Below are 72089 nucleotides of genomic sequence, written 5' to 3' on the forward strand. Positions count from 1 at the left end.
CCTGACCAGTTCTGATATTAGGCGTCTGCCAACTTTACTAGTCAAGATATACATCAGACACATGCATGGTTTGATTTAGACATTTTAAAGCAGGAGGTAAGCCATTATCAACCTGTTATCAGGCAACAACATCCTTAAAGACCAGACCTTTGGTCTGGTAAACTGCAGTGCTTTCAAACAATATCTAGGTGGAGGACTTTTTTTAAAGAACCGGTTCTAAGGCTTACATAATAGCTAATTAGGCAACCCTGAGGCTATACAAGTAAGCTACTTATAAATAAATATATATTATGTGTTGGAGATATGAAACCGACCCTTTAAAAACTGGCCACAGCCACATGATGGGTTTCCCACAGCCAGGTGCAGGTTTTCTTACAGGTTTTAGTGTCTACACTTTATTCTAAGTTTATAAGTTTTATTATTATTTTTTACTCAAGTTCTTTCGTTTTTTTTTTTAGTTAAGTTTGTGCAGTTTCACATCTGCAAAGTGTGAGGAGGCACAGTGCTGCATATTTGCCAGTAGATTGAAAAGCTCTTGAAGACCCTAGCAAGGGAAGCCTTCCCCTGGTAACCCCAGCTTTGATATCCATTGGTTTATACCATATACTGGTGTAATGACTTTGCTCAATTCAGTTTTACACCTACAGGAATCCAGTGAAGGGTAGAACAGTTCTGCACATTATACTTGTGCTTATACTGCCCAAGAGGGCAGATCTCTCCGCTCAAATAGAATTTTAGGAAGACAATAGGTTATTTAACTCAAAGGGATCCATTCACAACTGGGCTAGATTTTTGATAGATGTGTCCTTCAAAATAAATATTTGTTGAAATAAGCAAATAGAACTAGTTTATCTCCCTTTTAGCAGTAAGAGAGCAGCAAAAACAGGTGTTGGTTTACTAAAACTGGAGAAAGCAAAATCTGGTGCAGCTGTGCATAGAAACCAATCAGTTTCCAGGATTTTTGTGAAAGCCTAAAAAGGGAGAAGTTCACTTTAAAAAATAAAATAAGTGCAGTTATTTATTTTGGGGCCTGTAAAAGATTGCACCAGCACTCAGCAGATCACTGGTGCCATGCAGGTCTCCTGCAGATTTGTCAGTGTATCTGTGTGCTGTACATCCCGTATGGGCAAGCAGATACACTGACAGGAAGTATCAATGAACTACTATGGCGCTCCACAGCACCGTGGTAGTTCATTAAGAATTACAAGCCAACAGCCGCAACAGATGTCGGGGGTTGTAGTTGACACGCAGAGCTGTGTGAATGAATGATGTGGCCATGGGGTCAAAATCAGGCAGCGGCTGCAGCATTGGGAACAAGTAATGGGTGGAACATGTAACATTTTTACCAAAGATGAACTTATCATTCAGCCCATGTTCACTTAGGGCCAATTTCAGAGCCTATTGCCAGCAATGGCACCATTCAAATCGGTGCGACGCTGACTTTGCGGCGCTGTACCAATTCCCAAAAATAGTTTCTGCACTACTTTTGACGACTTCAGGGGCGATTTCAATAGACATCTCTGCATAAACCCACACAGATGTCTGTCAAATCGCCCCCAAAGTTGGACTGAAATGCCGTTTTGAAATTGTGCGAGTTCAGCTGAACTCGCACAATTTCAAATCCGCCCTCAGTGTGAACGAGGGCTTAATTTGAACAAGCTAAAAGTTAGAAGCCGATTGGCTACCATGCACAGCTGAACCAGATTTTGCACTCTCCAGTTTTAGTAAATCAACCCCATAGTCCAGTACTTGATACTAATGAAATATAAAATATTTTATATTATATATATATATATATATATATATATATATATATATATATATATATTATATTATATATTATATTATATTATATTATATCTCATCTTTGCATGGTCTTTTTAGATCATGCAGGCTGACTGCACGACCCATACAGAACATAGGGCAAGCTGCTGTCAAGGGAGCAGGACTTGTCACACAGGCCCAGAGATTCTTAGCTAGTACATTAGACAGGGCTATAATCTGCAGAAATCTTAAAGCAAAACTCCAGTAATTAGATACCTTTTCAATGCCCCATGCCCTTCTCCTTCCCCATAGCAGGGGTTAAAATGCTCGTTTAGTCCAGGGGGCGCAGGGATAAGGTGTATTATTTGGCCTATCCTTCACATTGGCAGGCTTCAGCGCTGATCTCAAGCTCCAGGTTGTGGGTGATAACTCAGCATCATCATGCACAATGCAGGGATATCAACCCTGTATTATACGCGAGATGGGGAACATGTGACCACGGGCCAAAGCACTTTAGTGAGGATTCTGTGTCGTACTGGTCGCACAGTTGGATGGACTCTGCTGGAGCAATGATAAAAAGTAAGTAATACACCTTATCCCTACACTAATAAAGCATTTAACCCTTGCAGGGGGACCCACCCCCTGCAAGGGTGGATTTTGTCCAATTCTCAAGAGTCAAGGTTTAAGCATGCGTCTGACAGTTACAGGCATAACAGCAAGTGTTTTTTATGGAAATTGGTGTAGAGTTTTTAAGATGATATGTGGTTAAAGCTGAAATCCTGGCAGCTAAATTTACAATTAAAAACACATACTGTATACAGTTTTAACTTTGAAAAGATTTGTAACTTTGATCAGCTACTTATGGTCTGCTTACCCTGGTGACACTGCACAGCTGGACTAGTGCTGGTTTATTGGACAAAGAATCCACAGCGCAGAGGTTCTCGGTTCATTGAGCAGGCTACAGATAGAGATGGGAACCTGCAAAGCAGATATAAGAAAATGGTGGGGTCCTCTTTCTGGCTTTGTATTGTGGCAGATGTTTGTAAATCACAAGCCTGAATGATTACAAATCCTTTGAAGTTTATTTAGCAGTTTGCATAAAGCTATTCTTTACGTTCTATAACCATTTTTCATGCAAACAATGTTTTTGTAGAGTTTTACAGTGTAGCTGATCCACCTAAAAGAAAAGGGGTTTTCCTTAGGTTTAGGTGTAGCTTTTGGGAAAGGAGTTGCAAAGAGGTTTTAAATTGTTCACATAAAAAAAATGGTTGTAGTATGTGATGATTGGACAGGCAATATCTTTCGGAAACAGAGTGTCACTGTTTATTAAAATAATCGTGCCAGCATTTTCTGACAATAAAAATGACATGTGGGTTGAGTGATTTTTTTTGTGCAATTCCACCGTGCCACTGGTTCTCTTTATTTATTTGCTGCGTTTCTGGGGAGAAGTATGGGGAAAGAATTCTGACAGGGACAAGGCGAGCAATACAAAATCCAACAGAGGTTCTAAGCCTTGTCCATTACCCAAATCTAAAAGGTTTTGGAGCTGTGTGCACATGAATAGTGAGTACCTACAATCAGGTATGTGCAGCAAGGAAGTAGTTTACTGTATAGCAGATGGCAGTTTGAAAGATACTTGAATCAGAAGAGGAGAGGCAAGGTGTTATTTTCTCCTTTACACCAGATTACCTCTGATCTAGAGAGCCGTTTTCCACGAAGGCCTCTTTCACATGGGCAGCCAGGAAAGTAGAAACCGGTTACCGAGCAGCAGTTTTACCACCCCCCAAAGTGTAAAATATATGATGTGCCTCTCATCATACTTAAAGTGGCATGCCAAGCTGACAGTCGACTTCACCTATCAAACTTGGCCAATAAAGTCAATGGGGCTAATGCGCCGCAATCCCTAACCAAGCTTTAGGCTCAAAGTTACAGATCAAATTTCAGAGCATGGGCTGATGGAAACCTAGTCTAGAGCAAATCTATGGCAACAGCCTTGGGTACAAAGAGAGATAAACACCCTGTTTGGTGCCTCTACAAACTTCATCCCCATGTTAAATTTTTTCGGTGGTGGTGGAGGGGTTAAAAGCATGCCCTTATTACGATAGACTGCTCTGACTGACTATGCCCAAGAATGGTCATGTGGGTGTGCACACATACGGACAAAAATTTTTAATTGAAAAGGTTTGTGGCTCCGTGGATGAAATTGAATGGAAAAAATAAACTAAAAATAGCAATATTCAGAGGCACCATACAGTGCCTTACAGTATATGAAGCTCTAGTTTGGGCTCAATTTCTGTAGCAACAGGGCTTAGGGTAGATCATTGTGTCTTTAGTGTTGGCTGGGAAAAAAAAAAATTGGTTGGATGCCACAAGTGATCAGACATTAGCTTTTAAGAGACAGAGAAACAAATAGACATCAGATTGGCTACAAACACTCTGATCCAAATTTTAGTTAGACCTTAGAAAACACAACATTTCTATTAAATGGCACCATCACTAAAGAAAGGTTATCCTTTAAATATTCTCCTTCCAATGTAAACCACATACCAAAATTCCTTCCGCCCCACATATCCCTGCCCGGTGAAACACAGCCAAAAAGAATCTACTATGCGTGCACACTGTTCGTCCCATTTGTTCCTATGTCTAAAGGCAGCTTCTCACCGAGGGTTCCACCAGAGGTTGCTAGGGGTTCCTTGAGCACTTACCGCCTCTCAGATAAATTACCACTGACACCAGTGATCTTTTCAGATAAATGAGGAAGGGGGCATTATTCCTACTGGAAACTTTTTACTAACCAAATTTGTAAATCGGGTCTTTCTCCACTGACCACCAATGTAAGCGTGTCATCTTCCCACTGGCCACCAATCTCAGGGGGCATTTCTTTGCTGACCACAAATGTAAGGAGACACTACAGTAACCACCAATGTGAGAGATCACACAAACCAACTATTTAAGGGGTCACTACATTAACTACCATTGTAGATGGGCACTTCACTGACCACCAATATACAGTGCATCCGGAAAGTATTCACAGCACTTCACCGTTTCCACATTTTGTTATGTTACAGTCTTATTCCAAAATGTATTAAATTCATTATTTTCTTCAAAATTCTACAAACAATACCCCATGACAATGTGAAAGAAGTTTGTTTTGAAATCTTTGCAAATTTATTAAACAAAAAAAAACCAATTACAGCCTCAAGTATTTTTGATTATGATGCTACAATCTTGGCACACCTATTTTTGGGCAGTTTCTCCCTTTCAGGACCTCTCAAGCTCCATCAGGTGGGATGGGCAGCATTGGTGCACAGCCATATTTCATATCTCTCCAGAGAGATTCAACCGGGTTCAAGTCTGAGCTTAAGGACATTCACAGAGTTGTCTCATAGCCACTCCTTTGTTATCTTGGCTGTGTGCTTTGGGTCTTTGGAAGATGAACCATCGCCCCAGTCTGAGGTCCAGACCAGGTTTTCATCAAGGAGGTCTTTGTACATTGCTGCATTCAGCTTTCCTTCGATCTTGACTAGTCTCCCAGTCCCTGCCATGGAAAAACATCCCCACAGCATGATGCTGCCACCACAATGCTTTACTGTAGAGATGGTAATGGCCAGGTGATGAGCGGTGCCTTGTTTCCTTCAGGACATGACACTTGCCATTCAGGCCAAAGAGTTTGATCTTTGCTTCGTCAGACCAGAGAATTTTGTTTCTCGTGGTCTGGGAGTCCTTCAGGTGCCTTTTACTGAGGAGTAGCCTTCGTCTGAACACTCTACCATACACGCCTGTTTGGTGAAGTGCTGCAGAGATGGTTGTTTCTTCTGGAAGGTTTTCCTCTCTCCACAGAGAAATGCTGGAGCTCTGTCAGAGTGACCATCAGGTTCTTGGTCACCTCCCTGACTAAGGTTCTTCTCTCCAATCACACAGTTTGGCAGGGCAGCCTGCTCTAGGAAGAGTCCTGGTGGTTCCAAACTTCTTCCATTTACAGATGGAGGCCACTGTGCTCATTGGGACCTTCAATGCTGCAGACATTCTCTGTACCCTTCCCCCGATCTGTGCCTTAATACAATCCTGTCTCAGAGCTCTAAAGAAAATTCCTTGGACTTCATGGCTTCTTGGTTTGTGCTCTGGCATGCACTGTTAACTGTGGGACCTATTATAGACAGGTCCGTGCCTTTCCAAATCATGTCCAATCAACTGAATTTACCACAGGTGGACTCCAATCAAGTTGTAGAAACATCTCAAGGATGATCAGTGAAAACAGGATGCACCTGAGCTCAATTTTGAGTGTCATGGCAAAGGCTGTGAATACTTATGTACATGCGATTTTTTTCGTTTTTGAATTTAAAAAATTTCAAAAACACACTTCTTTCACGTTGTCATTATGGGGTATTGCTTGTAGAATTTTGAAGAAAATAATTTAATCCATTTTGGAATAAGGCTCTAACAAAGTGTGGAAGAAGTGAAACACTGAATACTTTCTGGATGCACTGTAAGTTGGTTTTCTTTTCGGGCCAATATTATTATTGGATCCACAACTTATTGTTCACACTAATGCTCCGCAAGCTGTGGAGATAAATTATTAGTAGGTTGAGAAAGGTTGGTCTAGATCAGGGATCCTCAAACTACGGCCCTCCAGCTGTTGCGGAACTACACGTCCCATGAGGCACTGTAAAACTCTGACATTCACAGACATGATTAGGCATGATGGGAATTGTAGTTTCTGAACAACTGGAGGGCCATAGTTTGAAGACCCCCTGGTCTAGATTCTAGAGCCATATTTTCCAGATGGCTGGGGCTGCCATGAGTACAGACCAGTCATAGGAATTAATGGAATAAGCAGAGCACATGCACAGTAGGGCTGGCCAGGGCTGTGACTTTTTTCTGCAGAGGCTTTACAGCATTGAGCAGAGCCACACAATAAAGAACTTGGGAACAGGGCTGAAATTTAAAAAGCAAAGTATTTATGTGGGCTATATTTAGGGGGGGGGGGGGGGGGTAGGGTAGGGTATAAGATTTGGGACTCTTGCACATGGCTGTATATTAGATGTACAGTAAAACCTTGGTTTGCAAGCATAATTCGTTCCAGAAACATGCTTGTAATCCAAAGCACTTGTATATCAAAGCATTTTTTTTTTACAGGGTATAAAAAAAAAAGAGAAGAGAGGCACCTTTAAGTGTAGCAGTAAGTTGCTCAATGTTGTACCTTCATTAAATGTAACCATATTGCTACACTTAGAGGCTCCTCTCTTCTTTTTGTATACTCCAGTTGTGACATGATGCTACTTTTATATCAAGACATCGCTTGTATATCAAGGCAAAAGTTTTTAAAACATTTTGCTGGTCTTGCAAAATGCTCTCAAACAAAGTTACTCTCAAACCAAGGTTTTACTGTGCTGGGCTTCCGGACGATACAGCTGAAGAGTATCTTTTCCCATAGACATACATTACAAAAAGTGTGCTGTATACAGTTATTTGTGTGTGAACGTTGGCGCTTTTTGCACATTTTTCATTAAAAAAAAAAAATTACGCTCATGTGTGCAACTGCGAGTGCCGGTGGTTTTTGGTGCACATAGCCGCTTTTGGAAGTTTGATGTATTGTATGTCTGTGGGGGAAAATAAATAAATATGTTTCAGCTATGGCTCTTGGGAGCCACAACAAGTGACTATATCTAATATATAGTACGCCTGTGTACAAGAGCCCTTAAAAAAAAAAGCAAGGACATTTAGACAAAAAGTGACGTTGTCCTTGAATTACAAAAATTCTTATGCCGCGTACACACGGTCGGACTTTTCGTCTACAAAAGTCCGACAGCCTGTCCGACAGACTTCCGGCGGACTTCCGGCGGACTTTCGGCGGACTTGCAGCAGACTTTCTAACGAACGGACTTGCCTACACACGACCACACAAAAGTCCGACGGATTCGTACGTGATGACGTACACCGGACTAAAATAAGGAAGTTCATAGCCAGTAGCCAATAGCTGCCCTAGCATGGGTTTTTGTCCGTCGGACTAGCACACAGACGAGCGGATTTCGGGGTCCGTCGTAGTTACGACGTAAAGATTTGAAGCATGTTTCAAATCTAAAGTCCGTCGGATTTGAGGCTGAAAAAGTCTGCTGAAAGTCCGGAGAAGCCCACACACGATCGGATTACCAGCCAGCTTTAGTCCGTCGGCGTCCGTTGGACTTTTGTAGATGAAAAGTCCGACCGTGTGTACGCGGCATTAGAAACAAAAAAGGTTTTCATTCTTAGTTCCTGCTCTGAAAAATAAAAAAAAAAGTGTCTCCAATAAGAACTTAATTTTTTTTATTACAAAAAACAAAACACCAAACTGTGTACAATTTATAAAGTGCGACTCGTATTTTTTTCCTTTAAAAAAAAAATTACACTAGAAACCACAGCTATTTACAGATTAATATTAGAGTGCACCCTCCTACATGTTAAACAGTTCACATGAGGATCAGGAGTTAAATATTGCTTAAGTGCATATGTGCTGTACTGTGCAATTGAAAAGTTTCACTTCTTAAAAATATTTCGACTATCCAGTGCATTTTGCAGCACGCGTGCGTCGACTGCAACCAATGATAAAAATGGGTTTTCTGAATTAAAATTCAACTGCTGGGCCCATTGTTTTTTTTAGAGTTGGATGAACATGTAGTCCAAGATTTCAAACAGCTTTGCTTCTAAACTTGATGGCATATAGGATGGCCAGATCCCCTGGTGAAGTCTGAATAGTGGGGCGCCATGTAAAATGGATACATGCCAGAACATGAACCTCTCAGTATTACTACATCTTGTTTTAGAATTCAGGATCAAAAAGGCACCCCCATGCTTAATGTGCTTAACTCTTGGTCCCAGAATTTTCAGTCTAAACCCAGACGCTGAACCTCAGTTACACTTGTTTCAGATTCCACTCTAGAAAGTCTTTATTCTGATGCAAGAAAAGAATGGGAGACAAATATTTTGGTTCCAGAGCAGCTTTTCGGCTTTGTAGTGGATCTTGTAGCATGCAAAAGACATTTTTAGCTTTCACAGCAGTGGCAGGTATGGCAAGGTACTGCTGAGCCAAGCGGGCCAATGCTGGATATCTGTGATGATTACTGTTCCACCACTGAAGAGGGTCAGCTGTACGTTTACAGACAGGTTCCACTATATAATTTTCCAGCTGGTGATGGGCTTCAGGCAAGGCAACTGTTGGATCTTTTCCAAGCAGAAGGTCATAAATGCTGTCAAAACCAACAGCAGGAATGTCATCCTGGACAGGACGGAGTGTGTCAATACTGCCTTCAGGTACACAAGTCAGAGACCACTGCTGGTCAGTAACACTTGGGTCCAAAAGCATATTTCTGACCCTTACATGTAGTTCTCCTCTTGCCCATGGTTTAAGGAACCTGAGCTCTTTAAAACGAGGGTCCAAAAAGGAAGCAATGACTGCTGGGCTGAGAATTAGTTTCCCTTCATCCAACATATCCCAGTGTCTACAGATCTCGGCTCGTATTTGATTTGCAGCAGCTTTAATGGCACTGTTGTTAGCTTCACAACTTTGTCCAATGGAATTGAAGATGCCAAAAAGACACGGCATTAGTGAGGAGATAGAAGCATTCTGTTCTTCTTGCAGAAACAGTGTAGCAAGCCATATAGGCTTCAACGCTGGTACCAAATCCTGAATCAACTTCCAGTGCTGCTCAGACAGGTTTTCTGCCTTATGTTCCTCTAGAATAGAAAGGATGGCCCACTTGAGGTCCAGCAAGCTCTGACACATTTCTAAAGTTGAGATCCAGTAGGTCTCTGTATCTAGCACCAGCCTTGGCTTGTTCATAGCTTCCAGCTTAGAATTGAGAAAGCAACTGGCTTTGAAGTCCTCTTGGAAGAAGCTCACCAAGTCTCTAGCTGCTGTAAGAGCTTCTTGCACTTCTTGGACCTCTAGCCCTACTTTTACACAACCCTGTAAACTATGGGCAGTACAGCAGAGGCTGGTCCACCCATATGCATCTTTGAAAGATCTGAAATAAGTTGACAGCATGGATGATTTATCATGCACAACACAGGACACTCGATTACTACACAGGCCAAATTCCGCCACCATAGCATGCAAGTGCTCTCCCAGGTCATTGTCCGCTTTGGCTTGGTAAACAGGGTGCGTTTCCAGTAGGGATCTACAAAACCGCCAGTTACTGTCAATAACATTTGCTGAAATTGAGAGGTAGGATCTTTTAGCATTATCAGCCCAATTCTCAATTGATAGGACAACCGATGGGGCAGCCTGAAGACAACATTTGAGCTGCTGTTTCATTACATTGTATTTTTGCCATAACATACTAGCTAGATGTGCTTGGGTTGGCAGCTCAATGTTTGGTTCCAAGAAATTAACTAGCCGGGCAAAGCCCTTCTCTTCAACCACTGAAAGGGAATGGAGGTCGCTGATAATCATCTCTAGAACCAAGTTAGCAATCACTTGTGCCTGAGGTTCTGATATTGAAGGACAAATGCTGTCTGAAGGCAGTGATTGCCTCAGTCTCTTGGTTGCTCCATCCCGGTCAGGAAAGTCCAGTTCAGGATGTTCCTTAATTTGAGAGATGCTAGAATTGTGGACATTATGCATTCTCAGCAAATGTTCTCTCATACCCGTGGCACCATTGTGGAAGGAAAACTGCTTCTTACACACTTTGCATTCAACAAAGGTGTCTCCAAGCTTCGTGTAATAGTTCCACGTCTTAGATTTGAAATGGTCCATGGACACTTTGGAGGATGTCCCTGTTACACTCATTACCTTTTCGCTCTTCCTTCTTGCTGTGGCAGGTAAATTAGATGCCATCACATATTCGTAAGTCACTACACCTCTCTGCTGTACAGAACAAGACAGAAAGAATACTTCATGAAGGGTCGGTCTTTATTGCATGCAGCAAAAAAGTAATAATGTACATCGAATGAATAAAAGCACCCAAAACAAAGGCTTTTGGGTTGATTTACTACAACTGCAGAGTGCAAAATCTGGTGCAGCTGTGCATGGTAGCCAATCAGCTTCTAAGTTCAGCTTGTTCAACTAAAGTGTCACTAAACCCACATCATTAAAAACTATCAATAAATAGTGTATTACATGCTGTTCATACTCAGTCACTGTGAGGATTTGTGTTCTGTATTCTACAAACAACCTGGTTGATCCTGCTGCTATCCATCTTCACCTTCTGTTCATGTCCCCAATTCAGCTAGGGATTTTGACGCTGTGGTGACAACTCTGCACGTGATCAGTTTTCAAGGAGTTTCTATGCTGAGCATTTCCTCCCCATCACATCTAAGATTAAGGAAGGCTTCACCTCCCTCTTATTCTAAGACAGGCTGGAGGGGTGCCCACACCATGTTATTGCCACAAAATAATAAAGATATAATTTCAAATATATATATATATATATATATATATATATATATATATATATATATATATATATATATATATATATATATATATATATATATATATATATATATATATATATATATATATATATATATATATATATATAAAATAAACAACCTTTGCATTCCAGCAGAGTAAAAAATAAATACCAAACTGTTTTAAATTTGTTATATATATACAGGACTAGAAGCTCCTCCTGTTTAGGTTTCCCTGCAGACAGGCTGGGAATGATGTGGGTCATGTGACAGCTATATATTGATAAGGAAAAAGGTACTTAGATTTTTTTTTTTTAAATACAATAATTAGTACCATAATACAGAAAGAGAAGGTACAATGTAAATGAACCACTTGCCTACTGAACACTTTTAACCCCTTCCTGCCCAGGCCAGCTTTCAGCACTGTCACACTTTGAATGACAATTGCGCGGTCATGCAACGCTGTACCCAAACAAAATTTTTATCTTTTTTTTTCACACAAATAGAGCGTTCTTTTGGTGGCATTTAATCACCACTGGGTTTTTTTATTTTTTGCTAAATAAATTTAAAAATACCAACAATTTCAGAAAAAAAAAAAAAAACCCTTTTATAGTTTGTTATACAATTTTACAAACAGGTAATTTTTCTCCTTTACTGGTGTGCGTTGATGAGACTGCACTGATGGACACCGATAGGTGGCACTGCCCTGATAATCAGGACACTGATAATGAGTGCCCTTATCAGTGTCGATGTCCCTTTTACAGAAGCCGGTTATCTGCTTCTTTCCTCATGATGTCAGCGTGAGAAAAGGAATGATGATAACTGGCTTCTGTTTACATCGTGATTAACTGTGATTGGATATAGCCATCATTCCGCTATAGCACGGTCGACAAGTGATTGTGTGTTTAGTATTACTTTAAGCTTTGACAAAAACAAAAAAACCTTGGAAGCCGATTGGTTTCTACGCAGAGCTGCACCAAATTTTGCACGCTCCAATTTTAGAAAATCAACCCCTTTGCTGGTTACCATGAAATCTATTTCTGTATTCATGGTGTAAAAGAAATCTGGTGCAACAATGATCAAAGCCCTTGCCATCATTTTAAAGATTTCTTACAGACAGCAGCATGCAGTCATAATATCCATATTTATATGGAGAGTCCACCCAAATATTTTATATCCTCTGACTTCTTAAGCTGGCCATGCATTATACAATTTTCTCATTCAATTTCCTTTAGATTTACCGCCAACTATGTAGTGCAAGGGCCTGCCTGATTGCATACAAATTAAGTGTTTAGGTTTGACCTGATATTATATGGTTTTGGTAAATCTAAAGAAAAATTGTACAAGAAAATTGTAGAATGTATGGCCAGCCTTAAATGCATCACCTGAATACTCCAACACCAAGAGTCTCCTTTAAAAGACTATTCTTGAAAACCATCCCAGTGCCAGGAACACCGCATTGTAGAAGATATGGAGCTAAGGTTACATACAGTTCATACAGCACTCAGAGCTGCTGCATGTCTTCATGAAGTAAATAGTTTGTTTGGTCCAGAGTGTTACTAAACCTACAACAGTAAAATCAGTCTGTGTATGCAGTAAAGCAGGGATATGCAATTAGCAGGCCTCCAACTGGTCCAGAACTACAAGTCCCATGAGGCACAGCAAGACTGACAGCCACAAGCCTGAGAGGCAGAGGCATGATGGTACTTGTAGTTTTACAACAGCTGGAGGTCCGCTAATTGCATATCCCTGCAGTAAAGCATGCTCGTTATACTATGGAACCTAAGGGGTTAATCCTCCGCATTGTGTAAAAAGGTTGTTTGAGCCTGTCTTCTCTGATTCTCACAGAACCTTGGGGGCAAGCTGTACATGCTCAGTTTGGTGTGTATTGCCAGAGTTTTTTTTTTTTTTTTTCCTTGCGAGAGTGCATGTGATCAGCACAAGGCCAATCAGCACTGACCAGACAGAGGGTCAGCCGCATAGGACAGTCAGAGTAAAATGAGAACGTCTCCTACAAGCTTTAACCAGACACTGATAGAAGTCACAAGACCGCTCTAACTGCTGATAAGAAAGGCTATTTCGACGTTTATATTTACTAAAAACGATTGCATTTCCATGTTCTGTGTATTGTGTGAGACCAGGTATAGTGAATGCAGGGTCCTGGGTTTAGTAACACTAACTAAAAGCTGAGAGGTCAGCTTTACCTTTCTAGAATCTTCCTAAACCGGAAATATTCGTTTTCAGTGGGCTGATCCTTTAAGTAAATATTTGCACTGGTCAAACTCAAAAGCATGGAAATGTATACAAGGACACAGCCTATTCGTGTTTTCCCATTGGGTTAGCGCACCAGACTACCCTGTCTGTGTACAATCCTTGTGCCCTTAGTAACCGTATTGTGGGGACACAAATTAAGTCTACAGTGCTGCGGACAAGACGTTCACACCTCTGCCAGTTATCGGTCATCAAACTATGCAAACCTCTGAGGAACGTACTCGTGTTCTTCCATAAATTAGATTTGTGCTCCTGCTGTATCCCCATTGGAAACATCAGCTAACTATACAGTTGTGAAGTGTAGAATGCATAGAAAAGGGTCCAAGCTCATCAAAACATTGAAAAATCCCCATTTCTTCATCATGATCCATAGAATCATGACAAAATAGGCAAAAGTTAGGGCCGGACCACACCTGTGCAGTGTGTTTTAGGTCTATTTCCACTAAACCTGGCGTGTGGATAAGGGGAAGGGGGTTGTTCCCACTCCTGTCACCTAGCCATTTATTATTATAGCCCCCAGTTGGATCACTGGGTGAAAATTGATAAAAAAAGAATACCAATGCAGCTACTACTACTTCTAATGATCGGTAAGCTGCAATATACTATATTTTTGGTTTTGAGTTTTAGTACCGCTTTCACTACCAGTTATGCTTTTTTTTCACCCACTTCATGATGGGGCAACATACATGCAGTCAATCCATGTTTCCCTATAGTGGGGGTCAGCATCTTGTAGATCGCGGTCTGGGCTTACTAACCCACCATTCCAGAGCATCAAACAGGGTGCAATGCAAAGGGGCTACTTGTAAAGTTGGAGCTGTAGCAGGAAGCAAGAGCCGCATAAGCGATGCCTCCTCTAGTGCTGGCTCCTGTATCATGCAGAGCGATACCAACTAGCGCTCTCCATAGTGGTGCCAGCAGCAGGAAAGAAGAGATCAGCTCAGTGTGAAGCAATACACTGGATATAATAGTATAGGGCTGCTTTCACAGCGATATGCTGCGGTTTAACCACATGCGGGTGTAGCTTTCCTGGGGTTTGCTGCGTTTAGCCAAATACTTCTATTATATCCTGTGGGTTTGGTGCACTTTCTGAAAACTGCTCATTCAAAAGTGCAGCGGGCACTGCTGTTCCTCTCAAAAAAGTGATCCCAGTCTGCTTGACAGGTGGTGAGGGGAAATATTTTGCCTCCTCACCACCAGATTTAAACCCATGATTGCGACACGGTAGTACGGCAAATAGAGGTTTAAATCAGGTGTGAGGAGGCGACACTGTGACCCGGTGATCTTTGTCTTCTCCCATGTTGTTAAGTTAGATCTCCACCTCTTTAAGGTTGCCTACCCCAGCCCTATAGTGACAACAGTATACCATGCCTTGTACTCACTTGTCACAAGTCTGCCAAGATCTTGGCTGTGCAGACTCCTTAAACCTGCCATAGACAGTTTGAATCTCGAGCCAGGTCAGCAGGGACTGGCCGAGATTTGAACCCTGTATGGGAAGACTGAAGGTACCCAAGTTCATCAATCAACTTGGGTACAACCAGCCTGTCGGACTTTACATGATATTAGCCGCTTGCAATATTTACTGTGCTCTCCCAGCAGGGACGGCTCCCCCAGCCAGCAGAGGACAATGGATACACAGTAAAGATTCCCCCATCAACACTGACTGTGTTAATGGGGGAACACAGATTTTCTTTCCTGCTACCCATGGTTGCAGGAAATAAAATCGCTCCATCTATAACTGGCTTAAAGGGGTTGTAAAGATGTTTTTTTTTTTTTTTTAAAATAACAAACATGTTATACTTACCTTCACTGTGCAGCTCGTTCTGCACAGAGTGGCCCCGAACCTGGTCTTCTGGGGTCCCTCGGCGGCTGTTTCAGCTCCTCCCCGCAAGCATTTACCACCTTCATGCGAGCTCCCTCGCACGGTGGTGAGTGCTTGCGGGCGCGCTCCCGTGATACAGCCGGCGGCTATAGCCGCTCGCTGTATCACTCGGCCCCGCCCCCCGGCGCGCCGCGTCATCGGATGTGATTGACAGCAGCGCGAGCCAATGGCTGCGCTGCTTTCAATCCATCCACTGCAGCCAATCAGCGACCAAGCTGAGCTGCAATGAAGCTGACGAGGACGAGGAGCGAAGATTCGAGGCGTCAGGTAAGTAAAACGGGGGGGCTGGGGGCGGCGGTACTGTCAAAAGTTTTTTCACCTTAATGCATAGAATGCATTAAGGTGAAAAAATTTTTACCTTTACAACCCCTTTAAGTCTCTTTTAGCACGAGCAATGGAGCTACATTCGAAATCCCAATGGAAAGAATCTGGTTCCTGTGGCTGGGATTGACAGATGGGGGCAGAGAGCTGCAGCTATTCAGGACTGTTCACACAGCCAGCAATTACCTGTGGCCGCCAACAGCTTGTCATTGCACTGTACAGGCTCGGCAGTCGCCCGCACACAGCTTTCAATCAGTACATTCTTGCTGCTGGGATTCGCAGAGTGGCTAAATGCCTGTGGGAATATAGCCTTAGCACCATAGAACCTCCTCTCAGAATCCTCTCCATCTGAGCCACTGAAGAGGCCACACAGCCAAGATCTTAGTGGATCCGGGACAGGTGAGTATGGAGGGAGAGTAGGGAGTGGTGGTGGGGGATTATGAAAATAAATATAATGGCACTAAATGTCCCAATTCTCCTCCCTCTCTCCCTAATACTTTCACCCCTGTTGGGTTCACATTTGCAAGTCCTGGAAATTTTTCATGCCTCCCAGTTGCCCACTTAGCAAGTTTGGGACACCGCATTGTAAAAGTGACAGAACGGCAGTCTGCCGATGTAAACAAGGCAGACTGTCGTTCTGTCAGACAGGAAGAGAGAGATTGGGTGTTCCTGCTAATTAGGAACACAGAGGTCTCTCTTCCTTGAGTCAGTCTATCCCCCACATAGTTAGAAAGCATTCCCTAGGAGCACACTTAACCCTTTGATTGCCCCTGATGTTAACCCCTCTCCTGCTAGTGTCATTTATGCAGCGACTGTGCATTTTTTTGCACTGATCAATTCATTGGTGTCACTGATCCCCAAAAAAGTGTCACCTAGTGTCTGATTTGTCTGTCGCAAATGCTGACCGCCACCATTACTAGTAAAAATGGCAAAAGAAAAAAACCCATAGTTTGTAGACGCGATAACTTTTGCGCAAACCAATCAATATACGCTTATTGAGAAAGTAAAAAATATTTTTTATTTTTTCAAAATTGTCTGTCTTTTTTGTTTATAGCGCAAAAAATAAAAGCCGCAGGGGTGATAAAATACCACCAAAAGAAAGCTCTATTTGTAGGAAAAAAAACTAAATGTATTTTGTTTGGGTAAAGCGTCGCACCACCACGCAATTGTCAGTTAAAGTAACGCAGTGCCGTATCACAAACAATGGCCTGGTCATGCAGGGGGTTAAACCTTCCCGGACTGAAGTGGTTAATGTATAACTGAAGGCAAAACTTTCTTTTAAGTTTTGGATGGAGTGGGGAGGAATTAGAACCCATGTCAGGTTTTGTTGCGGTCTGTGCCCCAGATAGGGGGAATCATTCACATGAGCTTTGGTATCTTTAGAGAGCATTGACAGGTGGTGAGGAGACCCTGCTTTAACCTCTTGCTAACCATAGTATAGCTGAATGGCGGCTACATATTTCCAGGAGGGCTATTGATGTCCTCCTAGAACCCTGCCTCCCTGTGTGCTCCCAGGGCGCACATCGGGAGCGCTCTGTGATCAGCGTAAAGGGCCAATCACAGCAGCCCTTTACCATGTGATCAGCTGTGTCTAATCAGCTGATCAAAGTGCAAACAGAATTGGCCAGTCATCAGCAGTCCTCTCCTCACGCTGAGAGCTGATAAGCGACAATCCACACCGGGGGACATCTACACTGATAATCCTGACGATGATAAACCCTGATGATCAGTGCAGCCCTGCATGTCAGTGACACCCGTCGGTGAAGGAGAAACGATACTTGGTTTCTATTAGAAGATTTTGTGAATATGAAAAACTTTTTTTTTTTCAACATTTTTGGTCTTTTTTCATTTATTTAGCAAGATATTAAAAAAAAAAAAAAAAAAAAAAACACATTACTACCATAAGAAAGCTCTGTCTCCAAAAAGAAGAAAAAAAGTTTCATTTGGGTACAACGTTGCATGACCGCGCAATTGTCAAAGTGTGAGAGCCCTGAAAGCTGACAATTGGCCTGGGCAGGAATGGGGTGATAGTGCCCTTTAGGCAAGTGGTTAACCCCCTGATGGCCACAAACACATGCATTGCACAGTTTGCAGAGCACTTGCAGATTAGTCCAATTTACTTTAATACCTGCAGCATCAGGTGTACACCTCCGGCAAAGAGTAACAGCCGGGGGGGGCAATAAAAGCGCAACTCTAGTGTGAACGAGTCCTTAAAGCGGAGTTTGTTTTTCAGTTTAATGAAAGTCAGCGGCTGACTTTTAATAAACACAAACTCACCTGTCACACAGTCCAGCGAGGCGGCTGCCCGAACCCTCGCTCCTCTCCCCCCGCGCCAGCATCACTAGTGCAGGCATCTTCACAGCCAAGTGCGCATGTTGCGCTGCGCTGTCCTGAATGGCCGAGCAAATCTTCCGGGACGTGTGACGTGTCCCAGAAGATTGCAGAGAGGGAGGGGGGAGAGGAGGAGTCACCTAGGCGGCCCAGGCGGAAGTGGCAGCTGGGTGCCTGTCAAAACTAGGTACCCCCTCCCCCCCCCCCCCCCCCAAAAAATAAAAGTTACATGTCAAATGTGGTATGTCAGGGGGTTAGGATACCTTAAAGTAGAACTTCCACTTTCGGGTGGAACTCCACTTTACGGAGATTCATCCTATTTAGTGTCATCAAATTTCAGGTTGTCCCCAGAACAGGAATAGAGGGGAAATCTTCCAATGGGGACACTAGTTCCAGTGACAACTTCACTTTGGAGGGATTTCCTCTCACTTCCTGTTTTGGCTGTGGGACAGGAAGTGAAGGGAAATCTCCCGGGGACACAGAGGGCAATGGGACAGGGGTTAAAACCCTCCCTTATGCTATCCAAAATGAAAAGCAAGCTCTGACTTTTCTTCTATTTTAGGGGGAAGGGTTGCCCTCACGTTATCAGCTTTCCTCTATCAGATCTGCATGACGGCTGGTACACAGGGGGCAGCCTCCCAGTACAGTGAACCCTCTTTCTGATATCCAATACACAACCAGCTCTGTACGATCTAACATCTCCAGCCACACTATACACACAGCGATACATACACCGTCCAATCCTCCGCTCACACCCCGGCCGGGCTCTCCAGTTCTCTTGACAGGAGGCGGCGGGGGGGAGATTTAAATCAGTCACGTGAGCAAAAGGGATCAGCTGACCCGAGCCGGGGGCGGAAGTGGCGTGTTTTGTGTGGATCACGTGAGCAGTGTGGGCGGAAGTAGCGCTGTGTCAGCGTTTGGGCAGGAGTCCTCCATCCCGGTGAGCTGTCACTTAGCTCCCCGGTCCCCGCCGATCAGCCGCCAGCTCTTATCAGTGGGTCACGTTCTCTCACACCGGCTCAGGCCTGTCTCTTCCCCCACCCAGCCATGGATAACTCCGGGAAGGAGAAGGAGGCCATGCAGCTGCTGGCTGAGGCCGAGAAGAAAGTGAAATCCTCGCAGTCCTTCTTCTCCGGCCTGTTCGGGTGAGTGATGGAGGGCGGATGTGTATAATCATCGGATGCTATAATATGGATCTCCCCATAGAGACTGCTGTATACAGCTGGGTGGGGGAGGCGGGGTTTGGGGTGGCCAATAGCAATCATTCTATAGGCAAAAACTGTTTTTGTTTTTTGTTTGTTTTTTAGTTTTGGATAGAGCAGGGAAGAGTGAAAATCTCCATCTGGATATTTGTGTACAATCTGTGGTCCATTGAGGAGATTTCTCTTCATTTCCTGTCCCAGAGACACAACAAGAAGTGAGAGGAAATCTCCCAAAGTCAGGGAATTCCCCTCTTAGGTATTTACTTTGGATAGATTGCAGAAGGTTATTAGAAAAAAAGCCTGTTCTTTTATTTTCTGATGTCTGTTTACTATTAGGAATCCCCCTCACTTCCTGTCCCAAAGATGCAACAGGAAGTCAGTGGAAATTTCCCAAAGTGAGGAGAATTCTCCACTGCATTGGATAGAGAGGGGAAGTGTTAAAACCCCTGTTGGATTATTTTGTTTTGCTGTCTGTACTTTTTTTTTTTTGGGGGGGGGGGCATACCCCTTCACCCCTTCACCCCTTCCTGTCCCAAAAACACAACAGGAAGTTAGATGGAATCTCCTAAAGTGAGAGCAAATACCCTCTTAGTCAGTTTTGCATAGAGAATGAAAGGGTTGACACCCCTTGCCAGGTTATTTTTATACTGTTTGTGTAACATTGGAGGGGTTTCTCCTTCACTTCCTGTCCCAGAGATGAGATGCAACAGGAAGTTAGGAGAAATCTCCCAATGTGAGGGGAATTCCGAGCTTAAAGAGTTAATTTGGATGGAGTAGGAAAGGGTTAAAACTCCCTGCCTGGTTATTTTGTGTTTTGTTGTGTACCAATGGGGAAATCCTCTTTCACTTCTTGTCCCAGAGACACAACAGGAAGTCAGATGAAGTCTCCTAAAGTGAGGGAAATTTCCTTTTGTAGATGGTGGTTTTGGGTGGCATAGGAAGAGTTAAAACCTCCTATTTTATTTTCATACTGTCTATGTAACAAAAAAAAGATGTATGTAACCTTTTTAGGGAAATTCCTCTTCACTTCCTGTCCCAAAGCTGCAACAGAAAATGGGTGGAAATCTCCCTAAATTTGGGAAATGCCCTCATAGACAGTTGTTTCGGATAGAGTAGGAAAGGGTTATTTTTTTACTGTTTGTGTAATATTGGAGGGGTTTCTCCTTCACTTCCTATCTCAGAGATGACATAACTATTTTATTTTTTACACTTTTTGTGTAATATTGGGGAGATTTCTCCTACATTTCCTGTCCCAGAGATGCAACAAGAAGTCAGATGACCTGTGGGAAATTCCCCCATAGACAGTTGTTTTGAATGTAGTAGGAAATGGTTAATCGTGTCATTCTATTATTTGTTAACTGTGTATTATTTGGGAGATTTCTCCTCACTTCTGGTCCCGGGGTTGTAACAGGAAGTGAGAGGAAAATCTCTTAAAATGTTTGAATTCCCCTCTTAGTTGTTTTGGATAGAGTAGGGAAAAGTTCAAACCTCCATAATTTATTATTTTATTTTTTTGTTGATGTCTGTGACCTTTTAGGGAAATTCTCCTTTACTTCTTGTTCCAGAGATACAACAGGAAGTTGGAGGAAATCTCCAAAAGTAGATGTCCGCCGACACCTGGTGATCGTTCGGTACAGAGGCAGAACGGCAGTCTTCCTATGTAAACAAGGCAAATCTCCATTCTGTCAGTAGGGAAGGTATTGATCCTGTGTTCTTGCAAAGCAGGGGGACATGGATCTCTATGCCTTCCCCTAATACCAGCACCTCCCCCACAATGCACTAAAAAACTGGCTAGGCACACAGTTAACCCTTTGATTGCCCCCGATGTTAACCCTTCCCAGCCAGTGTTCGTACAGTGACAGTGTATATTTTTTAGCACTGATCACTGTATTCGTGTCACTGGTCCCCAAAAAGTGTCAGGTGTCCAAATTGTCCGCCGCAATATCGCAGTTGCTGATCCCGGCCATTACTAGTAAAAATAAGTAAATAAAAATTCCATTAAAAAATTTCCTTTGTTTGTAGACGCTATAACGTTTGTGCAAACCAATCAATACACGCTTATTGTTTGGGTTTTTATTAATTTTTTCTTTAAAAAAAATATGAAGCAGAATACGTATTGGCCTAAATTTATGAAGAATTTTTTTTTTTTTTTTTAATTTTTTTATTGGATGTGTTTTTATAGCAGAAAGTAAAAAATATTGTTTTTTTTTTTTTCCCAGAATTGTCGTTTTTTTATTTATTGTTTATAGCGCAAAAAAATAAAAACCGCAGAGGTGATTAAATACCACCAAAAGAAAGCTCTATTTGTAGGGAAAAGAAGAAGACAAAAATGTATTTGGGTAACGTGTCGCACGACCGAGCAATTGTCAGTTAACCACTTAAGCCCCGGGAGGTTTACCCCCCTTCATGACCAGGCCATTTTTTGTGACATGGCACTGCGCTACTTTAACTGACAATTGGGCGGTCGTGCGACACTGTAACCAAATAAAATTTATGTCCTTTTTCTTTTCCCCACAAATAGAGCCTTCTTTTGGTTTGCGCAAAAGTTATAGCGTCTACAAATCTGACCCTAAGTGACACTTTTTGCGGACATAGATAGATAGATAATTTTTAAAAAATTTTATTATTAAATACCTTTTTTGCCTTTATTGTCCGCAGAACCTCCAGCTGCGGCCGCCTAGGCGATTCCACTACTAATCGATTTGCGTGGAGTATCGGCGTCATCTATCCCTGGAGCCCATTTGAATCGCCTAGTCCACGCAAAGCGCCTATTTTCCTTCTGGGATTTTCTTTGATTGACAGGTTGTTATAGCAACAGGGCGGGAACTTGCTATAGCAATGTGTCAGGATGATAGAGCGCCATGCAGTGGTATTACTGCGCAGGTGTGAGATCGGGAGGTGCATGCTGGGTAGCCAGCTGCACCAAATCCCGGAAAGGAATACTAAAGGACTTCAGATGCCCACAGCAAAGATAGACCCTGCCTGCTTCCGAGAGCAGGTTAGGTTTAAATGATTTGATTTATCGTTATCTAAATGTTTAGATTTAAATTGGAGACAATTATGACAAAGTATTTAAAAAAAAAAAAAAAAAAAAAAAAAGAATGACTTGTGGTATTGGAACTTCGCTTTAATAATATATACTTGAATAGAATTTTGTTTTGCAAATCCGTTTTGGTACGACTTTTATTTCCTACTTTGCTGTCTGTCCTTACATTTCCTATGGGGCTCATTCACACCATATGCATTGATCTGTGCAGGCAGCCTTACCCATTGCAGTCCCATAGAAAAGGCAATTGTGCGCGGTGTGACGGTGCGTGCTGAAGTAGGACGTGTGGTCAGAGCAGCGTGCTGTGACACACTACACCACATCGTAACCTGCTGCTAAAATAAGATTCATGAAATATCAGATTGTGACATTTCAATTAAGTTGAAAATGAAAAAGGAAGCAGTGCGGTGTGTCATTACAAGACAGCGGGACAGATCCCGTGCACACCGGGGACCGTGATGTAACAGTGTGGAGGAGCCTTATGATGGACTATGTCTGCTCTACTCAAAGTCTTCTTGGATTATATGGGCAATTGTCACTTCCTCTCCCCTGGTGACACCATCCTGTTGGGAAAAGCATGATTGTCACCCAGGGGTGCACGTTTCATAAATAAACTCTAATTTAGTAGTGGTGCACCAAAATTAGAGATGCACCAAAATTTCAGCGACCAAAAATTGTGTTTTCAGCATTTTGCCAACAATGGCCCCCAAAACGCACGTGATTTTACTACGCTTATGGAGTGTTTTTTCATAGGTCAGGTGATTCAAAAACGTAACACTGGTGCGTTCTTGCTGCGTTTTCAATGCATTTTAGCAGGGAGGTGCATTCTTCTTCTTTGCTCTCTCGCTCTCTCTCGCTCTCTTTCTCTCTCGCTCTCTCGCGCTCTCTCTCGCGCTCTCTCTCGCGCTCTCTCTCGCGCTCTCTCGCTCGCGCCCTCGCGCTCTCTCTCTCTCGCTCGCGCTCTCTCTCTCTCGCTCGCACTCTCTCGCTCTCGCTCTCGCTCTCGCTCTCGCTCGCTCGCTCTCGCTCTCTCTCTCTCTCGCTCTCGCTCTCTCTCTCTCTCTCTCGCTCTCGCTCTCTCTCTCTCTCTCTCGCTCTCGCTCTCTCTCTCTCTCTCGCTCTGGCTCTCGCTCTCTCTCTCGCTCTCTCTCTCTCTCATTTGACTTTTTAATTTATATCATGAATGAATATGAATTTGGCACCTTTTTTAGTGCAAGAAAAATGTATCCCTTTAAATTCTGTGTATGTCTTCACACTGGTCCGTTTTGTTTTGGTGTTAAAAATCTTGCTTTCTGCATTTTTGGTCAATTAAAAAAAAAAAAAAACGTACCAAAAATGCACCTCCCCATTGAAAACGCATAAAGAACGCATCAATAATGTACACATGTTATGTTGTTGATGCGGTGAAAAACAAACCATAAGCACCGTAAAATTGTGGCAAAATCGAATGAGTTTTCAGCACCTTTTTCTGTTATCGGTAAAATAACCCCATTTTTGGCCAATATGTTTCGGTCGCTGAAATTTCAGTTGCCTGTCTACTAATGACACTCGTTGGGAAGGGGTTCACAACTAACAAAAAAAAAAAAAAAAAAACAATATTTTTTTTTTTTTTTTTAAATGTAAGTACCTGAATTTGACTTGGTGTCAGCCTCTTGTAGCAGCACTTAGACTGAGGGAGGGAGAAACAGCACAAAGAGCAAACCAGGTGTGCTGCAGTGCAAGGAAGAGAGTCTGATAGAGAGAGCAGAGTGATGGAGGGAATAAGCTGCTTTTTCTTTCACTGTCCAGTCACGTTGGTCACCCTGCTGATCCTTCCCTCACCTGGCTTAGTATAGTGGTGATGTAGACTTCTGCTAATACCAGCAGTTAAAAAAAAGGTAAAGCTGTTGCTTTCAATGAGAATATATCGAGCTGTGTACCAGGAAGGAGGATCAGGCGGCCTGTGTGTTTTTTATTTCCAGTAGATGGACTTTGTTAAAGTTCATATGTACAATGTAGATGGTTTACTACGGTAGCAGATTGTATAGTAAACTAGCTAAAGGACATTAATCCAATCAGATCTCGCTGTGCTCTTACGAGGCCGGGGCATTACAAACTGCCTGACTGCTGTAATCCTATTAGTGACGGATCACTGTGGTACAGTAAACATTGAGCTTTTTTTCCTGCACTCCATCTATTATTCATGGATCACCAAGCCTATAACTAAAAAAAGATATGTAAAACATCTAATAACGCTTACAAGTTGGTATGTAACTCTACCCGTACATCATACAGAACATAATTAGATACAGAAATCAGCAAAATGTGACACTGCTGTGCATCTTGTTGGTTCGTGTTAAAGGAGGCTTAAAGCAGTATTGTGCACAAAAAACAAAAACTTATTATATCCATTTGACCCCCAGGCTTTTTTCTGACACTCTGTTTAGTAGTAAAAAAATACTGTATTTTTTGCTTTTTTTTTTTTTTTTTTTTTTTTTTTTTCTTGAATTATTTAGAACCCCCCAAACATAATAAATATATATATAATATGAGATTTTTAATATATGTGTGTGTGTATAGATAGATAGATATCTCTATATATATATATATGTAGAGAGAGAGAGAGAGAGAGAGATATCTATCTTCTTTCTTCTCTTTTTTTTTTTTTTTTTTTAACCAGAGGCCCTAGAGCATAAAATGGTGGGTTGCGCAATTCTTTTTATGTCACACAGTATTTGTGCACGGTTTTTTGAATGCTGTTTTTTGTTTTTATTTTTTTCTGGGGGGGGGGGATACATGTTAATGAATTTTAATGCACACAAACAATATATAATAATTGTTTGTAAAATATAAAAGATGCTGTTACGTCGAGTAAATGGATACCTAACATGTCACGCTTTAAAATTACACACGCGGACCCTCAGTTTTTCAAGTACTGTACCATTTTATTTTCAGTTGATGGGGTATCTGGCACTGTTTAGTTGCCATAAACCGCCTAAAAGGCTTTGATAATGTACCTTGTATGCATGCTCTACTAATAATGTGTAACACTATCTTCCAATCTACATTATTGTCCTAATCCAAAACTGTCAATGTTTTATCATATTTGCCTAAGCGAGATCCGTCTCTGTTTTGTAGGGATATATTGTTTGCATTCTTCTATGATTAAACTAAAATTGCGCACACTACTGGAATAGCGACAAACTACGTCGCCATAGGCGATGCTTTAAAAGCCCTTTTAGGTTACCAGTTTAGAGATGAATAGGAGGTCTGGTGCTAGAATTATTGCTCTCGCAAGTGGATGTTACAGATTACCAGTCCTTAAATGTGGTGGCTGCATCTGTTTTTCTTTTTTTAGAGTTTGTGTCCTTCATTTTCACCTATTGATTCCTCCAGTAACCCTGGGTTCACACCTATGCGTTTTTTGGTTCAGTTTGCAGAAATGCACTACAGTTCACCTAACATGGTCTCCTATGGTACACGTTCACATCTATGCGTTTTTTGGAAAGGGTCAGGGACCTCTTTTTTTTCTTCCCCGCAGCAGATTACGTTTTGCGTGTTATAGACTTCAATGGGCCCGCACCAAAAATGCAAGTCTTGCATTTTTTAATACTTTTTTTACATGCGTTTTGCGCGTTTATTTACTCTCCATAACATACTGTGTATAGTTGGTTGCTAAGGAGTGGGCTGAGAAGCCAGCCGCCGCTTCCTTAACAACCGATGAGTCGTCAGCGGGCATTGCCGCTGACAGCTGAATGTATATACAAGAATTTCCAGCAATAAAAAAAAATTAGCAGAAAAACTGTGTGGGGTCCCAACACGGTGCGATATTTGCCACGATTGTCGAGCGACATAATGTGCTAAAATCAGGGCAAAAATCGCACTGCCAAACGCTTCTGGCTTTGTGCCAAGATTTGCTACATGAGCTTCTTTGGAGCGTTTTTGGAGAGGAGGGAGGCCCATTCAAATGACTGGTGCTGCTCCAAAAACGCTCCACAAAAAAAAAACTGTGCTGCAGCAGCTGTTGCTGTGCTACGCTCAGGTGTGAATAGAGCCTAACAGACCAAGCTGCCCAGCAAAAATGACAGTTGCAGGTTTGAGACAAACTATTCAACACTGACAGGGGTGCTTACAATGGTCAGATTGTGTAATGTGACCCTGTTACCTTGTTTAGTATGATCAGTGTACAGGTTCACTTTATAAACTGCCTTATGAAAACCAGTTTGCATTACATGGACTGTTTTCTAGTAGAATACACTGCAGTTCTTTCTATCAATTGGCTCTTGTGTTGTTGTGAGCTCTCCCCCCCCCCCCAAGGTCTTGTGACAAAGCAGTCACACCACTGACCTAAAAAAAATAGTAGAGGATCTATAGAAATCTGTGCGATAGCTGTGCTTCTTTAATTGCTTCTTTAGTACAAAAGTGGAGGAACTAAAATCCATTGCCTGTCATTTTTATCCTAAGCATCTCCATGGTAACTGCCTTTTAGATTCTCCGTGATCGTGGGAGATTGCAACAGAGAAAGCAAAAAGCAGAGAATTTTTTTTTCCCCATGTTGCCCAGGTAATATCCTGGCTTTTGCTTCATTCATTTCCTTCCAGTGTTTTCCACCTCTAATGTGACCTATTAACTGTACAACTCAATTGAAAAACATTCTGAAATCTTTTAGGTGGGGAGTAAAAATAAAATAATATGGTTGCATACCTGGGGATGTAGCTGTGTTCAGAATTAAGCAATCACATTCAAACGCATGTTAAATAGGAGTCAGTACACACCTGCTATAATGTTAAAGCGCCTCTAATTAACCCCAAATAAAGTTCAGCTGTTCTAGTAGGTCTTTCCTGACATTTTCTTAGTCGCATCCTACAGCAAAAGTCATGGTCTGCAGAGAGCTTCCAAAGCATCAGAAGAATCTCATTGTTAAAAGGTATCAGTCAGGAGAAGGGTAGAAAAGAATTTCCAAGGCATTCTATAAATGGAACACAGTGAAGACAGTCATCATCAAGTGGAGAAATATAGCACAACAGTGACATTACCAAGAACTGGACGTCCCTCCAAAATTGATGAAAAGACGACAAGAAAACTGATCAGGGAGGCTGCCAAGAGGCCTACAGCAACATTAACCACTTGACCACTGGGCACTTAAACCCCCTTAATAACCAGACCAATTTTCAGCTTTTGGTGCTCTCACATTTTGAATGACAATTACTCAGTCATGCAACACTGTATCTATATGAATTTTTTGTCCTTTTTTTCACACAAATAGAGCTTTCTTTTGGTGGTATTTAATCACCGCTGGGTTCTTTATTTTTTGCGCTATAAAGAAAAAAGACCGAAAAATCTGTAAAAAAATAAATTTTTCTTCATTTCTGTTATAAAATTTTGAAAATTAGTAATTTTTCTTCATATATTTTGGCCAAAATTTATACCGCTACATATCTTTGGTAAAAATAACCCAAATTAGTGTATATTATTTGGTCTTTGTGAAAGTTATAGCGTCCACAAGCTATGGTACCAATATCTGAAAATTGATCACACCTGAAGTACTGACGACCTATCTCATTTCTTGAGACCCTAACATGCCAGAAAAGTACAAATACCCCCCAAATGACCCCTTTTTGGAAAGAAGACATTTCAAGGTATTTAGAAAGATGCATGATGAGTTTTTTGAAGTTGTCATTTTTCCCACAATTCTTTGCAAAATCAAGTTTTTTTTTTTTTTCACAAAATTGTCATATTAGCAGGTTATTTCTCACACACAGCATATGCATACCACAAATTACACCCCAAAACACATTCTGCTATTACTCCCGAGTATGGCGATACCACATGTGTGAGACTTTTACACAGCGTGGCCACATACAGAGGCCCAACATGCAGGGGAGCACCTTCAGGCGTTCTGGAGCACCCAGGCCAATTCTGACATTTCTCTCCTACATGTAAAAATCATCATTTATTTGCTAAAAAATTACATAGAACCCCAAAACATTATATATGTTTTTTTAGCAAAGACCCTAGAGAATACAATAGCGGTCATTGCAACTTTTTATCTCGCACGATATTTGCGCAGCAATTTTTGGAACGCGTTTTTTTTGGAAAAAAAAATGTTTTTTGCTTAAAAAAAAAACAAAACAGTAAGGTTAGCCCAATGTTTTTGCATAATATGAAAGATGAAGTTACGCCGAGTTAATAGATACCCAACATGTCACCTTTCAAAATTGCACACGCTTGTGGAATGGCGCCAAACTTCACCACTTAAAAATCCCCATAGGCGACGCTTTAAAATTTTTTACTGGTTACAAATTTTGAGTTACAGAGGAGGTCTAGGGCCAAAATTATTGCTCTCGCTCTACCGATCGCAGCGATACCTCACATGTGTGGTTTGAACACCGTTTTCATATGTGGGCGGGACTTACGTATGCGTTCGCTTCTGCATGCGAGCACACGGACAGGGGCGCTTTAAAATTTTTTTATTTTTTTTTATTGTTCATTTTACTTTATTTATTTTAGTTTGACACTTTTTTCCAAAAAAAAAAATTTTTTGATCACTTTTATTCCTAGTACAAGGAATGTAAACATCCCTTGTAATAGGAATATGGCATGACAGGTCCTCTTTACAGTGAGATATGGGGTCAATAAGACCCCACATCTCACCTCTAGGCTGTTCCTGAAATAAAAAAAAAAAAAAAAAAAAAAAAAAAGATCCTGGCTTCGATCATAGCGGTGAGTCGGTAGAAGCACCGGAGGGCGGCGGGAGGGGGGGGCGTCCCCTCTCGCCTCCCGTAAGAACGATCAAGCAGTGTAACAGCCGCTACGATCATTCTTATGGTGTAGGGAATCGCCGGCTGAAAAAGATGATATCTGAATGATGCCTGTAGCTGCACCCATCATTCAGATATCCCGCACAAAGTCAAGGACGTCGTATGACGGAAGGCGGGAAGTGGTTAAAACGCTTTTTTTTTTTTTTTTTAACACAAAGTTGTCCATTTATACAATATTTCTAACACATAGCATGTATATACCAAAAATGACCCCCCAAAATAGATTCTCCTACTATTCCTGAGTACGGCGATACCACATGTGTGAGACTTCCACAGCCTGGCCACATACAGAGGCTGGGTATGGCTGAGCATGGCTGGGTATGGCTGAGCATGGCTGGGTATGGCAGAGTATGGCTGGGTATGGCAGAGTATTGTGGGTTATGGCAGAGTATTGCAGATTTTTGTGGGGTATTGCAGAGTATGGCAGAGTATGGCTGGGTATCACTGAGTATTGCAGAGTATGGCTGGGTATTGCGGGATATTTCAGGGTATTGCAGGGTATGGCAGAGTATTGCGGGGTATTGCAGGGTATGGCAGAGTATTGCGGGGTATTGCAGGGTATGGCAGAGTATTGCGGGGTATTGCAGGGTATGGCAGAGTATCGCAGGGTATGGCAAAGTATCGCAGGGTATGGCAAAGTATTGCGGGGTATGGCAGAGTATTGCGGGGTATGGCAGAGTATTGCGGGGTATGGCAGAGTATTGCGGGGTATGGCAGAGTATTGCGGGGTATGGCAGAGTATTGCGGGGTATGGCAGAGTATTGCGGGGTATGGCAGAGTATTGCGGGGTATGGCAGAGTATTGCGGGGTATGGCAGAGTATGGCAGAGTATTGCGGGGTATTCCAGGGTATGGCAGAGTATTGCGGGGTATTCCAGGGTATGGCAGAGTATTGCGGGGTATTCCAGGGTATGGCAGAGTATTGCGAGGTATGGCAGAGTATTGCGAGGTATGGCAGAGTATTGCGGGGTATTGCGGGGTATTGCAGGTGTAATGTTTGGGGTATTTAGCTCAAGCGATAAATGCGTTTTTAGTGCAGTGAGTCCACCTCAGACAGGCATTATAGTTAAGGGCCTGGTAGCCCACGTTTATTAAACCGAAAAACAAAAGCAAAAAGGTCCATTCAGGATTCCCACGCAGGGGTTTAACTTCATTAAGCACTCCAAAAAAATAAGGAAAACATACCAAGCCACCTGGCTCTCTTGTCAGCAGTTCCTCTGCTTGCTCTCAACAGATTTGCCAATTCTTTACAGCCCCCTGGACTCACTGGCTTCCTCAGTCTCCCCGACTCTCAAGGCTGGCCAGCCTTTCCCAGTCCCTGGGCAAAGAATCCCCTTTACATAGGCTGCAGACTCCCACAGGGCAGACCACTCTCCAGACACAGGTCTGTCTTCACACAGCAGTAGCAACAAGCTACACACACTCCACCTTCCTTCTCCCTCTGCTCTCACTAGCCCCTCGTTATATGGGCTGTGTGCACCTGGGCACACAACCTGCTGGCTCTCCATAAGACATGGACACAGGGTTAGAGATCCCATCCCTTTTCCCAGTGACAGGGACTATTACATATCCCCCCCCTTTGTTTCGATCCGGAGGGAGGAACACCAGCACCCGTCATGGTTGGGACACCTCTGTGCTGGCTGTCAGCCACGTAGGCCCAACCTTTTTTTCGGGTGCGCTTCCAGGTACGTCCCACCCTGGATCTTAACAGGGTCCTACATTTCCCTATACTCCCCCCTTGTTTCGCACCGGAGGGAGGAACACATAAACCAGTCACTAAGAATGGGACACCTCTGTGCCAGCCATTCGCTGCGTAGGCCCATTTCTTTTTCCGGGTATGTTTCCACCAGCACTTCACCTTGAACCATGGGCTCCCACTAATCTCTCTATCCCTTCCACCTTCTGGCCACGGGATCCTCCTTTTCCCTTCCACAGACCTACTCTCCTGGGACTGTTGGGGACCCATTTCCATGAAATCTGTCAGGGACTGACCCCTCTCACTACCTGACGCAACACTAACCAACAACATCTGTTTATCAGGTTCACTAACCCCTGTGTGGTTACCCTTGGCAACCAAATCATCTGAGATCAACACCACATACTTCTGTTTAACCTCGATAGCAATGTTCCACAAGGGGTTATTTAATTCAATATTATCATCATCAAGACCTCTTGTCACCTGGTTTGCTAGGACAGGGTCTAGGGAGGGACCATCTACAGGCAAGCAGTTACTCCCTATGGGACATTCCCGCAGTTTCACATCGCTCCCGGTTGTCCAACACTCCAATAGCGACTGTCCTACCAACACACATTTTGCGCCACATTTTTCCACACCAATCTCTTTAACCATTTCTGTGTCCATTGGTACCTCAACCAATACCTCTGAGTTGTCCGACAGTGCTCTACAGTGCTTCTCATACACTTTTTCATTACAGTTACCAACACTGCCATTTCCTGTCAAAGTGTCTCCGGGTACCTCAAACTGCACCTCCCTGCGAGTGATGGATTGAATTCCCACTACTGCTGCGTCTTTTCCGGGCCCTTCCCTTTCACGAGGTCTAGCGGGTGAGACAGCACACGCGCCATGTACCAACCACTGCTCAGCTGCACCTCGGATCGCACCAGCAGGAATGCACCTCATCACACCAGCATACGGAGAGACTTCTACTATGTCTATCATTTCTGATTCCTTTAGCAGTTCCCCTGAACGCCTTCCGCACATAACTGTCGCTGGAAGCATTCTCGCAGAGAACTGCGAGACCACTTTCTGCAAAAGTAACCAACATTGCAGTAACCAATTTTTATCAACATTGCTTAACATCGCCTGTACCACGTGTCTCCACTGATTGGTACTACGCAGTACCAGGTCGCCCATCTGCGGTGGATACATGCAGGTATACAGCGGAAAGATTTTCACCAATTCCAACAACATCTCAGTTATTTCTAGACATGCCACATCTAAACACAGAACTCTAGGGACTTTTCCCTTACTAACGACGTGGAGGGGCTCATTTGCTAAGGCTTGAGAGGCTGAGACACTCAAAGAGACCTCCACCTCAGAGGCCACTGACAAAACTTGCGGCTCCCAATGAGCACCGCTAAATGCATGTGTCACACTCATTGTCTCATTTTCAGCAACACTGAGCCCTTCCAAGTCCCTATCCATTATCCCATCATCCTGGCACTCAACATGACTCATCTCTTTTGCTGTGGACAAAACTTCTGCTATATATGCGCCCTTTTCCGATCCTTCCGCCTGGAGGGGGTTAAGTTCTGCAACAGCCAACGCACCTGTGTCTACTGGCTTTGCAGCCTCTCCATTTGTCACAGCAGCAATAGTGTCCAGCTTACTATTACCTTCAGAAATTTCTTTCCACCACGCTATCACCTTAATGGCGAGACTATCCCAGTCTATCCTGTCTGTGCTCCAGTCATCAGCACTCTGTAGTACTGCTCCCTCTGCCCATGGAGACACAGGTGGACAGAGTGGTTTAGCAGCAGACAATCTGCACCAGTCACTGTCAACCACATCAGATTGTGATAATACATACTCCCTCATTTGAGCTATTTTCCCATTGTTTTCCACCTGAGCAGTATCAGAGCTGTCCTGGAGCCCCGCCGGCTCCAACACTGGGAGTCCTCCTGCGATTTCCTGGGACAACTCTGCTGCACTACCTGTGGTTACCATGGGAGACACCAAACCATCAACATGGTCAGTAATACACTTTTCAACATCATCATTACTTTTGAATACATCACAATAAGTACATGTATCATCAGCCATAGACATAGCAGTGTTATAAGCTTTAACAGGCTGTTTTTGGTCAGAACACACAGCACCCCGTGTAACGCTCAACACACCACCCTTCCTCTCCAAAGGCATTCTTTTGCCCACTAGGGCGGCTCCACAGTTGTCCTGGGAAACCATGTGCCTCACCACTGCGGGCTCCTGGGAGGTTTCCCTGGGCATCTCTGTAGCACCTGTCACTAGGGAACCTGGCACACAAACTGTATTGGTCACCCCTAGGTTACCACTTCCAGCACTCTGGTGGATTACACCAGGTACATACAGAGTCCAGTCTTTTTGAGTTCTTAACCTTGCTGCAGGTTGAGCTTCAACCTGTGTCTCCCCACTACTCGGGGTAGCAAACTGCAGCAAGTCCATTTTTACCACTTCTGCTGATCTCCCAGCCGGATATACTCCCACTTCACTGGGATCAGTCCCGCAAACTGCAACAGTCTTACCATAATCTGTAGCAGGTAACTCTGGCTTCATTTGAGTACGTTGTCTATCCTTTATCGCACTTTTACTGACTAACTCTCCCTGGTGGCCATGGGATGAAACTGCAGCAACCACTTCTGACTCCTTAGCACCCCCTGCAGGCACAACAGGTACTTCCTCACTGTTGCCAGAGGTGACTGAAAATAGGTTTGCACAAAAATCTGGGCTTGCAGACAAAGACTTCTGCCCAGTAACCACATCTCCAGGCATGTTCCATAACCTGGGACAAGAAAAAATTTCATGCCCCAGTTGACCACATTCCAGGCATGGTACATTTTTACACATATCTTTAATGGGATGCCGCTCCACATCTCCACTGTATCTCCTCCTTCCGGTTAACACCCGATCCCTTGTTGCTAAGGGAGATGGCACTCTTCCAGCTGTACTTTGCTGACTCTCCCAAAAGCAGCGACTTTGCGCTCCTTGAAGCATTGTTGCTTTAAACATGCCACGATCCTCTGTCGGCAATGCGTTTCTCGCGTAGTCCACAGACTTGACATCACTGCCATTGCTACGGGCAACCACATACTTGTCAAACTTCTGATAAGCCTTTTGGACACTCCTGGGACTTAAATCAGGCTTTCTAAACATTGTTGCAGACCTCTGTCTGGCCGTGTCGCCTTGTATTGGAGACTGAGACAAAGGGCACTTGGAGATAACATGCCCCCACTCTCTGCACCGAAAACAGCGCTCTTGCTTCAGAGCCTTGACAGGGCTTCCCAAATTGCATCCTCTTGTAAGCTTGGGACTTTGCACCTTAATAGCTGGCCTGCTTGCACCAGCGTTGCCAGGGGCAACAGCATGCACTTCCCCTTTAAGTGTAGCAAAAAACAGTCTGCAATATTCTCCGGCAGGCTCAAACTCTTGCTTCATCTCTGCAGTCACTCCACCACACTTTTGCGCTTTCCAGCAAAAAATGAAGCACTGTTACTTTAAAGCAAGTTGCTTTTCACTTCATGCAAGCTTTCCTCACCTGCACAGTGCACACACAGATTGTGCTGTCTCATGCACACAAACACAGTTCATCAATTTAACTTCTGCGCAATGCAGTTTGCCTGGCTGCCACACACCGCTAGCAGCAATTCCTGAAATGACTCACTACTGGCGCAGAGACCCGGACTTCACCGTCTGTCTGCCCGCATTCTCCACCACTTGTAATGTTTGGGGTATTTAGCTCAAGCGATAAATGCGTTTTTAGTGCAGTGAGTCCACCTCAGACAGGCATTATAGTTAAGGGCCTGGTAGCCCACGTTTATTAAACCGAAAAACAAAAGCAAAAAGGTCCATTCAGGATTCCCACGCAGGGGTTTAACTTCATTAAGCACTCCAAAAAAATAAGGAAAACATACCAAGCCACCTGGCTCTCTTGTCAGCAGTTCCTCTGCTTGCTCTCAACAGATTTGCCAATTCTTTACAGCCCCCTGGACTCACTGGCTTCCTCAGTCTCCCCGACTCTCAAGGCTGGCCAGCCTTTCCCAGTCCCTGGGCAAAGAATCCCCTTTACATAGGCTGCAGACTCCCACAGGGCAGACCACTCTCCAGACACAGGTCTGTCTTCACACAGCAGTAGCAACAAGCTACACACACTCCACCTTCCTTCTCCCTCTGCTCTCACTAGCCCCTCGTTATATGGGCTGTGTGCACCTGGGCACACAACCTGCTGGCTCTCCATAAGACATGGACACAGGGTTAGAGATCCCATCCCTTTTCCCAGTGACAGGGACTATTACACAGGGTATGACAGAGTATTGCGGGGTATTGCGGGGTATTGCCGGGTATGGCAGAGTATTGCGGGGTATTGCAGGGTATGTATGGCAGAGTATTGCGGGGTATTGCAGGGTATGGCAGAGTATTGCGGGGTATTGCAGAGGGAATTGCAGAGTATTGCACAGCATTGCAGGGCATGCAGAGTAGTAGGGATGGCTGAGCATGGATGGATGGATGGCTGGATGTCTCTGTGCAGCGCTGCGGGCACTACAGATACAGCCCACAACGCTGCAGCCATCCATCCATCCCCCTCTTCGGTCACTGTGTACCGATCGGTACACAGGAGGGGAGGAGAGGGGGAGGAGAGGAACCGGCGTCATCAGATGACGCCGGTTTGTTTACATGTGATCGCTCCGTCATTTGACGGAGCGATCACATGGTAAACGGCCGCGATCAGCGGCCATTTACCGGGATCTGTGATGCGCCGGGTCCTGTGGACCCGGCGATCACGGATGCTCTCGAGTGCGCGCGAGAGCAGAATTCTGGGAGGACGTCCCTGGACGTCCTCCCAGAGTTAAACAACCGCCCTGTAGCCGTCATTTGGCTATGGGCCGGTTGTTAAGTGGTTAAAGGAGCTGCAGGAATATCTGGCAAGTACTGGCTGTGTGGTACATGTGACAACAATCTCCCGTATTCTTCATATGTCTGGGCTATGGGGTGGAGTGGCAAGACGGAAGCATTTTCTTAGGGAGAAAAACATCCAAGCCCGGCTAAATTTTGCAAAAACACATCTGAAGTCTCCCAAAGTCATGTGGGAAAATGTGTTATGGTCTGAAGAAACCACCTTTTGGCCATAATTTCAAATATGTTTGGCGCAAAAACAACAATACACATCACCAAAAGAACACCATACCCACTGTGAAATATGGTGGTGGCAGCATCATGCTTTGGAGTTGTTTTTCTTCAGCTGGAACAGGGGCCTTAGTCAAGGTAGAGGGAATTATGAACCGTTCCAAATACCAGTCAATATTGGCACAAAACCTTCTGCTTATGCTAGAAAGCTGAACATGAAGATGAACTTTAATCTTTCAGCATGACAACGACCCAAAGAATACATCCAAATCAACAAAGGAATGGCTTCACCAGAAGAAGATTAAAGTTTTGGAATGGCCCAGTCAGAGCCCAGACCTGAAAACGATTGAAAATCCGTGGGGTGATCTGAAGAGGGCTGTGCACAGGAGATGCCCTCACAATCTGACAGATTTGAAGTGTTTTTGCAAAGAAGAGTGGGCAATGATTTCCAAGTCAAGATGTGCCATGCTGATCGACTCATCCCCAAAAAGACTGAGTGCTGTAATAAAATCAAAAGGTGCTTCAACAAAGTATTAGTTTTAAGGGTGTGCACTTATGCAACCATATTTTCTTTTTTTTGTTTTACTTCCCTCCACCTAAAATATTTCAGTTTGTTGTTGTACAGTTTATAAGTCACATTTAAAGGTGAGAAAAATGTTCTGAAATGATTTATCTTCATCCTTCTTCCTTTTTTTTTTTTTTTTTAATACATCACAGAAACCTGACATTTTATTAGGGGTGTGTTCTTTTTATATCCACTATGTGTGTGTGATTATATTTTTATATGTGTGAGAGATATATATATATATATATATGTGTGTGTATATATTATACACTGCTGACTTTTTTTAATTTTTAATTTTTTTTTTTAATTTCCACTTCAAGGCTTTAGAACCACTTCAAATCTCTCACCCTTCTCCCTGCATACTTACCTGAGTCCTATCTCAATCCAGCGCTGTGCCCGTCTGCAGTGGCACTGGTCTCTCTCTTCCTCTTCTCACAGGACACAGAGGCAGCAGTGGGAGCCATTGGCCGTACCTCTTGTGGGTCACAGGAGCTCACTTAGTTTTGCTTTCCTATTACCCAGAATCAGCTGACAGTGGGCTGTTGGGAGACATCACAGAGACACTCCAGGCTCTGGAAGAACCCTGACCATATTGTTGGGATCCACCCAGCTGCTCGATTGACAGTTGTCTCTGGCTCTCAACTGAGAGCCAAACTCAGCTGTGTCAACCCCTCTCCTGCCCCACGCTCCAATGAGTGCTGGAGGGGCAGAGAGTGGTGACTCGGGGCCAGTTTACACGCTGTGCGGTGACACCGCAGGGACACACAGGAAACAATTGTCCCATTCACACTGCAATGCAGTATTGTGCTGCAGCATGCTTTGTTAAAATGTAGAGTTTATTTTTACTCATTTCACATTTTAGTAAATCTGGCCCTTTTGCTTTATTTTTCAGTGGCTCCTCAAAGGTGGAAGAAGCTTGTGACCTCTACGCCCGAGCTGCTAACATGTTTAAAATGGTGAAGAACTGGAGCGGTAAGTATCAGATTGTAGGTGATTGGGCCTTGTGTTTTGGATGAGGTGTAAAGAGAATAGAAGACCTGGCAGGTTTTTAGTGCTGTCTGAGCCCCCGATAAGCTTCACATCTCTGCGGGTGCAGCACTGCATGTTATTCACACACCTGCAGTACAAATGCATTGCTGTTTAGCAGACATATTCATTCTTACAATCTGCGGTGCATTTTCCCATTTGCGGAAATGCATATCACTATGCAGCAGTGGCAGCGGGAGGGGGGGGGCTGGAGCCCCGACTGTACCCCCAAAAAGCCCCGGGTTTCAATATTAGTAAATACATAATTAGCCCAGAGCTGTTTACACAGGCAACAGGGAATGATCTCTCACTTATCCAGAGCGGCCGTGTGTTGTACAAAAAATCCCGCCTCTGGGACCCGGCTCCTATGATGCACGTCACACTAGTCCAATGCCGGGACCGCGGGACGTGTGACGTCCATCATAGGCGCTGCCGGGTCCAGAAGGAGGCGGGAATGACACTGCGGCCGTGCTGGGCACTGGGAGATCCCCGCTCGCTTTGTGTAAATGGGCGGGCGTCTCTTCTATCCTAGCTCTGGCTGCCTGGCTCCTGCAGGGCTGTCTAAGTGGTGGTGAATGCCGGGATGAGTGTACTCGCACACTACAGGTAAGGCTGAGCAGCAACAATCTGTGTGTGTGTCAGGTAGGTCAAGCAAGTGTGCCTATCACCCTTCCCGCCAGCCCCCCCAGCTTTACCTCCGGGCTGAAGCCCCTGGTCTTTTTCCCATCCAGCAACACCCCTGCTATGCGGTATCTGTGCGGCTGCAGATTTAGAAAAGGTTCAAAGACCCTTTCCCTGCATTTCCCGAAGGTAAAACAGCCCATTCAAAAGAATGGAAGCTGCATAAGTGTGAATCTAGCCTTAGGGCACCACATGTGTTCTGGTGCTTTTTTTTTTTTTTTTTTTTTTTTTTTTTTTTTTTTTTTATTTCTGCATCAAAAATATATAGGAAGTAGGTTACATGGTTTCTAATGGCATAGTTCACACCAGTGCTTTCAGTTTCTAGTGCGTTCCGGTTCCAGAAAAAAAAGTAGATCTTGCTGCATTTTTCCTGAAAAGAACTGTACTGGAACGTGGTAAAACAGATCAAAACGACCACTTACATGCATCGGATCCAAGTACAGTGTAAAAAAAAGCATCTGGAATGCATCTGGAAACGCTTTAAAAGCACACTAGAATGCATCAAAAACACGCATGCAGAAACGCATCCGTAGCGGATCTGGAGGATTTTTTTTTTTTTTTTTTTGTGAACTAGCCCTTAAAGTGGTTGTAAATCCTTACATATACCCAGTGAAGTGACTGGCCTCAGGTGATTTAAATAAATCCTCCTATAAAAGTTATACTTGTTTATCCACAGTATTTTCATCTCTACATCTGTTCAAAGTGCAGAATTTCAGAAAGCAGGGGGTGAGGAGCTGAAAGCGGAACTTCTGTCATTTTTTTTCTTTTTTCAACTTTCCATCTATAAAATCTTCTGCACTTGTTGTTTTAGCTTTGGATAGTAATTTTTTTTTTTTTTCCTGCCAGTAAATACCTTATACAGCCCACTTCCTGTTTCTTGTCTGATCATTAGCCTAGGGCTTATGACATCATGTACCGCTCTCTCTCTCTCAGAGCGAGAGAGATTGGAAGGAAGGGAGAGCTGCAGAGCTGGAGGTGTGCCTCTGTGTGTCTGTGTAAATCCAGGAAGTGAACAGGCAGCAGTTTCAGCTGCCCACAGTTAAAATGTTTGCAGCCAGACTCAGTGAAGGGAGATTTCTGCAGCATATTTGGCAAGTACAGAATCACAGTATATGTAAAATAATATGCAAAGTGGTTGGAGGGAAGCTTCAGAATGGCAAAGATGTTTTTATTACAAATTATGTGAGCAGACTGCAGTTCCTCTTGAAGTTACACTCTAAAGAGCTCTGTGAGAGCTGATTGAAAGGGAAGGACACACCTTTTTCTTCACACAGGAACTGAGCTGAGGCTGTCAATCACAGGCTGTGTGCTGGAGCTCCCTCCCCATCACCTTTTTATTTCTTGGTGTCAGGAAAACCTGTCAGAAGTGACTCTTGCAGATAGCAGAGGAAGGAGGCAGCAGACAGAAATGACACTTATGCCCCGTACACACGAGCGGATTCCGCTCAAGCTTGCCTTGCATACACACGGTCACACAAAAGTTCTCTGAACTTTCGACCGTCAAGAACGCGGTGACCTACAACACTACGACGAGCCGAGAAAATGAAGTTCAATGCTTCCGAGCATGCGTAGGAATTTTGTGCGTCGGAATTTGTACAGACGATCGCATTTTCGGGCAGGAACTTTTCCCGGCTGAAAAATAGAGAACATGCTCTCAGTCTTTTGCTGGCGGGAATTCCGCCAGCTAAAGACTGATGGAGCATACACACGGTCGTATTGTGCTCTGAATGGAGAAATGCACACTATAGAGGAATATGCTTTCTCATTTCATGTCAGCAGTTTACAACCACTTTAAGGAGATTCGCCCTCTTTATTTGTCCTGTTTACTGTGTTCAAGAAGAGTGAAAGAGAAAATCCCACATTTGAGTTGTCACCAGACAGGAATAGAGGGGAATTGTTTCAATGGGGACACTAGTTCTGGTGACCCTGGTGGGGATGACGGATTCCCTCAATTTAGCTATGAGATAGGAAGTGAGGGAAATCTCCTCTAACATGGTTTATAACCATCCCTTGCAGTATCAAAAATAAGAATAAATGTTTTAGCTTTAGGCCCCTTTCACACTTGTGCGACTTGTCCTGCGACTTGGGACTGCAAAGTCACATGACAAGTCGTACCCCACGATTTGCAATGAGTACCATACGTATCTGTGCGACTTCAAAGTAGTCCCTGCACTAGTTTGGTCTGACTTTGATGTGAGTTGAGGTCCATAGATCTCAGGATTACACAGGCATTCCCTGAAATCGCGTCAAAATCGCGGCCGCTAAATCGTGCGACTTTGAAGTCGCGGTAGTGTGAAAGGGGCCTAACTTTAAAAGGGAGGGAAGAAAGTCCAGGCATCACCCATAATAAACATCTGATTCCAGACTGTATCTTTTTTTTTTTTTTTGTACTGATTTGCAAATAAATAAATGTCTGTTCTGCGCACAATTCCGTCGTTGTTATTTTTTTTGTTCTTTACATCACTGTATTTTTTCTGCCTCTTTGTCTTGTGAAGTGACTGAACAAGGTTCATCTTGTAATTAAAAATCCTTCTCATCCTCTTCCAGCCGCTGGTAATGCTTTCTGCCAAGCTGCTCAGCTTCATCTACAGGTCCAGAGTAAGCATGATGCAGCAACAAACTTTGTGGATGCTGGCAATGCCTTCAAAAAGTCTGATCCTCAAGGTAAGAGCGCCGTCTGCCTACAGTGATTGTTGGGCATCTGCCACAATAAAAAAAAAAAAAAAAAAAAAAAGGGGGGGGGGGAGGGGTTTTTAATGGTGTGAACTTAGAAGCCATAGTGATCATCTTTACTTTACTGAGTTCCGAGCTCACTGGCTGCACTTGAAGTGAAGAAAAGGCATGGATAATTGTATTCATCCTTGTGCTATCTTTACATAGGCAGTAGAGCTACACTGAGCAAAATTATAAACGCAACACTGGAAGATTTTACCCCCTTTATGATCAGACCATTTTTTGCTATTTGGCACTGCGCTACTTTGGCGTTTGCAAGGTCATGTGACGCTGTTCGCAAACAAAATTTTATATCTTTTTTTTTTTTTTTTTTCACACAAATAGAACTTTCTTTTGGTGGTATTTGATCTCCATTGGTATTTTCATTTTTTGCAATATAAACAAAAAAATGACCGAAAATGTTAAAAAAAACAAAAAAAAAACAATATTTTCTACTTTCTGCCTTTAAAACATTCAATAAAATAAAAAAAAAACATCTAATTTCTTTATAAATTTTTCACCAACTTGTCTTCTGCTACATGTTTTTAATAATAATAAAAAAAAAAATCTCATTAGGTGTATATTGATTGTTTGCCTGAAAATTCTAGCACCTACAAACTATGGTGTGTATATATACTGGAATTTGTATTTTTATTCCCTACCAGTAGGTGCTTTGCCTACATCGGCTGCTCCTCCGCAGTACAATGTGGGTGGGCAGTTGTTAAAGTGGTTGTAAAGGCGGAAGTTTTTTTTATCTTAATGCATTCTATGCATTAAGATAGAAAGCCTTTTGTGTGTAGCAGCCCCCCTAATACTTACCTGAGGTCCCTCTAGATCCAGCAATGTTGTAAGATTGTCTTGACTGCCCGGGACTCCCCTCCTCTTTGGCTGAGACAGCAGCGTGGCGCCATTGCTGTCAATCAAAGTCCGTCAGCCAATGAGAAGAGAGAGGGGATGGGGCCGGGCCGCAGCTCCGTGTCTGAATGGACACAGGGAGCTGTGGCTTGGCTCCAGTGCCCCCATAGCAAGCTGCTTGCTATGGAGGCACTGAATGAGAGGGAGGGGCCAGGAGCGCCAAAGAGAAAGATCCGGGCTGCTCTGTGCATAATCACTGTAGTCTGTTTGATAAGTTTATTGTTGAGAAGGAGCAGTGCTGACACTGGGTCACTTATTGGATTATTGAGTTATTCTCATTTTTTACATACAGTGGATTTTCATATTTTTTTTTTTTTTTTTAATTTTGATATATATAATATGTAGCGCTACACTCTCCCCTTTTTGTGCTGAGGTTTTTTATTTTTAGCACACATACCAACACCAATATGGGGGATCTAAGTAGCTGGGAGGGGAGGGACACCCTGCTCCCTCTAAAATGTCTAACAGGCAACCAGTGGATGGGCTGGATCGCATATTAGGCATTCTCATCCTAGAGGTCAGGAGGTGAAAGGGAGAGGAATGGAAGGCAGAAAGAGAAAGAAAAATCAAAATTAGGGGGTGTATGTAAGAGGGAGGGGGTAAAGGAGTTGGTGAGAACTGGGAAGCCCTGGTGTTGGTAGATATAAAGAGACTCCAGCATCAAGGAGCCATGGCAATTTTTTAGAGTAATAAAAAGTAATTTTTAGTAGTTTATATTTAAAAAACAAAAAAAAAACAAAAACTTTTTCATATTTTGCAATACCTCTATTATTGTTGTCTTGGGTTTATGTTTGGTATTATGTTTCACAAAGGTTTAGATTTTATTTATTTTATTTATTTCAGGTACTTGTATAGCGCCGCCAATTTACGCAGCGCTTTTAAATATATATTGTACATTCACATCAGTCCCTACCTTCAAGGAGCTTACAATTTAAGGTCCCTAACTCACTCACATACATACATACATACATACATACACATACTAGAGCCAATTTAGATAGGAGCCAATTAACCTACCAGCATGTCTTTGGAGTGTGAGAGGAAATCGGAGTATGCAGAGGAAACCCACGCAGGAACAGGGAGAACATGCAAACTCCAAGCAGGTAGTGTTGTGGTTGGGACAATTATAATGGCCCCAATTAACTCTCACATGCCAAACCACAAACTGGTAGGTTAATTGGCCTCACATATTGCTCCTACTGCATGTGGAAGCATGTAAGACTGTGTGGGTACATTTTAACTTCTGGACTTTTTTGGACCACAGACTAATGTAAGTGTTTTTCATGTTCTCTGTAAAGCTGGTGTGAAAAATGTCTGCACTGAATAAATGAGTAAAGTTAATAAGTAAATGTTGATGGCTTTGAGGAAGCATCTGTTTTCATGATTTATCTGATAACTGGCTGTCATGCTTTATATCTTTGTTTTTGCAGAAGCCATCAACTGTCTGCTTCGAGCAATTGAGATCTACACTGATATGGTTGAGTATTTTTTCTTTTTCTCCAATGCTCATAATATTCTGGTGCACCCTTATGAGACTTAAGCCTCGTACACACGGTACGATTGTTGGCAGGGGATTGCTTGTTGACAGACAGTTGTCCTAAAATCTTACCGTTACTATGCTCCTTTTGACAATTGTTGTCCAATTTTCGGCCAACAAATGTTGGCTGACTGGCTAGTAAATTTTCGGCGGACAACGGTTTGACGTCAAATTTTCGTATGGTCAGTACACAAATCCGTCACACAAAAGTCGATAGTACAAACACTCATGCTCGGAATCAATGCTCACCAATCACAAAATTAGCAGAAGGTGCCCAAAGGGTGGCACTCTAGAGCTGAAATTCCTCGCTGTATGTCATTACGTTCGTGCTTGTGGCACAACAAATTGTGTACCATTAGTATGTACCCTTTTGACAAAAATCAGGCGCTCGGTTGGCCAACAATCGTACCGTGTGTACAAGGCTTTAGAATGATTTGCCTATGCATGTCAAACGAACAGGTTCACTTTAATTCTGATCTCATTTATTGATTGTGCATGTTTTTTCTTCGCTCTGTTTAGTTGCCAGGATTGAAGAGAGTAATGGCCCATAGACACGATCTGAAAATCGGATGAAAAATACTGCTTTTGAAGCGATAGTGTGATAATCTGATCGTTAGTATAGAGCTTTCAGGAGCCAATCACGACAGTTAATCCGATATTATCTGATCGGACAAACACCAACATTTTTCTTGTACGATACCAGATCGTACGACTTTCATTTTAATTAGTACAGTCGTCGTCCGAAAATACAAATACACTACAACACATTACATCACTTCCGATATTTTTTTTTTTTTTTTTTTTTTTAATTCTGTCATACAAGGATTTTCGTAACTTTAGTAACCTCTCCATTTTCGATAAGCGACTAGCATGCAAAAAAAAAAAAACTGACGACCTCTTGTCCGATTTTCGGATCATGTGTATGGGCCATTAGTCTTGTGTAAGCTCCAAACCGTCTCTGATGTGGCGAAACCACCACCTCTAGCACCAATTTTCACACAGCTCCATTCTAATGTTTCTGTTAACAGCTGGACCTCGATGTCCACAAGCTTTAAGTAAAAGAAAAGTTCCTCAAAAAACGGGACTTTAAAGGGCCATGAACGCTCAGAGAAAAATGTTTAGTAAAAAATACAGTTTTTATTTATTAACATCATATTCTAAAACATAGGGACATTGAAATACACATGAAGTTGCAGCATAAAAAAGATGGAAGAAGCCCAAACCAACTGCCAACCAGACAGTTAAAATCCAACGCGTTTCGACATGTGAGGGTCTTCTTCAGGGAAAAAGGAGAGAGGGCTGAAAGAGTTCCCTAAAAATATGAACAATGCTATGAGTTTGATTTTATATATATATATATATATATATATATATATATATATATATATAATATATATTGTATGTATGTGTACAACAATTCAATCATTATAGATTGCTTTGTGATTAGCACTTTGACTGTTAGCATGAACCTGCAGGGGTACTTCTAAAGTACCCACTGAGTGTATACTTTTAGAAACCATTACCTTTTTTTTGTAGACTTTACACAAACTTTTTACATTAAACTGAGAGAATTCACAGATTTGCACATATAAACACCATGCGATTCCTGCTGTAATTCACTGTGTTTTTCTGTGTTCCAGGGAAGATTCACCATTGCAGCCAAACATCACATATCCATCGCTGAAATATACGAGTCTGAGCTGGTGGATATAGAGAAGGTGTGTTACTGCTTTGATTTTTGAATGTATAATGCACATTGCGTGTTTACTAAATCAAGTATTTATGGCAAGGGAATAAAATCCAGACGGTATTTTACAGGGCCATATTATTAGAATAATGCTGTAGTGATCAGTCAGTGGTTGACAGCAGGTAACAAAATAAAGTGCACTCTTGCATCACTGTAAAAGCTCAGCCCTGACTCCTGCCTATCTGCCTATGTCAGGCTCATCAGTGATCTGGCCTTCATAGGAGTCAGGGTGTGACAGCGGCTCAGCAACACACATGGCTTTCACAATTTTATTATCTTGTCATTCCAGCCAAAACTAAGCTGGAGTGAGGCTTTTCTGTCTTTTGCTGTCCTAGTGCATCTAGATGCAGTACATTTGTACTCATGTGAAGGTTAAAGCGGAACTTCAGTCATTTTTTTCATCTTTCATCTATTAAATCCTCTGCCCTTGTTGTTTTAACTTTAGATAGTAAAACATTTTTTTTTCTGCCAGTAAATACCTTATACAGCCCACTTCCTGTTTCTTGTTTGGTAAAAAGCCTAGGCTTATGACATCTCTCTCTCTCTCTCTCTCTCTCTCTCTCTCTCTCTCTCTCTCTCTCTCTCTCTCTCTCTCTCTCTCTCTCTCTCTCTCTCTCTCTCTCTCTCTCTCTCTCTCTCTCGTGAGAGTTTGCCAGGAAGGGAGGGGGGATGAGTCATAAGAGGGCCAATGAGAGCTGCAGAGCTGGAGGTGTGCCTCTGTGTAAATCCAGGAAGTGAACAGGCAGCAACTTCAGCTGCCCACAGTTAAAATGGTTACAGCCAGACTCGGTGGAGGGAGATTCCTGCAGCATATTTGGCAAGTACCGAATGGCAAAGATGTTATTACAAATTATGTGAGCAGACTGCAGTTCCTCTTTATATACTGTAGTTCTCTGTGTGTATTGTCACAATGACTGCTAATAAATTTCTACACTTGTGTAAAGATTGTGTTACTCCTGGTTGCAGTCTTCCCCTCTCTTGAATTCAGTCCACACGCAATCGCATATGTAGTCAGTATTACAGCGCCTAATAAAGTACATATAGTGAGTACTACACCAGTGACGGCCTGTCCATTAGGGGCACCTGGGCGCCGCCCCCTCTCTTCACGCCAACCCCCTTTATGCAGTGGATAGATTCATGCATAGCATGTATCTATCCACGGCTGCCCCCTATTCATGCGTCTGGGCACCGGGCGCATGAATTACAGCGGCCAGGTTTTTTTTTCAAGAACCTGATTAGAGCCAGAGGCTCTAATAGGCTTCAAAATAGGGTTGGCTTTGGTTGTTGAGGATACGCCCCTGATCCCACCCAGGTGTGTTTCAACAGCGAATGAATATTCGCTGTTGCAACACTGATCCTCCTCCCAGCCAATCAGGAAACAGATTGGCCAAAACATCAGGCGATCCTATTGGACACCTAGCGCTGGGAGGAGCAGAGAGGAGACGCACCGCGGACACCAGAGAAGCTTTCCCCGAGCCCGCCACGCTTAGGGACAGGGGCGACCGTGCTAGAAGATGGCCTCATCAGCTCCAACCGCTGCTCTCACTGCCTGCATCCAGGATAAGGAAAGCAGATGGGGGGGGGATTGGTTTTGCTGGGGGTGTTAGTGCCCCGGGGGGGGGGGGGATGCAGTTGTGCTAGTGATGCCCCCCCCCCCAAAAAAAAAAACAAAGCCGCCACTGTACTATACAGTAGAAAACAAAATAATTATAAGCCCCTCTCTCCCTTTTTCTCTCCCCCTCCCCCTATAGAGAGCTGGTAGCTAGTTCTCATATTTGTTCCATGTCTTCATTTCAGGCAATTGCACACTATGAACAGTCAGCTGATTACTACAAGGGCGAGGAATCCAACAGGTACACGTAGATCACATCAGTTTTCTTTAATTCTGTATCAGCATTCAGTTTAAATTATATTGATGATCAGTATCGATGAAATTGTTTAGAGCAATAATAGTTACACTCCAAAAATAAAAAATTCTGCTCTCTTCTTGAATTTTTGAAATTTGCATGGAAGAATAGCCCTTGTGCATTATGCCACATGCAAAGGACATCATGCTCAACTAATTTTAAAATTGAAACTGCTGGAAATTTACAGATAATTTACAGATAATAATAGTATATTTTTATCTATAATAAAAAATGAACTTCAGCACTACTCCAGTGATTGGTCGTGAGAGATTTGGATTGTTGAGTGGCTGGTCTTGTGATACTAGAATGGTGCAGAAGTTAGCATTTTAAATATAAAGTAAATTTGTGCATGCAGTTCACATTTAATAATCTTTTTGGGGTTTACCTATTTAAATACATGTACAATAGTTTTTATTTTACAGTTTACATTCCTTTTGAAAGTAATGTAACAGTGTGTGTGTGTGTATAGATAGAGAGATAGAGAGATAGATAGAGAGATTATAGATATATTTATATATATATATATATATATATATATATATATCTATATCTCAAACTGTTTGCGGGCTTTTTTGTGCATCGTCTTAAGAAGAAATTTCCTTCTGGGACGACAGCCATGCAGACCAATTTGATGCAGTGTGCGGCGTATGGTCTGAGCACTGACAGGCTGACCCCTTCAACCTCTGCAGCAATGCTGGCAGCTCTCATACGTCTATTTCCCAAAGACAACCTCTGGAAATGACGCTGAGCATGTGCACTCAACTTCTTTGTTCGACCATAGCGAGGCCTGTTCTGAGTGGAACCTGTCCTGTTAAACCTCTGTATGGTCTTGGTCACAGTGCTGCATCTCAGTTTCAGGGTCTTGGCACTTTCACTTAGGGGTGTACTCACTTTTGTTGCCAGCAGTTTAGACATTAATGGTTGTGTGTTGAGTTATTTTGAGGGGACAGCAAATTTACACTGTTATACAAGCTGTACACTCACTACTTTACATTGTAGCAAAGTGTCATTTCTTCAGTGTTGTCACATGAAAAGATATAATAAAATATTTACAAACGTGTGGGGTGTACTCAATTGTGTGAGATTGTGTGTGTGTGTGTGTGTGTATATATATATATACTATATATTTATATATATAATATACCGCTGGGTGACAGCCATTTACTACCAAGACATAAACTTCCTGGAATCTTGTTTGTAAAGCATCATAATTATGTTTTTTTGTGTTTTCTCCTTTTAGTTCTGCTAACAAATGTCTTCTGAAGGTCGCCACTTACACAGCTCAGCTGGAGCAGTATGCAAAAGCTGTTGAAATTTATGAGCAGGTAGAAACTGCAGACAAATCTGTTTTACTTTAGGTCATCTCTCTAGGATAGGACTCTGATTCTTCCCCCACCTTTTTGGAGCTAACAGGCAGTTGGCAAAAGGCTGGATTGCACTGCCTCATGTCCCTTGTACTTTGTTTTAGGTTGGTACCAATGCGATGGACAGTCCTCTTCTCAAATACAGTGCCAAGGATTATTTCTTCAAAGCTGCACTCTGCCATTTCTGCATCGACATGTACAACGCCAAGGTAGTATGCTTATTTGCTTTGGGCATATAGGGGTTTCAGAATATGAGCATCGTTTCTTATTTGTGTGATTTGTTACAGCTGGCAGTCCAGAAATATGAGGAAATGTTTCCAGCTTTTTCTGATTCCAGGGAGTGCAAACTAGTAAAGGTAAAATCTGTCTTGTCTATCAATCTTTCTGTCAATTTATTATGAATTTGAACTTTTTGCTGGGGGGAGGTGGGTGGTGCAGGGGAAAGACTGACTACCGGCTGGGGGGGGGGGGGGTGCAGGGAAAAGGCTGACTATTGGGGGGGGGGGGGGGATGCAGGGCAAAGGCTGACTACTGGCGGGGGGGATGTACTGTCTACTGTCTACTGGCTGGGGGGGGATGCAGGGAAAAGGAGGCTGTCTACTGGCTGGGGGGGGTGGGGCGCAGGGAGAGGACTAACTACTGGCTGGGGGGGGTGCAGGGAAATAGCTGACTACTGGCTGGGGGGGGGGATGCAGGGAAAAGGCTGACTACTGGCTGGGGGGGGGGGGGTGCAGGGCAAAAGCTGACTACTGGCTAGGGGGGGATGCACTGTCTACTGGCTGGGGGGGGGGGATGCAGGGAAAAGGAGGCTGTCTACTGGCTGGGGGGGGGGGTGCAGGGAAAGGACTGACTACTGTCTGGGGGGATGCAGGGAAAAGGCTCACTACTGGCTGGGGGGGGGGGATGCAGGCAAAAGGCAGTCCCCAGGCCACAATTTGGGTACCAGAGGTTGAATCTATCTAATTGACCTATTGTCTGTTATATTCCTTGGGGACTGTTTTTCAAGAATGCTACACAGAGACCGTGTAAAACTAGAACAATTGAAAAGCTTTACCATAAGCTTGCAGATTTTTAATCTAAATTCTCTATCTAGTGATGAGATGTATTGTCGTAATTATGTCTAAGGCCTGGTACACACGGCCGAATGCCCGGCGACATCGGTTGGTTCAATAAAAACCGGCCGACATTTGGCCCGTGTTTATGGCAGCCGGTTCCGACAGCAGCTGACTGGATTGTTCTGGGGGAGGGGGGCATCCCCCTGTCGGAACACAATAGCTCAGCGAGGGAGATCCCTGTACTAACATCGGATTGTAATAATCTGAGCCAGGTGAAACATTTTCAGCTGAGTACTGGGTGTGCCCTATTGGATGCAGTCATTTGGTAGAGCCAGTGTATTCAGACAGCCGCAGGTGCTGTGGCTGTCTGAATACAGAAGTAGGCAATGGAGATAAATCCATCCGCTCTGTTAGACCCCATACATATTATTAGATTTTCTGCAGATTTTTGTCTTCAGATTTACCAAAAGCATGTAGTGCAAGGACCTGCCTGATTGCTTACAAATTGAAACTCTCTTAAGGTTTGACCTCATATTATATTATATTATATGGCTTTGGTAAATCTGAAGACAAAAATCTGCAGAAAATCTAATAGTGTTTATAGGGTCTTGGCGTGAATGATGGAATTGGTTTGTTTTCTCTTATTCAGCTTATTGGCTGAGTCATCAATCTCTAACTTTTTTAAAGTGAACGAATACTGCCGACTCGGTGATAAATATATTGACTTGAGACAGGCAGAGCCAAGCTAAATTTTACAGGAAAAGTGTATGTACAGTAACTTCAGCTGTTTGCAACTCATGACATGACGCCGGTTTGTTTACAAGTGATCGCTCTGTCATTTGAAGGAGCGATCACGTGGTAAACGGCCGCTACAAGCGGCCATTTACCGCGATCCGTGATGCGCCGGGTCTTCCGGACCCAGCGGTCAAGGATTTTTGCGGGAGCATGCCCCAGGGGGTGCGCAAGAGCAACATTCTGGGAGGATGTCCCACAGACGCCCACCCAGAATAAGCCTACTGTGCTGTAGCCATCTTTCGGCTATGGCCCAGTCGGCAAGTGGTTAACAAGCAGTAACCTCTGTATATACCAATTGTCTATAACGTTAGGACCACTGGCAGGTAAAGTGACTAACCTTGATTATTTGGTTGTAATGGCACCTGAAGGTGGGATTTATTAGGCAGCAAGTGAACGTGTCCCTGAACTTGATGTGTTTTGAAAACAGAAAAAAATGAGCAAATGTAAGGGATTGAGTGGCTTTGGCAAAGGCCAAATTGTAATAACTAGATGACTGGGTCAGAGCAGCTCCAAAACTGCAGCTCTTGTGGGATGTTCCCAGTCTGCAGTAGCGGAGAATCGGCAACATGGTTGTGGATGACCCAGGCTCATTGATGCACATGAGGAGAGAAGGCTGGCCTGTGTAGTTCAATTCAGTAGAAGAGGTACTGTAGCTCAAATTGCTGAAATAGGTTGGCTCCAAAAGAGAGGTGCCAGAACACAGTGCATTGCAGTTTTTTGCGGTTGGGATACCCATGCTGACCCATGTTCACAGCCAAAGGTGCCTACAATGGGTACTTGAGCATCATAACTGGACCATGCCGCAATAGAAGAAGGCAGCCTTGTCTGATATACACGTTGATGGAAAAGACAACCGCGCTTAGGATAGGAGTATAGAGGTAGGTTTGCTGCCTCCCCTAATAGTGCTCCCCTAAGGGAACACTAAATAGTGAAAAAAACAAACAGAAAGGTGGGGTGTATGGCGCTACCTAAAAAGCAAATAATCATATGTAAGGAGAAGTTGAGAGGGCTAATGAGCCCCTATTGTGCACAAAACATAAACAACCCGACCTAAAATACGGTGTCAGTGTCTCATGTATTGAAATATCTGTGAAGTGTGTATACCAACAAAAAACATTTACACCTATAGAAAGTGTAAGTAAACTGCCGTGCAAGATAGCTCCTGTTGGGTAGCCACAAAGCACGACCTATGGGTATGTGTTATATGTGCATACATGAACAAAGTGAATAAGTGGCATGTGGATCCCAGCAACTAAGCCAGAATATAGACCATAATTAAATAATATAGCAATAGTAAGTGCCTGGTAATAGTGCAACTGACTGACACAAAAGGCACAGTGAAAATTAATTATAACACAGTGAATAAAACTAAAATAAACCACTGCCAGGCATATCATGTCAGAAATACCAAACATAATACCCTGATACATAAAATATACCAAAATACCAAAGTGAAGACACACTTCAAAGGCATGTATGAGTCCGTTACAGTGATGGAAATTGGGTTCACATATAAGTGAATAACTGACAGTTCATATGAGGTATGAGTCCGGCAATGTTCAGATATATGGCAAACAATCTAATGGTGACTTGAGTGCTCACAATATCCTTAGGTAACTTTGTGCTCCCCCTCAAGGGTCCCCACTCACCGGATCCACTCACCCCAAAGGGGCAATACGCATATGGATATAGTCACTGCAACCAGTTCGCCACGATATCTGTTATGTTTGCTCCAGAAGCACACCTCTGACTTCAGATAGGTAGGACATAATCCTTAATAGGTCCCTTTTGAGTTGGAATGAGTCATTGTAATCACCCCGAAGTTCCCGTGCTGGTCAGGATCTCCATCTAGGTGGACATGACGAGGTCCCTCTTTAGCAAAGAGGAGGTGCTGCTCATTTGCCGGGTAAGTGTACTATATGTACTTGTACTTACTGAATGTGGGGGTGGATGTGGTAGTTAGATTTGGTTTGGGTGCCGGGTAAGTACATATAATACACTTACCCGGCAAATGAGCAGCACCTCCTCTTTGCTAAAGAGGGACCTCGCCATGTCCACCTAGATGGACATCCTGACCAGCACGGGAACTTTGGGGTGATTACAATGACTCATTCCTGGTCAAAAGGGACCTATTAAGGATTACGTCCTACCTATCTGAAGTCAGAGGTGTGCTTCTGGAGCAAACATAACAGATATCGTGGCGAATTGGTTGCAGTGACAATATGCGTATTGCCCCTTTGGGGTGAGTGGATCCGGTGAGTGGGGACCCTTGAGGGGGAGCACAAAGTCACCTAAGGATATTGTGAGCACTCAAGTCACCATTAGATTGTTTGCCATATATCTGAACATTGCCGGACTCATACCTCATATGAACTGTCAGTTATTCACTTATATGTGAACCCAATTTCCATCACTGTAACAGACTCATGCATGCCTTTTGAAGTGTGTCTTCACTTTGGTATTTTGGTATATTTTATGTATCAGGGTATTATGTTTGGTATTTCTCACATGATATACCTGTCAGTGGTTTATTTTAGTTTTATTCACTGTGTTATAATTAATTTTCACTGTGCCTTTTGTGTCAGTCAGTTGCACTATTACCAGGCACTTACTATTGCTATATTATTTAATTATGGTCTATATTCTGGCTTAGTTCCTGGGACCCACATGCCACTTATTCAGCCTTGTCTGATAAATCACATTTTCTTTTATATTGTGTGTGTCGCTTACCGGTGGAAGAGATGGCACCAGGATGCCCTAAGGGAATTCGGCAAGCTGGCAGAGGCAGTGTGATGCTTTGTCCAGTGGCGTCCATGCTTCTAAGCGTAAGGGCTTTTTTGGTGGCAAATGGGAGACCTACTGAATATTACGTGGGTGGAGAAAATGGTTTGGCCGATGGATGTATGTATATATTTTTCATCTTGTTCTCAGTTTGAATTGCCCAGGTTTGCCATAATATCCTGAAACTCCCACAATACATCCTGTATCCAGAGACCACATAATCCAAGTTTTATGCATTTTTTAAATTCATGACAAAAAAAAGAGGTTCATGGAAAGTCTAGTTTAATGACACGTCTACATTATTTTTTGTTTTTCACAGAAATTGCTTGAGGCTCATGAAGAACAAAACCTGGACAACTATACAGATGCAGTAAGTTTTTGTTTGTTTTTTTTTTTTTTTAATATTATTAATAATAATAATACTACTATTGAATTGTAAGAGGGTTGTTGTGTTTTTTTTTTTTTTTTTTAACTTATATTTTTTAAGTACAGTTTGAATGTATAACATCGTATGTTACTAGTTTCAGCCTTTAAAATAAATCTGAATTTAATAAAGGGAGGTTTTCAATGCTTATGCTTTTTATTGAACATTAACATTGGTAGCCAATCCGCTTCTAACTTCAGCTTGTTCAATTAAGCTTTGACAATAAAACCTGGAAGCTGATTGGTTTCTATGCAGAGCTGCACCAGATTTTGCACTCTATAGCTTTAGCCCCTTTTCACATGGGCCTGACGGACACCGCTGATCCCCGCTGAGCAGGCGGATAACAGGTCCATCTCCTTTCACTGAGCAGAGCGTAGACAGACCCAGTCCCGCTCTCCTCTATAGGGAGATTGTATGAAAGCGGACCCCCCTGTCCGTTTTCATCCGATCTGCCAGGTGAATGGAAAATAGGACCACCACCTGTTTGGATTTTGCGGACAGGACCAGATAGCAGCAGATGTCAGCTGATACCGCTGACCTCCGCCGCTCCATAGGGGTGAATGGAGGGTCTGATCAGGTCCGCCTGAAAAACCGGCCAGTGTGAAAGGGGCCTTTAGTAAATCAACCCCGATGTCTCTATTCTGGTGTCTTGACATTCACTTTGATAGCCGTTGTAAAATTTAGTGATTCACAGCCAGATTTAACTTATTTTTAATAATTTTTCAGCATTTAGACTGCACATAAAATACTGTTACAAAATAAAATTGTCATCACCCCTGGCATAACTAAAGCTGCTTTGCTTCTTTCTCTATGTCATTCTGTCCAAAAAGCATTTGGCTTAATAACAAAGTTTTCTGCTCTACAGGTAAAAGAATATGACTCTATCTCCCGTTTGGACCAGTGGCTGACTACAATGCTGCTTCGCATCAAGAAGACCATCAAAGGAGAAGAGGAAGACTTGCGCTAAGGGTTTCATTCTGTATCCCCTTCCCTAGTGATCTAAGCCCACTTTAGGAATTGTGAAGGCGGGTTGTCGGAAATACTGCTTACATTATTGGCATTAAAATATAAGTTTACCCACAAGATCCTCCATCGCCATCTTGAAATTCTGCCCCTGTACTTGAGCCATTTTGTGAAATTTTATCAGCCATATGCAGTCAGTTGATTGGCTGCTCTTCTTTAGTGATCCTGACCACAAAATGGCTGCTTCTACAGTGCAGAGGCATTGAATGCATCATATTAAAGGAAGCCTATTTTTTTTTTTTTTTTGCTCTCTTACAGTTAGGGTCTACAGTATTGCAGCTGGACGGCACGACGTTTCTGTGCATTTTAAGGTAGCATTGAAAACCTCATTGATAAGCAGGCTCCTTTTTTATACTGTAAACCCCAGGAGCTGTTGGTGCAATTTTTCACTTTTTGGGAAAGCAGCTCAATCGTTGTACCAATGCATGGATTTGGGGGCATGTAAAAGGAGGGAATTGGGAGGACTGAACTCTGGCCACATCACACCACACTAAGCATAATATGAACATATATATTTTATTTTAGAGAATTGTAAGGCCACAGTCTGGCTTCCATTTATGAAAGTTTAGTATATCGTAGCCTGGGCAGATGAGCCAGGAAAACACACCAGGAATACAAAAGGTTTTCATAAGTAACCTATTTTATTTCTTTTTGCAACCTCTTGGTGTGTTAGATTATAAAAATGTATTTATCCAGAAATGTTCGGAAACCATATACAATTTCTATATGATGATATAAACTGCACACTTGAATTTAGCACAAATACTGAGCATCAAGGTTTAGGACCAATTAATTTTGGGGCTTCTATGAAGAAAGTAAGTGTTCATTTCCCCCATGGTACTTGTATTACCAGATTTCAGCTATTTTTTGGCTGAGTTTTTTTCTATGGGAAAACACTTTGGTTTTTACAGTCTGGGCTCCATCCTGTTGCAAATGCAAAGCTAAGGCCTGGTGCGCTATAGTAGCTTGTGAGATGCCTACTTACCTGCATCCAGTTTCTTCCAGGAGTGCCGGGGCCTGGATGGAACTCATTGATTTGTCTGATTTGAAAAACTGCTTTTTTTTTTTTTTTTTCTTTTTACCATCATGCCCCCATTAATAGAAATCTTCTACAAAGTTGACATTGCTTTATTGTGTTATGCTCTAGATGTGCATATTTCCCAGCATTTTATGATGCAGGTTATTTGTTGTGTTTTTTTTTTGTCTTGTCTGTTGTCTTGTGAACCATCCTGTAAAAAAAAAAAAAAACGCAGCAAAGCCCGTGTGAAATAAAGCCAGTGGGATATAGTAAGTATGTGTGCCTAATTCCTTAAAATATCTAATATATATATATATATATATATATATTTGCCTTCCTTCACCTCAGCACTGAGAGTTAAAGTGATTTAAGAGTTCATGGTTTTTTTAAATAACAGACATGTCATACTTACCTCCACTGTGCAGCTCATTTTGCACAGAGTGGCCCTGAACCTCCTCTTCTGGGGTCCCCCGGCGGCTCTCGCAGCTCCTCCCCACATCAGATAACCCCCTAGGAGAAGCGCACTCCCAAAGGGGGGTTACCTTGTGGGCGCGCTCCCGAGTCCAGCATTTGGCGTCCATAGTTCCAGGGTTCAGGTAAGTAAAACGGGGGGGGGGGGCTGGGGGACCGTTCACTGCTGCCAGGAGTGTTTTCACCTTAATGCATAGGATGCATTAAGCTGAAAAAACACAAAGTTTTTCAACCCCTTTTAAAGTAAGTGGCTGACAGTAAGACTGATGTCTTAGTCGTGCGTTAGTAAAACTGTACATATCGCAATCACTTTATGTATCCAGGTGGATAATACCTTGTTTTTTTTTTTTTTTTTCAAGACATGTCTTTTGGACCTAAATGGTAATGAGATTGATAGCTAGAGAGAGAGAGAGAGAAAGATATAGATATAGATATAGATATAGATAGATATATATATATATATATATATCAAAGGAACACTGGCCCAAAATAATAATTTTAAAAAATAAATCTTTTAATTTAGCTGTATATTTCTTGCTATTACCATAACTTGCCACCAAGGAACAACCCAAAATAAATTCTTCTCCTGATGGTCACAGTAATACCACATATGTGTTATGTTAGTTGTTTGTACCCATAGTAGGGACCAGAAACAACAGTGCACATTTTCCTTTTTTAAATCCGACTGAAAAAACTGACACTGATATTCATTTTGAAAATTGTACCCAAAATTCTACGGATCCTGACCTTTGACCATTACCTTGACCCTAGCACTAACCCTGCCATGGACCCTAGATCAAACCTTGAGCTAGCTATTTTTTTCTTTTTCTTTATCTTTTTTTAATCATACACACTTTTGTTTGTTTTTACATCTTTCTCCTCTGAATGGAGAGGAAGATACACTGTGTCTATAGTGACTGATCAATCGGAGGCCATCACATTGAACATGTGACTGGGAATCGGGAGTCCCGGATCCCAATCGGAAAAAGAAAGGATGGCAAGTGTATGCAAGGAGACCACAGTTAAAGTATATCTGTTGCTTTGCCCTGCATAGACACTATTACACTCTAAAGTGACCTTATCAATACAGGGGTACTTGCAGTATCTCACAAAAGCGAGTACACCCCTAAGTGAAAATGTCCAAATTGGGCACATTAAAGCCATTTCCCCCCCTCCCCCCCAGCGTCATGTGGCGCATTAGTATTACAAGGTCTCAGTTGTGAATTGGGAGCAGGTGTGTTAAATTTGGTGTTATTGCTCTCACTCTCTCATACTGGTCACTGGAAGTTCAACATGGCACTCATGGCAAAGAACTCTCTGAGGATCTGAAAAAAAGAATTGTTGCTCTACATAAAGATGGCCTAGGCTAAAAGGATATTACCAAGACCCTGAAACTGAGATGCAACATGGTGGCCAAGACCATACAGCGGTTTGCCAGGAGAGGCTCCAATCAGAACAGGCCTCACCATGGTTGACTAAAGAAGTTGAGTGCACGTGCTCAGCGTCATATCCAGAGGTTGTCTTTGGGAAGTAGACTGTATATCCAATAATATACCTGTTGAAAGAAGAGGGAATATACCTATCTGTCCCACAGCCTGCCACTGCAAATATTCAGGTACAATGGGTCAAATACCTGTTATCCCCTGTGACATAACAGTGGGGAAGCTGATCTTCCACACACCTAGTAGTGTGGACAACTTGCAGTGAAGCAATGGTGGTTGAAGACTTGGGCTGTTGAAAAGATATTTCCTCTTGTTTTATTAAGCATATTATGGTGTATAAATGACTGTGTGATGACAGTGTCACTTGAAGTTCCATTGGTATCCTACGTGATTAGGAGTGTTTGATCCTTGTCCCCTGCTCCATCATGGCTGCTGGGTCACTGGTCTTTGACAGCAGCTCCCACCACAGCCTTATGATGGGTCATCTGGCAGCCCAGAATGCGAAAGCGCACAAACAGGACTGTCTGTGGCAGCGGTAAGGGCACAATGGCCTGAACCCATGCATGAGATTACTGCAGCACATCACTGGAGTGACAGCTACCTTGTGTTAGACAGCAACACTTAGCAGTGGTATGGGGCTTGTTTGATTACCAACTCAAAGGCTTTCTAGTCACATTAAATAATTCAAAAGCTAAATTTGCATAACATGGTTTAGGAACAATAAAAAGGAAAAATAAAAAAAAACTAGGGAAAGGGTCTCTTTAAGTCATTACTGCAGCAGTGGTTTATTTCGGTAGAGGGCATAGGCTTGATCTTCATCGACCTTGGGTTATAGGTTGGTTTCTTTAGATGACTGGATAAAAACTGAGGACTTATCCCCTCTATAACCCTACTCTGTGAGTCTTCCTTTATTGCTAGTCTCTTTAGGAGATTGAGCTCTTCTCCCTTACGGAGAATTCACTCTCTTAGCTTAACTATATCTAATCCTTAACTAACACCAATGCTCCACAGAAAAAATAAAATGAATGTGAAAAAAAAGTATAGTAGATCTGCTCAACTGATTAATTTGCAGCCACTTTCAAATAAAATCAAAAATGAAAGTCCAACAATTCGTCCCCCTGTCAGAACACAATAGAACAGCAGAGGAGATCACTGGACTAACATTGGATTGTTAGTACAGCGGCTCCGACCTGAGCTGTCATTTTTTTTGTTTAGCCCCCTGGGTTAAAAGAAAAAAAAAAAACTCAGTGTGTTCTAGGATTAAAGTGGTTCTAAAGGCTGAAGATTTTTTACCTTCGTAAAAAACCTGTGTGCTGCGCCCCCCCAATCCTTACCTGAGCTCCCTCTGATCCAGTGATGTTCATGATAGCCTTGGCTGTCCTGGGATTCTCCCTCTAAATTGGCTAAGACAGCAGCGGGAGCCCTTTGACTCCCACTGCTGTCAATCACAACTAGTGAGCCAATGAGGAGAGAGCGGGGGCGTGGCCGAGCTGTGGCTCTATGTGACTTATGGACACATAGAGCAGCGGCTCAGGAACGAACATGCAGCGGTGCCCCCCAGGGCAAGCGGCTTTCTCTGGGTGCACTGCTGGGGGGGGGGGGGCGGGGCAGCTAGGGGCATCGGTGGGGAACCTGAAAAGAATAGGATCGGAGTTGCTCTGTGCAAAACCACTGTACAGAGCAGGTAAGAATAACGTTTGTTATTTAAAAAAAACAAAAAACTAAGTTTTAACATTTTAAGAAGCTATTCCTCATTCTTCACAAGGATATACAGTAGTCTTGAGCCCAAGACCCTTCTTTCTTTCTAAGTTGGTGTCAGCGTTCTACCTCAACAAAACCATAGTCCCTTCTCTCGGGCCCTGCTTCAAAAACAACTGAAGGACAATTTTTTTTTTTTTTTTTACTGTCGGGATGTGCCATCATAGTCTTCCTCAAAGCTACAGCTTCTATCATGAAGACAGACTTCCATTTGTCCTACCATCAGGACCTCACAAGGGATATCCTGCTTCAAAATCTACCATAGCTTGATGGCTTGAAGACAACTACTCTCAAGAGCTTAACCTCCAAGGTTTGGTTCACATTCATGCGAATTTTATGCGGGTTTTTCTGCATCCAATTCACATTACAGGAGAGTGTGACCAGCTCTCAACGAAGCCGGTTCACACACACTCCAGAAGCGACCGACGTCTGCATTTGGAAAGGGTCCTGTGCGTCTTTGGCCCTGAATCAGGTGCAAATTCAGGTAGAAATTCATACATGAATCGGTGAACAGGGACGCACCGGACCCCCTGCTGTGAGCTGCGGCCGCAGCAAGTGTGAACTCAACCTAAGGCTCCGTATTGTGGGCGGCATTACTGCGATTCCTTGAATTGCTGCAAAATGCGGAATGCCTCGGCATGAACAGAGTTTAAAGTGCAAAGCACCTCCTGCACTAATACATGCTTACTCTACCAGATCGGTAGGAGTTTCCTGGGCATTCCGACATCAAGCCTCTGTTGTCCAGCTCTTTCTCCGTGGTCTTCTGTTCATACCATTTCCACGCTTTACCAAGTGAGCGCCCAATCTTCTGCAGATGCAGCTTTAGGTCGCAAGGTAGGTGCAGCAGTCAAAAGTTGAGTCTGTTGACCCTTTTTTATTGTTGGGCCTGTTTATTGTTGCCCACCTTTCTTAAGCCTAGTACACACTGCTAGTTTTTTTTTCCTGCTCAACCCAGCTGGCTGAACAAAACAACTGACAGCTCAGGTTGGTGCATCTGTACTAACAATCTGATTTTAGTACAGCTATCTCCCCTGCTGTTCTATTGTGTTCTGATAGAGATACGGCCCCCCCTCCCCACCAGAACACTCCGGTCAGTGCTCTCAGCCATTGGCTGAGTGTGCTGATTGGATGCCGGTCAGCAGACCTTTTTCGGTCATGTCCCTTTGACAGAAAATACAATGCAAATCGCTTCATATATTTTTTTTTTTTTAAATGCATTTTTCTCCATTTGTTTTGTTATTTTGTCTGTCACTGTTAAAATAAACCTACCATTAAAATTGTTGATTCAAATTCCTTTTTTTTTCCAGCACATTGTACATTAGTGGGTTGCCATATGTTACACTGCAATGTATGTCTATTGGAAGGTAGGTTGGGGTGCCATTAAGAGAAAATTATTTGGTGCAACGGGGGGGCAAGGATAAGGTTAATAGTCCTCTGAATAATAAGTCTTGGGAAGGCTAATCATCTAGTGTCCATCTTGACCACTAATGTCAGTTCAGTAAAAAAAAAAAAGCTTGCTCTTCAGCAGCTCAGTCCTGGGAGCAAGAAGCAACTCTGCTTCCTTTTCTGGGGTGCCATTAATAAAGGCACCTCATAAAGAATGGGCATTACTCACCAACCCAATGCATTAGTATGTAGATGAATGTTGCCTTAGCCAGCATCGCTCCAGCCACATCCCCCTGACATGTATCCCCCCTGCTCACCGGTGCTTGATAACATATTATCAACACCTGATGAGCGGGCGAAACATGTAAGGGGACGTGGCTGGAGCGACTCTGGCTGAGGCCACATTCATCTACATACTAATGCACTGGGTTCGTGATCGGCACCCTATCTTCTCTTTGACAATGCTCTTACACCTCTGAATGGTGCACTGACACCAGCTCCCTTCACTGCAACCGGCGTGGAGATCTATGTCTCAGCTTAGAGTGGCACTCCAAGTTTCATTTGGACCATGTCATATCAATGCAATTATTGTGTGTTAACGTGCATTCCTGTAAAGATCATTGTAATGCACACATTACCACAACAAAAGAATGGGTCCTTATGGGCAGATCCTACTTCAAAGAAATTACTGACACTGCACACTAGCGAAAATAATAAACAAACACCCAAACGCAGAGTTTGTAAAATGATTGAAATACAAAAAAGTATGCTGTAGTGCAGGCTGTCAAAAAGGCTAGAGAGGATGAAGGATCCCTTTCTCTCCCTTGTGTAATGACATGTTCAAGAAACAAATTACACTTGTAGGGCCCTGCTGGCTGCTGGTGTACACTGGAAGTTCTATTGGCCGCAGGGATATGCCCATCTTGACGGGCGAAAACAGGAAGTGAGAGAAAATCAATCCAAAATGAGGGAATCTCTAGCTGTCACCAGTAATATGGTGCCTGTACCCCAGACTGACATCAACCCAACTTCAACCACCAGCACCCAAGACTGACACCTGCCTACAGTACCCAACCACTGATACTCAGGACTTGACACCCACCCCCGACCACTGATAACCCAGACTTGATGCCAACCTCCAACTATCTACACCTCAGACTGACAGCCACCTACCCCCAACCACTGACACCTGCCAAATGGCAACACTTAAGAAATGACATTTTGCTACAATGTAAAGTAGTGCATGTACAGCTTGTATAACAGTGTAAATTTTCTGTCCCCTCAAATAACTTAACACACAGCCATTAATGTCTAAACCGCTGGCAACAAAAGTGAGTACACCCCTAAGTGAAAATGTCCAAATTGGGCCCAAAGTTCCATATTTTGTGTGGCCACCATTATTTTCCAGCACTGCCTTAACCCTCTTGGGCATGGAGTTCACCAGAGCTTCACAGGTTGCCACTGGAGTCCTCTTCCACTCCTCCATGAGGACATCACAGAGCTGGTGGATGTTAGAGACCTTGCGCTCCTCCACCTTCTGTTTGAGGATGCCCCACAGATGCTCAATAGGGTTTAGGTCTGGAGACATGCTTGGCCAGTCCATCACCTTTACCCTCAGCTTCTTTAGCAAGGCAGTGGTCGTCTTGGAGGTGTGTTTGGGGTCATTATCATGTTGGAATACTGCCCTGCGGCCCAGTTTCCAAAGGGAGGGGACAATTCTCTGCTTCAGTATGTCACAGTACATGTTGGCATTCATGGTTCCCTCAATGAACTGTGGCTCCCCAGTGCCGGCAGCACTCATGCAGCCTCAGACCATGACACTCCCACCACCATGCTTGACTGTAGGCAAGACACACTTGTCTTTGTACTCCTCACCTGGTTGCTGTCACTCACGCTTTACACCATCTGAACCAAATATGTTTATCTTGGTCTCATCAGACCACAGGATATGGTTCCAGTAATCCATGTCCTTAGTCTGCTTGTCTTCAGCAAACTGTTTGTGGGCTTTCTTGTGCATCATCTTTAGAAGAGGCTTCCTTCTGGGACGACAGCCATGCAGACCAATTTGATTCAGTGTGCGGTGTATGGTCTGAGCACTGACAGGCTGACCCCCCCACCCCTTCAAACTCTGCAGCAATGCTGGCAGCACTCATACATCTATTTCCCAAAGACAACCTCTGTATATGACATTGAGCACGTGCACGCAACTTCTTTGGTCGATCATGGCAAGGCCTGCTCTGAGTGGAACCTGTCCTGTTAAACAGCTGTATGGTCTTGGCCCCCGTGCTGCAGCTCAGTTTCAAAGTCTTGGCAAACTTCTTATAGCCTAGGCCAGGGATATGCAATTAGCGGACCTTCAGCTGTTGCAGAACTACCAGTCCTATGAGGCATAGCAAGACTCTGCCAGCCACAAGCATGACACCCAGAGACAGAAGCATGATGGGACTTGTAGTTTTGCAACAGCTGGAGGTCCGCTAATTGCATATCCCTGGCCTAGGCCATCTTTATGTAGAGTAACAATTTCTTTTTTTTAGATCCTCAGAGAGTTCTTTGCCATGAGGTGCCATGTTGAACTTCCAGTGACCAGTATGAGAGAGTGAGAGCTATAACACCAAATTTAACGCACCTCCCCATTCACACCTGAGACCTTGTAACCAGTGGTGTATTTAGGTTTTCTGCTGCCCTAGGCCTGACTAAACGTCGGGGGAGGAGAACAGAGAGGGTTGTTATTTTGAAAATTTTAACTTAGGGGTATACTCACTTTTGTTGCCAGCGGTTTAGACATAAATGGCTGTGTGGTGAGTTATTTTGAAGGGACAGCAAATGTACACTGTTATACAAGCTGTACACTCACTACTTTACATAGTAGCAAAGTGTCATTTCTTCAGTGTTGTCACATGAAAAGATATAATAAAATATTTACAAAGATGTGAGGGGTGTACTCACTTTTGTGAGATACTATATATATATATATATATATATATATATATATATATTTATTTATTATATATACACAAATATTTATTTTCACAAAGTCCTGCTGCCTCAGTTTTATGATGGCGATTTGCATATACTCCAGAATGTTATGAAGAGTGATCAGATGAATAGTAATTAATTGCAAAGTTCCTCTTTGCCATGAAAATTAACCTAATCCCATAAAAAAACATTTCCACTGCATTTGAGAAGAAACCTTTGAGGTGCCCAAGAAAGTCCAGCAAGCGCTAGGACCATCTCCTACAGTTGATTGAGCTGCGGGATCGGGGCACCACCAGTGCAGAGCTTGCCCAGCAATGGCAGCAGGCAGGTATGAGGACATCTGCATGCACAGTGAGGCAAAGACTTTTGAAAAATGGCCTGGTGTCAAGAAGGGCAGCAAAGAAGCCACTTCTCTCCAGGAAAAACATCAGGGACAGACTTATATTCTGCAAAAGGTACATGGATTGGACTGCTGAGGACTGGGGTAAAGTCATTTTCTCTTATTGATCCCCTTTCCAATTGTTGGGGCATCCGGAAAAAACCTTGTCTGGAGGAAAAAAAGGGTGATCGCTACCATCAGTCCTGTGTCATGCCAACAGTAAAGCATCCTGAGACCATTCATGTGTGGGGTTGTATCACAGCCAAGGGGGTGGGCTCATTTACAATTTTCCTACGAACACAGACATGAATAAACAATGGTACAAAAACATCCTCCGAGAGCATCTTCTCCCAACCATCCAAGAACAGTTTGGTGAGGAACAATGCCTTTTCCAGTATGATGGAGCACCTTGCCATAAGGCAAAAGTGCTAAGTGGCTTGGGGAAGAAAACATCAAAATTTTGGGTCCATGGCCAGGAAACTCCCCAGACCTTAATCCCATTGAGAACTTGTGGTCAATCCTCAAGAGGCGGGTAAACAAAAAAACCCCACAAATTCTGTCAAACTCCAAGCATTGATTATGCAAGAATGAGCTGCCATCAGTCGGGATGTGGCCCTGAAGTAGTAGATTGACAGCACTCCAGGGTGAATTGCAGAGGTCTTGAAAAAGAAGAATCAACACTGCAAATATTGACTCTTTGCATAAACTTAGGGTAATGGTCAATAAAAGCCTTTGACATTTATGAAATGCTTGTAATTATACTTCAGTATACCATAGTAACATCTGATGAAAAGATCTAAAAACACTGAAGCAGCAGACCTTGTGAAAATTAATATTTGTGTCATTCTCAAAAATTTTGGCCTTGGCTGTACAGGGCAGACAGCTGAAACAATTGGAAATTTGATTGTGTTGTACAGTGGTGGTGAATACAGATATCTCCGAAGTGCAGGCTGCATAATAACCATTTAAGGATCGAGCCTCTTTATGAGATGTGTTGTTTACAGGTTAACCACTTCCCGCCCACCCTATAGCGGATTGACGTTCAGGAAGTGGTTCCATTATCCTGACTGGGCGTCATATGATGTCCAGCAGATTAACATGCCACCGCGTGCCCCCGGGGGCGCGCATCGTGGCGATCGGTGGAGCGGTGTGTCAGCCTGACACACCGCTCCACCGATCGGAGGCTCTTTACCACGTGATCAGCCGTGTCCAATCACGGCTGATCACACTGTCAATGGGAAGAGCCGTTGATCGGCTTTTTCTCACTCGCGTCTGACAGACGCGAGTAGAGGGGAGCCGATCGGCGGTTCTCCTGACAGGGGGGGGTCTGCGCTGATTGTTTATCAGCGCAGCCCCCCCTCAGATCACCACACTGGACCACCAGGGATCGCTACTAGGGCCACCAGGGAAGGGGCAACATGTGGATGGCCAGGTATGTACCCCATGGCCATCCACATGTGCCCAATGTGCCCAATCTGTGCCAATCAGTGCCCACAAATGGACACTGATTGGCACCATTATGTTTCAGTTATGCCCAGCAATGCCACCAATAAGTTTTATCAGTGACACCAATCAGTGTCATCAGTGCCACCTGTCATTGCCCATCGGTGCCGCCTGTCAGTGCCCATCTGTGCCCATCGGTGCCACCTGTCTGTGCCCATCAGTGCCCACCTATCAGTGCCCATCAGTGCCACCCATATGTACCAATCAATGCCACCTACGAGTGCCCATCAGTGCCGCCTAGGAGTGCCCATCAGTGCCGCATACCAGTGCCACCTATCAGTGCCCATCATCAGTGCCCATCAGTACCACCTCATTGGTGCCACCTCATCGGTGCCCATCAGTGCCGCCGTATCAGTGCCCGTCATTGAAGGAGAAAACGTACTTATTTACAAAAAATTTTAACAGAAACAAAGGAAAACTTGTTTTTTTTTTTCGAGATTTTCGGTCTTTTTTTATTTGTTGCGCAAAAAATAAAAACCGCAGAGGTGATCAAATACCACCAAAAGAGAGCTCTATTTGTGGGAACAAAATGATAAAAAAATTTGTTTGGGTACAGTGTAGCATGACCGCGCAATTGTCATTCAAACTGCGACAGCGCTCAAAGCTGAAAATTGGCCCGGGCGGGAAGGTGTCTAAGTGCCTGGTATTGAAGTGGTTAAAAACATTTTTTTTTGCTAGAAAATTACTTAGAACCCCCAAACATTATACGTTTTTTTTTATAACACCCTAGAGAATAAAATGGCGGTCATTGCAATACTTTCTGTCACACCGTATTTGCGCAGCGCTCTTACAAGCACACTTTTTTGGGGAAAAAATACACTTTTTTGAATTAAAAAATAAGACAACAGTAAAGTTAGCCCAATTTTTTTTTTATATTGTGAAAGATAATGTTATGCCGAGTAAATTGATACCCAACATGTCATGCTTCAAAATTGCGCCCCCTCGTGGAATGGCGACAAACTTTTAACCTTTAAAAATCTCCATAGGTGACGTTTAAAAAATTCTACCGGTTGCATGTTTTAAGTTACAGAGGAGGTCTACGGCTATAATTATTGCTCTTGCTCTACCGACCATGGTGATACCTCACATGTGTGGTTTGAACACCGTTTTCATATGCGGGCGCTACTCACGTATGCGTTTGCTTCTGCACACAAGCTCGTCGGAACGGTGCGTGTTTAAAAAAAAAAAAAAAATCGTATTTATTTTACCTTTTATTTTTTATTTTTACACTGTTTTTTTAAAAAAAAATGTGTCACTTTTATTCCCATTACAAGTAATGTAAACATCTCTTGTAATAGAAAAAAAGCATGACAGGACCTCTTAAATATGGGATCAGGGGTCAAAAAGACCTCAGATCTCATATTTACACTAAAATGCAATAAAAAAAAAATTGTCATTAAAAAAAATAATTAAAAAAAATGGCCCTTTAAGAGCTGTGGGCGGAAGTGACGTTTTGACATTGCTTCCGCCCTGCATTAAAACATAAAAAAGGAACATCCAACCACACCCATAAATGATTGCCAACATCCCTTAAAACAGTTAATAGAGAAAGGAGCTACCCCCCAAAATAATATATATATCTATATTTGTATATACACGTTTTGTCGAATAAAATATATTTATATCTTTGTACTTTTGTTGCCGTTAAAGTCCCAGTTTATTTTGGGGGGTAGCTCCTTTCTCTATCTTCCGCCCTGCATTGGTATGGAGACGGGTGGGGGTCATCTTCCCCTCACTCGTCTCCATGCCTAGCAAGGGTGAAGATCCCATTGCCTCCGCTGCCGCCGACGGATCCGGTAAGCGGTGGAGGGCACCGGAGCGCGGCCGATAAAAGTGATCTAATCCGCCGCAGAGACAACTCTTATCAGAAACCGGACCGCCGGCCGAACATGAGGATACTGGGGTTATGGCAGCTACCTGCTGCCATAACAACGACATCCCCCGTCAAACTAAGGACGTATATCGGCGTGCGGCGGTCCGGAAGTGGTTAAAATATGAATTCTTAACTCTCAAGTCCCTTCTATCTTTTTTTTTTTTTTTTTTTTTGCTGCTGTGACTTGACCTTCTATAAGGGGGTAACAACGTTTATTCTCCATGGTCCTACTGTATGTAGGAATGTAGCCACCCTCTCTTGCTCGGTCCAGAGATGGACTGTGGGATTTGTAGTGTGCATAGAGCAGTGTAGATGACAACTAACAAGTATTGCTCATCGGAGGAACTTCCAAGAAGGCAGAAACACACAGTAAAAAAACATTTCATGAAAAATAGGGGAAAAATCATACATTTAATTTATGTATACAGCATTGTATGACCCCGCAATTGTAAGTTAAAGTAACGCAGTGCTGTATAGCAAAAAAATATGGCCTGGTCAGTAAGGGGGGTAAATCTTCCGGAGGGCAAGCAGTTATTTTTGGAGAATAAGGGTGTCGTTTAGTGTCACTTTAAGAAGTGCTGACTGGTTACACGGTGAAATTGTCCGGCAGGGGGAGCTGTGTACCGCTCGGCTCCTTCCCAGCCTAAAAAAGCGCGCTTCATTGATTGGAAATCGGCGCCTGCGCAGTAGGCGGGAAAAGTCTCAGGCATCCCTTTGCAGCCCCGATCGGCCATCTTTGTATCTGGCAGCTGTGTTTACCGGCGATGTCACTTCCGGCCATGTCTGCCGCTTGCTGTCCGCTCACAGAAGATACTTTCAGCCGTTTCCCGTCTCAGAGCAATGTGTACGGGCTGTCGGTGCTGCCCTGCCCCGGGCCTGGCGGGCATGAATTGCTGGCCGCCACTCTGAAGGGAAAAGTCACCAACTTCAAGTACCAGGACCTCCGGGAGAGACTGCGAGCCGGGGCCAGGGAGGTGCAGTTCACCTATATACCAGGTGAGGGCAGTGCAGTTCACCTATATACCGGGTGGGGGTGGTGCAGTTCACCTATATACCGGGTGGGGGTGGTGCAGTTCACCTATATACCGGGTGGGGGTGGTGCAGTTCGCCTATATACCGGGTGGGGGGGGCGGTGCAGTTCGCCTATATACCGGGTGGGGGGGGCGGTGCAGTTCGCCTATATATCAGGTGGGGGGGGCGGTGCAGTTCGCCAATATATAGGGTGGGGGTGCAGTTCACCAATATATAGGGGGGGGTGCAGTTCACCTATATACCGGGTGAGGGGGCGGTGCAGTTCACCAATATATAGGGTGGGGGGGGGGGTGCAGTTCACCAATATATAGGGTGGGGGGGGGTGCAGTTCACCAATATATAGGGGGGGGGTGCAGTTTGCCAATATATAGGGGGGTGCAGTTTGCCAATATATAGGGGGGTGCAGTTTGCCAATATATAGGGGGGGGGTGCAGTTCGCCAATATATAGGGGGGGGGTGCAGTTCGCCAATATATAGGGGGGGGGTGCAGTTCGCCAATATATAGGGGGGGGTGCAGTTCGCCAATATATAGGGGGGGGTGCAGTTTGCCAATATATAGGGGGGTGCAGTTTGCCAATATATAGGGGGGTGCAGTTTGCCAATATATAGGGGGGGGGTGCAGTTTGCCAATATATAGGGGGGGTTGCAGTTCACCTATATATAGGGGGGTGCAGTTCACCTATATACCGGGTGGGGGGGCGGTGCAGTTCACCTATATACCGGGTGGGGGGAGGGGCAGTTTGCCAATATATGGGGGGGGTGCAGTTTGCCAATATATAGGGGGGGTGCAGTTTGCCAATATATAGGGGGGGTGCAGTTTGCCAATATATAGGGTGGGGGGGTGCAGTTTGCCAATATATAGGGTGGGGGGGGGGGTGCAGTTTGCCAATATATAGGGTGGGGGGGGTGCAGTTTGCCAATATATAGGGGGGGGTGCAGTTTGCCAATATATAGGGTGGGGGGGGTGCAGTTTGCCAATATATAGGGTGGGGGGGGTGCAGTTTGCCAATATATAGGGTGGGGGGGTGCAGTTTGCCAATATATAGGGTGGGGGGGTGCAGTTTGCCAATATATAGGGTGGGGGGGTGCAGTTTGCCAATATATAGGGTGGGGGGGTGCAGTTTGCCAATATATAGGGTGGGGGGGTGCAGTTTGCCAATATATAGGGTGGGGGGGTGCAGTTTGCCAATATATAGGGTGGGGGGGTGCAGTTTGCCAATATATAGGGTGGGGGGGTGCAGTTTGCCAATATATAGGGTGGGGGGGTGCAGTTTGCCAATATATAGGGTGGGGGGGTGCAGTTTGCCAATATATAGGGTGGGGGGGTGCAGTTTGCCAATATATAGGGTGGGGGGGTGCAGTTTGCCAATATATAGGGTGGGGGGGTGCAGTTTGCCAATATATAGGGTGGGGGGGTGCAGTTTGCCAATATATAGGGTGGGGGGGTGCAGTTTGCCAATATATAGGGTGGGGGGGTGCAGTTTGCCAATATATAGGGTGGGGGGGTGCAGTTTGCCAATATATAGGGTGGGGGGGTGCAGTTTGCCAATATATAGGGTGGGGGGGTGCAGTTTGCCAATATATAGGGTGGGGGGGTGCAGTTTGCCAATATATAGGGTGGGGGGGTGCAGTTTGCCAATATATAGGGTGGGGGGGTGCAGTTTGCCAATATATAGGGTGGGGGGGTGCAGTTTGCCAATATATAGGGTGGGGGGGTGCAGTTTGCCAATATATAGGGTGGGGGGGTGCAGTTTGCCAATATATAGGGTGGGGGGGTGCAGTTTGCCAATATATAGGGTGGGGGGGTGCAGTTTGCCAATATATAGGGTGGGGGGGTGCAGTTTGCCAATATATAGGGTGGGGGGGTGCAGTTTGCCAATATATAGGGTGGGGGGGTGCAGTTTGCCAATATATAGGGTGGGGGGGGGTGCAGTTTGCCAATATATAGGGTGGGGGGGGGTGCAGTTTGCCAATATATAGGGTGGGGGGGGGTGCAGTTTGCCAATATATAGGGTGGGGGGGGGTGCAGTTTGCCAATATATAGGGTGGGGGGGGGTGCAGTTTGCCAATATATAGGGTGGGGGGGGGGTGCAGTTTGCCAATATATAGGGTGGGGGGGGGGTGCAGTTTGCCAATATATAGGGTGGGGGGGGTGCAGTTTGCCAATATATAGGGTGGGGGGGGGTGCAGTTTGCCAATATATAGGGTGGGGGGGGGTGCAGTTTGCCAATATATAGGGTGGGGGGGGGGTGCAGTTTGCCAATATATAGGGTGGGGGGGGGGGGTGCAGTTTGCCAATATATAGGGTGGGGGGGGTGCAGTTTGCCAATATATAGGGTGGGGGGGGGGTGCAGTTTGCCAATATATAGGGTGGGGGGGGTGCAGTTTGCCAATATATAGGGTGGGGGGGGTGCAGTTTGCCAATATATAGGGTGGGGGGGTGCAGTTTGCCAATGTATAGGGTGGGGGGGTGCAGTTTGCCAATGTATAGGGTGGGGGGGGGTGCAGTTTGCCAATGTATAGGGGGGGGGGGGGTGCAGTTTGCCAATGTATAGGGGGGGGGTGCAGTTTGCCAATGTATAGGGGGGGGGGGTGCAGTTTGCCAATGTATAGGGGGGGGGGTGCAGTTTGCCAATATATAGGGTGGGGGGGTGCAGTTTGCCAATATATAGGGTGGGGGGGGGTGCAGTTTGCGAATGTACAGGGTGGGGGGGGTGCAGTTTGCGAATGTACAGGGTGGGGGGGGTGCAGTTTGCCAATGTACAGGGTGGGGGGGGTGCAGTTTGCCAATGTACAGGGTGGGGGCGGTGCAGTTTGCAATGTACAGGGTGGGGGCGGTGCAGTTTGCCAATGTACAGGGTGGGGGCGGTGCAGTTTGCCAATGTACAGGGTGGGGGCGGTGCAGTTTGCCAATGTACAGGGTGGGGGCGGTGCAGTTTGCCAATGTACAGGGTGGGGGGCGGTGCAGTTTGCCAATGTACAGGGTGGGGGCGGTGCAGTTTGCCAATGTACAGGGTGGGGGCGGTGCAGTTTGCCAATGTACAGGGGTGGGGCGGTGCAGTTCGCCTATGTACCGGGTGGGGGCGGTGCAGAACACCTCGCCCCTCCCCTCTTGTTATTTACATGACATAGCAGGGAGGTGTTCTGTAGTCCTCCTAGCTAAGAATAACGTAACTGATAAGAGTCAGCACAGGAAGTGATCAGCTGACAAGATTTCTGGCAGGATCAACAGGTATTTAGTTGCGCTTATTGAACAAATGTAACAAAGCCCTTCCAATGATCTATTTCTCAGACCAGAAGGGACCTAATCAGAGGAGTTCCTGTGTCGGGGTCACACTAAAGGAGGGGGGGCGGGTGACACTCCTGCATTCCCTATGTGCTGGGTTTACATGGACCCAGCAGGCTGGTCATCTGAATGGGTTGCTGTACCTGCCAGAAACACAGGAAAAAGTCTCTGATCCTTTCCTAAACCACACGGTGCAAAAGCTCTGCGTTTACCGATGCATGGGGGTGCCATTAAGAATTAATGGTGGGCGTGTCTGATGTGTTTTGGGTGCAGTACAGCCTGCGATTTCCACCCTGTCCTGCACCCACAGCAGTGTGAACTCCCCCAATACACCATGATGTCTGTCCTCCCCCCAATACACCATGATGTCTGTCCTCCAATATTTTTTTTTTTTTCAGTGGATGCTGAAATTGTTTCCATCGATTCTTCAGCAAGTCTCCTCCAAGCGCGTCTGGTTGTGGGGATCACTTTCATTAAGGTGTGGTATAAACTGTTTTGTAGGCTGGGATTCTCTGAATGGCAGGAAAGGCCGAATGTTTTTTTAGCTGCCTTTTCACTTTGTCCCCCTAAGAGCCCTTTCACACTGAAAGCG

General features: G+C 43.9%; 3 protein-coding genes across 4 annotated transcripts in view; 2 read left to right on the forward strand and 1 right to left on the reverse strand.

The window, feature by feature from the left end:
• Positions 1 to 8090: 8090 nt before the first annotated feature.
• On the reverse strand, positions 8091 to 19476 carry LOC141107758 (E3 SUMO-protein ligase ZBED1-like). 2 transcript variants are annotated; one of them, XM_073598694.1, is made up of 2 exons: positions 18686 to 19476; positions 8091 to 10603 (listed from the first exon to the last, which is right to left on the reverse strand). In XM_073598694.1, the coding sequence occupies exon 2, from the start codon at positions 10574 to 10576 to the stop codon at positions 8654 to 8656; it is 1923 nt and encodes a 640-aa protein (XP_073454795.1). In that variant the 5' UTR covers positions 10577 to 10603; positions 18686 to 19476; the 3' UTR covers positions 8091 to 8653. The 2 variants fall into 2 exon arrangements, with proteins under 2 accessions (XP_073454795.1, XP_073454794.1); XM_073598693.1 differs by having other exon boundaries at positions 8091 to 10606.
• Positions 18807 to 55664, forward strand: NAPA (NSF attachment protein alpha). The gene is made up of 11 exons (XM_073598695.1): positions 18807 to 19098; positions 37299 to 37378; positions 40661 to 40777; positions 43171 to 43217; positions 44918 to 44995; positions 46822 to 46877; positions 48172 to 48256; positions 48400 to 48504; positions 48583 to 48651; positions 53246 to 53296; positions 54216 to 55664. Exons 1-11 carry the CDS (start codon positions 19001 to 19003, stop codon positions 54315 to 54317), a joined length of 888 nt encoding a protein of 295 aa, XP_073454796.1. The 5' UTR covers positions 18807 to 19000; the 3' UTR covers positions 54318 to 55664.
• A 12237-nt stretch (positions 55665 to 67901) lies between these two features.
• The window catches only part of KPTN (kaptin, actin binding protein), a gene marked incomplete in the record, with an annotated part of 32433 nt that continues 28245 nt past the window's right edge, over positions 67902 to 72089 (forward strand). The window contains 2 exon segments of the mRNA XM_073598696.1: positions 67902 to 68175; positions 71896 to 71923. Coding sequence (XP_073454797.1) covers positions 67944 to 68175; positions 71896 to 71923 — 260 coding nt within the window.

Source organism: Aquarana catesbeiana, linkage group LG09 (assembly GCF_042186555.1).
Source record: "Aquarana catesbeiana isolate 2022-GZ linkage group LG09, ASM4218655v1, whole genome shotgun sequence".
Taxonomy (NCBI): domain Eukaryota; kingdom Metazoa; phylum Chordata; class Amphibia; order Anura; family Ranidae; genus Aquarana; species Aquarana catesbeiana.

Coding starts and splice junctions, on each gene's coding strand:
- LOC141107758 (XM_073598694.1), bottom strand. CDS start 10,576: ATGGCATCTAATTTACCTGCCACAGCAAGAAGGAAGAGCGAAAAGGTA.
- NAPA (XM_073598695.1), top strand. CDS start 19,001: ATGGATAACTCCGGGAAGGAGAAGGAGGCCATGCAGCTGCTGGCTGAG. Junction 48,505..48,582: donor TCGACATGTACAACGCCAAG/GTAGTATGCTTA, acceptor GATTTGTTACAG/CTGGCAGTCCAGAAATATGA. Junction 48,652..53,245: donor GGGAGTGCAAACTAGTAAAG/GTAAAATCTGTC, acceptor TGTTTTTCACAG/AAATTGCTTGAGGCTCATGA.